We start from the raw sequence: 62,345 nt of genomic DNA on the forward strand, positions 1-62,345 counted from the left end.
GGATTAAATTTATAATTTATTTGGTTGGCGGTATAAATTTATCCTGGGATAAATTTATACCTTCAACCAAACAAAGTATAAATTTAATCCCAGACTTAATTTAGGATATCCCACCTTATCCTATCAAATATGGAATTATTTTATCCCATCTCTCATGTAGTATAAATTAGTCTTGAGATTTTAATCTCAAGATTATAATCCCGAAATAATTTAGCTTGTGTACCAAACGATCTCTTGCGGTTTGATAATTTAGCTCAACGTCTCAATGTCACCAACTACTTGTTGACTCCAAAAAGGGTGGGGTGGGGGGGCTAATTAGCCTATAGAGGGAAAGAAGCTAAAGGGTGGTCAATAAAGTTGACATCTATAGTTAATTTGAGATTTGACCATACTCACTAACTTCTAAATTGTAGTACTCCCTTCGTTTCAATTTAGATGGGGTAGTTTCACTCGGTATGGAGTTTAAAAAAAAAGACTTTTAAAACTTGTGGTCTTAAAAGCTTAAGGAGTAAAGCTTTATGGAACCATAGCGTTTGTGTGGTTATAAAAGTTTCTCATTAAGGGTAAAATGGATAAAATAAAGAGTTTAAAGTTGAATTATTTTGTCATTTATTTTGAAACAGACTAAAATGAAAAGTACCTCATCTAATTTGAAACGGAGGGGTACTATTTACTATAATAAAACACCTTCCTTTTTCTGTTTCTCCTTTTATTTTATGGTCAATATTCATTATTCCTTTGGGGTCGTAAGATTACAGGAATAAGGATAACAATTTCAGGACTAAAAGTAAGATTATTATCCTGCCATTTAATTAATTGATTTTTAGTTTCGGTAGAAGCAGTTTCGAGATTATTTGTATTATTATTGCGCTATATGTCTTTACCATCCTCAATGTTACGCAAACCCGAAATAAAGAAGATAAAAACATCAAATTTTAACGTAGAAAACTCTTCAAATCAAAGGTAAAAATTACGGGATCACAAAGATTCAAAAAGCTTCACTATAACAATAAGAGGGTTACAAAATTCTCCAAATTGGCTACCAACAAGTGCCAAATACGGAGCAACAATAGCAACAACAAATTAATTAACAAAATAGGAGAAGTCACAAAAATAGAGCTGTTGTTCAGGTCTCGAAATTAGATGCTACAGGCCTCCAAATCTGATCTTTACCGTTCAAATCAAAGAATAAGATGTTAGCACACTCAGTCAAAATTTCAATCCGATCCAACAGTTAACGAATCAGAAAATATGATTTAAAGTTGGCTGGTCGGAATACAATCCGCAACAAAACAAACACTTTTTCTTCTCTCTTCTCTTTTGATGAAAGCTCTATAAACTCTTATATGCTAAAGTCTTTCAAAGACTTATACCAATGAAAATAGAATAATTCTCCAAGGTTGTCCTATTTATAGATAATGAGTGTTTCTTTCTCTTAATGTCACAACCAACTCTAAATAGGGAAAAAATTGAATTCAATTCCGAATAGGAATGAAAACTAAAAGAGAATAGGATTAGGTCATTAGGCCTTTGGCTGGACAACTTGGGCATGGGCCGAACAAACTCCCCCTCCAACCAAGGGGCCAAACATGTCTTCAAGTAGAGGAACTATTGACATGCTTCATGCCTTCAAATTTTCTGCAAAACGATGCTTATCTATAACCACCGCTTTTGTCAGAATATCCGAAGGATTTTCATCGGTGTTTATCTTCTCAACCTCAAATAATTTCTCTTTCACGGCTATTCTTATCCGATGATACTTTCTATTTATATGTTTGTTCTTAAAAGAAAAGTGGAGTGCTTGATGAGACAGATAACGATTTGATTATCACAAAATAAGATGTATCTTGGTTGCTCAAAGCCAAGATCATTATTACTCCTTAATCCATAATAGTTCTTTGACACCTTCTATGACAACAATATATTTGGCTTCTATGGTGAATAGAGTTATGCACTTATGTAGTCTAGATTGCCAAAAAATATCTCCCCATGCAATAGTGATCAAATAACCATAAGTGGATCTTGAATTATCAAGATTGCCTCATAAATCAGAGTTTGTGTAACAAACAAGTACAGTCTTGCCACTACCAAAGCGCAACTTCAAATCTGCAGTACCTTTCAGATACCTTAACATCCATTTTACTATATCTCAATGTTCTTTTCCAAGATTAAAAAGGAATCTACTAACACTACCAATGACATGTGCAATATCTGGTCTAGTGTAAACCATAGCATATATCAAGCTACCAATGGCAGAAGAGCAAGGAATACGAGACGTATCGTTTCTTCATTAGTACATGGACTTTGACTAATACTTAGTTTAAAGTGTTTACCAAGGGGAGTACTAACCACTTTTGCATCTATCATATTAAATATTCTGAGTACCTTCTCAATGTATTGCTTTGGGGGAAAAATAACTCCTTTATATTTTTGTGTCGGTGGATTTGAATGCCCAAAATTTTCTTTATTGGCCCAAAGTCCTTCATCACCGACGATTTGCTCAACTGCTTCTTAAGAACTATAATTCTGGATTTATTCTTGCCAATAATAAGTATACCATCTATATAAAGCAATAATATAATAAAATCATCATCAGAGAACTTCTGGAAGAATACACAGTGGTTTGAAGAAGATTTCTTGTACCCTTATTTTTCTATGACAGATTCAAACTCCAAATACCCTTGACTTGGAGCTTGTTTCAATCCATACAGGCTCTTTTCAATTTGCAGACATAGTTTTCTTTTACCTTAATTACAAAACCTCAGGCTGCTCCATATAAATCTCCTCATCTAAATTACCATGAAAAAAAATAGTCTTTACATCCATTTGCTCAACCTCTAAATCTAGACTCGCGACTAAGCCTAGAACCACACGAATATAAGACATCTTCACAACAGGGGAGAAAATTTCATCAAAGTCAACTCCTTTCTTCATGACAAAACATTTAACAATTATCCTCGCTTTGTACCTAGGCGTAGAGGTATGGTTATCTTGATTTATTCTGAATATCTATTTGTTAGATAAAGTTTCCTTACCTTTCGGCAATTTCACTAACATTATGTGCCATTCTCATGGAGTGACTTTATTTCATCTTCCATGGCTTCTATCCACTGATTTTTGTGAGTATATTGCATGGTTTCATCATAGTTCTCAGGTTCTCCTATGTCAGTCAAAAGTACATACTCATAAGGAGGATAACACATGGATTTTTGCTTCTCCCTTGTAGATCTTCTAAGAGAGGTCTCAGGATCATTTAAAGTAGTTACATGAGCATGAATTGGTTGTTGTTCAACCACAATTTCATCAACTGGAACATCTATAACATCTACTCCATGATGATCATTTTGATCTTGATCACTATATTCATTATTGTTTTGAGTTCCTTCATGTGCAATAGGTTCCTTTGTAATTGAAACTGGATCAATATCTACTAAACTCTCATTACTTTGAGAATCTATTTTCCAGCTTTATCAATATCTTCAATAGTCTGGTCTTCAAAGAATATTTCATCACGACTTCTAATAAGTTTATTGTCAACTCGATTAAAAAAACGATACACAGACTCATCTTGACCATAACCGATAAAGATGCACCACTTAGTTTTGACATCCAGTTTTGATCTCTCATCTTTAATAACATGCACACAAGCTTTACACCCAAAAACTCTCAAGTGATCATAAGAAACATCTTTGGTAAACCAAACTCTGTCTGGGACATCACCATCCAAAACAACAACAGGAGACAAATTGATAACATAAGCAACAGTATTAAGTGCTTCCACCCAAAATGTATTTGGAAGTTTAGCTTCTAAAATTAAACATCTAACTCTCTCAAGTAGAGTTCTATTTATCCTCTCTATCAAACCATTCAATTGAGGCGTCTTGGTGGCATTTTCTGATGACGAATTCCTTGTTCTTTAAAATAGTTATCAAAGGAACCATAATATTCACCGCCAATGTAAGTGCGTATGTATTTTTCTTCCTCGTCTGTCTCTCAGCTAAGGCCTGAAATTCTTTAAACACACCAAGTGTTTGATCATTGGATTTTAAAGGATGCACCAAGAGCTTGTGAGAATGATCATCAATGAAAGTCACAAAGTAAAGTGCACTACCTTTTGACTTTACTTTAAAAAGATCACACAAATCAGAGTGTACTAGCTCCAATAATTCAGACTTTCTTGAAGGAGGATGGCTATGAAAGAAAACCCTTTTCTATTTGCCAACTAAACAATAGATACACCTTTTCAACTTTGCTTGTTTTACTCTACAAAGCAAACTTTTCTTAGCCAAACACATACTCCCCCTCTGCCTCATATTAATCAATCTTATGTGCCACAATTCTGATAAAGTGTCACTTTCCACCAGATTTATGGAGTCATTAAGAATATAGCCCTGTATCACATATAAATGAGAAGACTTGACCCCTCGAGCCACTATTAATGAGCCCTTGGTGAGCTTCTATTGGCCATTAAATAGGTCATTATATTAACCTTCATTGTCTAATCTTCCTACGGAGTTCAAATTGAAAGGAAAATTTGGAGCATGTCTGACATTTTGAAGAACTAACGTTGAACCATTATTAGTTTTCAAACAAACTGTGTCAACACCAAACACCTTAACTTCATTGGCATTGCCCATCTTTAACACTCTAGAATCAAAAGGAGTATAAGATGAGAATAAGTCTTTTCTTGGTATGACACGTGAAGTAGCTCTAGAATCTACTAGCCAGCTCGTATCATGGGATATCAAATTGATGACGTTTTCATCATAAGCAAAAAGAAGGTCATCTTGAACAATTGCAGCAATATTGTTCTCATTTTTTTTTAACTTTCTTTCCTTCTCTAATGTCTTGCTTCAACTTGTGGTAGAATTTTTGGATATGCTCTTTCTTGCCACGCTGGTTGCACGCAATATTATGGTATTTGGACCTTGACTTACTTCTGTTTCTACCTCTTCCCCTCGACCCTCTTATTTTATCTCTCCCCCGGTCTTTTGTAACTAAAACATTTGCTTATGATGAAGAACCCTGAGACTTTCTCCTTACTTCCTCGTTCAACACACCACTCTTGGCATATTCCATGGTCACCTTACCACTAGGATATGAATTTGTCAAAGAAACACGAAGAGTTTCCCAAGAGTTTAGTAGAGTATTAAGAAACCATAGTATTTGTATCTCATCATCAAAATTAACTCCCACTCCAGACAGCTAATCAATGATGCCCTAAAAATAATTTATGTGATCAAGGATAGGGCTGTTTTCCTTGTATTTAAAGGTCATCAATTGTCTTAGCTGGAACAACTTATTGTTCCAGTTTTTGAAGCATAAAGAGTTTCTAGCTTTTCCCACAATGATCTTGCATGTGTCTTATTCATAATATGGATGCGAACATTATCTTCAACTCACTGTCGTATGTATCCACATACTTATTGGTTCTTCAGATTCAGTTTATATATAAAGGTAATATTTGGATTCCTTATCATATTATATCTACCCACTGGCCAAAGTTTCATTTTTAGATCGTTCTTTGGTATAGCATTTTATCACAATATGCTAGGTGCTTGCTAAAAGTAAAAATAACATGATAACATTATTTTTAATTTAATTTGGATTAAATCAGTTCGATTGTCTATAAACCACACAACAAATTTAATTATATCGTTTTACGGGTAAATAGTTTAGCGTCCACCGTGAGGCTTAGACAATTGTGTAATTGAGTTGATCCTTGATCTATTACTAACATGTTTGATTCTTTATTTCATAGCAAAAATCAAAAATGACAGCTAGCAATATCAACATCGCACATACCGTTGAATCGCATGAAAATGTCTCTCGACATGAGGATTCAATCAGTGACACCCACAATGAGGGGATGTGGAAACTCAAGTCCTCAACTAAATAATATGTCCATATACTTTTATAATTTTTTAAATTTGGCCTTTTGTGTTCTAAAATGAGATATTTGTACGAAAATTACCTATGATTGGTTAGGAAAAATTGACGAAAATGGTATTTTATGTTTGGGTAGGTTTAAAATAGTCATTTAAATATACCGTTAAGATATTAAATTTTGACAAAAAATAAAAATCTTTTTTTATCTCCACCAAATATCGAGCATGTCACGACCCAATATCCACTAAAGGTCGTGATGGCGCCGGACACCGGTGTCAGGCAAGCCAACCATAAATACTTAATTAAATTCTTGTTTTAATAATTTTGAAAACTATGATTTTTCTTCAACTTAACTAGTAAAAGATAATCTTTACAAGAAAATAAAATAAAAGAATTTTTAGGAGTTAATATAGAATACCCCATAATCAACCCAGAACCCGGTGTCACAAGGGCATGACCAGTTTCTAGGGAATAATGTAATACAATAACTGTCTGGAATACAAATTGGACAGAAAAGAAAATGCAATACAACACTCTAAATGAGACTATGCTGGCTGGGGGTCGTCTCGAGAGGTGCAGCTCACCTAAGTCTCCGTATCAATCCTGCCATTGCGCCCAACTAGGCCACTAGAGGTACATGTGCATGTGCAACAAAAATGCATAGCAAGTGTAGCATGAGTACAAAAATAACGTGTATCCAGTAAGTATTCCCTCTAATCTCAAAGAAGCAGAGACGAGAGATCGACTTTGACGCTTACTAGATGTCCAATAGTAATATACCAATAATATAGTAAATCTAGGATTTTCATAAAAAGGGTTGTAACGCAATAGCATGAAACAAGTAAACAATTCTTTCATTTATAGGAAAATTCCAAATTCATTTCATCATTTATACATTTATCTCAGGCCAGGGAGAACAATATCAACATCTAAAATTCTCAAGACAAGCAATGCAAGCATGTGCAAATCATGCTGAGGTCGTACGTCTCGATCCAATAATATTTAAACTGTGCACTGCTAGAGGGTCGAATGGCGCAAACCATAGATGCATCTATCACCCCGCTCGCGAATCAAACATGCAACGCAATCAATTATAAATAAACACAACAAACAGTCAATCAAGAATTCATCAAGGAGAAATTATTCAGGGAAAATCAATTTCTCTTTTAAAAGTTCAGAAAACGATGTCTAGCCTTTTAGAAATTTATCTACGAAGTTCGATATATTTTAAGCATTTAAATTGACAACAAGATTGCAAAGATTTACGAGTAAAGCATGCTTTTGGTTCCTAGACTACCCGGTCTTAAGCATAATAGTAGCTACGCACGGACTCTCGTCACCTCCTGCGTACGTAGCCCCTACAAATAGAAGCACATAACCAATTACTTAACCTATGGGGACAATTCCCTCTTACAAGGTTAGAAAGGAGACTTACCTCGCTCTGAAGTTCCATAATCGACATTCCACACCCTTTTGAAGGATCAAGTCGATACACAATGCTCCAAAACTAGCCAATAATTATGCAAACCCATTAATATATGCTCAATTTCTCATAACAATCCCATTCATAACAATTTCTAACCCCCAACCGAAAAGTTGACATAATTGCCCTCTGGCCCACGTGCCTGGATTTCAAAAATTTTTGAAGATAAAGATTACCCATAACCTCATGAGATCAAATATATAATTTACTCCCACTTTCATTCCCAAAATCGTGGTCAAAATCCAAGAATACCAAATTTCTAGGTTTTCCTCAAAATCCCAATTTTTACTAAATTTCATGCCCAAAATCCGTATATAATCATGTATTTAACTCAAAACTAGCATAAATCACTTACCTCATACTTGGTAGTGAAAATTGTACTCCCAAGTTGCTCCAAAATCAACTCTCATGAAAGAAAAATGGAGCCCAACCCTGATTTTAAAGAACCTCACTACCTTCAACTTGTAACGACCCGGCCGGTCGTTTCATGAGTTACCGCTCTATTTCTCCCATTTATTCTTCTTTATGTCTTGTTCAGTTGTATTATGTGATATCGGGTTGGTTGGTTCGAGTTTGGAGTGGTTTTGTAGAGGAATGAGACACTTAGTCTTTTTTGAGTAAGCTTACGTTGGAAAAGTCAACTGGAAATTGATTTATGGCTAGAAGGCCTCGGATGTGAATTTTGATGGTTTGGATAGCTTTGTTAGGTGATTTGGGACTTAGGAGCATGATCAGAATGTGTTTTGGAGGTCCGTGGAAGATTTAGGCTTGAATTGGCGAAATTGAAATTTTGGCGCTTTCTTGTTGGTAGTGGGAATTTTGATATCAGGGTCGGAATGGAATTTTGGAAGTTGGAGTAGGTCCGTTGTATCATTTGGGACGTGTGTGCTAAATTTCAGGTCATTCGCACGAGGTTTGATAGACTTTTTGATCGAATTTAGAATTTAGAAGTTTTGGAATCTTAGGCATGAATCCGAAGATGATTTGATGATTTGATGTTGTTTTGAGTGTTCCGAAGGTTGGAACAAGTTTGAGTGTTGTTAAATGACTTGTTCTTATTTTTGAGAGGATTTGAAGAGGGATTCAAGGGATAACGCTTGGAGGTAAGATTTTTGAACCCAATACTCGATTCTATGGCATTATTTTACTAATTAGGCTTGAAATTAATGGAAATTAAGGGTTAAAATTGGAGAATTAAGGCTTGCTATTGGAGAGTGTAAATTGGGGAATTAAGGGGCCATTTGAGGACCAATTTTGATGTTCTTGATATGTATGGACTCGTGGTTGGATAAGGATTCTATTGATGTGATTTTTATCGGATTCCGAGATGTGGGCTCGGGGGTAGGGTTTGACCAATTTCGAAATTTTTGATGAAATTTGATTATTTTCGCGTGGGCTTTGTTCCCTTAGCATATATTGATATTATGGTTCTAATTTTTGTTAGATTCAGGGCATTTGGAGGCCAAATCGAGAGGCAAGGGCGTCGCGGGCTAGAGTTTGGCTTGGCTTGAGGTAAGTAACGCTTCCAAACTTGGTTCTGAGGGTTCGAAACCCTGAACTATGTGTTCTATGATTACTATTGAGGTGACACAAATGCCAAGTGATGGGCGTGTGGGCGTGCACCGTGAGAATTGTGGCATGGGTCATTCTATGGCACCGCTTAGTGACTCTTTCATGTTGATATCTGTATTGTAATTATGTGATTAAGTTAATGAGCTGCAAATCATGCTAATTATCATGTTAAGGCTTCACTCCAACACTGTTGAGACCCGAGAGGTCGTTTCTTGCTGTCATGTCATTAGCTTCATTGATATTCTGTACTCAGTCTTGTTCATGCATATTATATCATGCCTCAGTCCCGGTTATTTCTATTTGACACATCATATCATTGTTCGGGCTAGTATCATGACATTTTTGTGCCCATGTGTGTGAGATTGGAGAGTAATGACTGAGTGAGGCCGAGAGCCTGATATTGAGTGACAGTATGGGATCGGGCTGCACGCCGCAGCGAGATATTGATAATGCCTTCGTTAGCTTGATATAGCACTTGGGCTAAGAGGATCCCCTCCGGAGTCTTTACACCCCCAATGAGCGCAGTTAATGAAATTGAGGGATGTATTTTCCCTGGACATGGATCTTGTCCGAAGTAATTATACCTGGAGATGGATCTTCTCCATAGGGCTGGAATAGCCTTCCTCCGTACTGGATGACTACGGTCAGTGATGTATATATATTCTGGAATGGATCTTCCCAGGGCTAGATGGCCATATACAGTACCGATTGGTAAAGCACTTGTGAATGGAGGCATACGGAATATTGATCATGCTATTTGTGCATTAGTACTTAGAGATTCCTGAGCTTTATACTTCGTACCGGTCATATTGTATTTACTTACTACTGAGCTTTTACTTGAACTGCAAGCATGTCTACTTACTTTGGAATTGTTTGGAATTGTTACTTACTGAGTTGGTGTACTCACGTTACCGCATGCACCTTGTGTACAGATCCAGGTATCTCGGGTCACGGTAGCGGTTGCTGATCATTTCAGTGGTGGACCTTCCTTGGAGATAGCGAGGTAGCTGCCCGGCGATCGCAGTCATGCTTTCTCCTTCCTTATCTTCCTCATAGTATATTTATTGGATATTCTTAGACTATGTTAGTCTTGCTTATTTCGAACGGTTGTAGTATTTTGCTCATGACTTAGTGACACCCGGGGCCAGGCTGGTATTTTTTTTCCTCTTGTTTGATTCCTACTTTTACCTTTTATCGGATTTCTGTTAAAATATATTGTTTTTCTAAAGTTTTAAATGAAATATGGAGTATTTGGAAATAGGTTGGCAGTCCTAATTTCACGATAGGTGCCATCACGACCGGGTCGGTTATTGGGTCGTGACATGTTGGTATTAGAGCCTAGGTTACATAGGTCTCACGAGTCATGAGCAGGTTTAGTAGAGTCTCGTGGATCGGTACAGAGACGACTGTACTTATCCCTGGGAGGGTGCATAAACATTAAGAAAAACTTCACATTCTTGAATTCTTGTCGTGAGAATCTGTTGATTCTGGTACTAAACTTCTGTTATTCTATTCTCTCACAGATAGTGAGGACACGTGCTACCGGTCAGGACGGACGACCACCAGTACCACCAGTTGAGGCCACTAGAGGCCGAGGTCGCGGTCGAGGTTGTGGTAAGGACAGGGGTGTAGCCCGTACAGCAGCTAGGGCAGCACCTACAGATCCACCAGTCGCCCCAGTTCATCATCAGGCTCCAGCGGACGATGCTCCAGCAACACCAGCTCAGGCACCGTCTGTGTCTATTGTTATTCCGGGTCTCCAGGAGACCTTGGCTTAGATTCTAACCGTGTGCATTAGTCTTGCTCAGGCGGTCGCAGTTACTACCGTAACAGCTACATCTCAGGCCGGGGGAGGCACTCAAACTCCTGCCGCCCATACACCCGAGCAAGTTGTTCAGGGACTGCAGACACCGGAGGCACCACCAGCCCAGCCGGTTGCACCTACTCAGAATTATGTTGATCCAGTTATGCCTGATGACGAGAAGCATCGATTGGAGAGGTTTGGTAAACTTCAGCCTCCGACTTTCAATGGTGTAGAGGGAGAGGATGTCAAGGGTTTGTTGGACAAGTGTTAGAGGATGATATGTACAACGGGTATTGTGGAAACTAGTGGGGTCTCATTTACTACTTTTTAGTTTTCTAGGGCTGCCTTTACTTGGTGGGAGGCTTATGAGAGGCGTGGGCCTATTGATGCAACGCCTCTTACCTGGTATCAGTTTTCTATTCTCTTCCTAGAGAAGTATGTACCACATTTCCGTAGAGAGGAGTTGCGCAAGTAGTTCAAATAGCTGCGTCAGGAGGATATGACCGTGTCGCAGTATGAGATGAGATTCTATGAGTTGGCCCGTCGTGCTATCTGGATAGTTCCCACGGATAGGGAGAGGATCAGGAGGTTCGTTGATGGCCTCTTATCAGCTACGGATTTTTCTAACCAGAGAGAGAGTATTTGGCGCTTCTTTTGAGGAGATGGTTGACATTGCTAGAGAGATAGAGTCAGTTTGCCGCTAGGAGAGAGATGAGAGGGAGGCCAAGAGGTCTCGGGGATCTAGTAGCTTTGGTGGTGTTCCTTCGGGGGGTTAGTTTTAGTACGGCCGAGGCCGTCCATTCAGACATGCTCAGCAAGCCTGTTCGGGCCACCGTGGTGGATCATCTAGCCATGGTTCACACAGTTCACAGCAGGGTCACTCGTCTCTCAGTTCCCTTCCAGCTTAGAGTTCGACTCAGGCACCATCAGTTCAGGGCTCATCTATGCCTAGTACTTCTAGTGGACATCCCGGTGCTCGGGGCTCCCTTCAGTCCCCACCGCCATTTGTTGCGAATGGTTTCTTCGAGTGTTGAGATTTGGGTCAGTTAATCGACGTAAGTTCGGGAATAGGATTATTTTGAGATTATAAGCATTATACTATTTCAAACAAGTGAAGAGTAAGTTCGTGAAGGTGAGAGGGTAAGCAAGTCGAAGAAAGTGAATTTCGTCGAAGTTTGACAATTTGGGATAAAATATGGCCCGAGCTAAAATATCCGGTATTTATGGACTAGTGCCATACAAGGTACCATATGGTTATGATAGTAAGGTGTATAAAGTGTATTAAAAGTGAGTAGTATTTTATGTAATTTGAGATAATTCTAAATTATGCGGATAATTGATTAATTACCAGGTAACAGGATATTACCCAGTTAACTAATAAGTGGGTAAAGATTATTAATCTTCACCCACTCTCCACGTGGCACAAGGCCACCAAACTACAAGATGACTCATAACAAATCATACATAGGTGTCTATATCTAAGGAGTAAATAAAGTAACTTTATCAAAATAAGACTTTTAAGTCTTATCTCCTTGTTATCTAACGTGGGGTGTAATTCATTTTACAAAGTGAAATTTTTAAAAACCAAATTGACAAAGAAAAAGTCATGCATATCAAGAAAATAACGTTACCCCCTCCCAAAAGAGTGCAAGAAAGATTCCTTCCTTAAAGATTGGAATTCAAAAACCAATTTGTATCAAGGAAACGTAGAAGACAGACGTTCTTTAGAAAAATTTCATCCAATTTCAATTCTTCAACTAGAGGAAGCCTATTTCGTTCATTAGGTTCAAAAGAGCAGAAGCGGTTTCGTCCAATATTTTAATGAAGGTTCTCCAACGGGATATTATACAGAGTTTTTCCTACTCCAGGTATGTTAAGGCCCTCCCTTCTTTCTTTTGGCATGGTCTATATGATACTAAGGAAACGAGCAAACACATAGTTTCCATAAATTACTCTATTCATAGAAATATTAGGGGTGTCTATATTCTTGATTCCCCATGAAAATTATTATTATTATCCGTTCATGGGTCTCAGAATAATATGCAGTTGGAAAAATTTATCCGGAAGAAATATTGAGATTATTACGTATTTTTCATGCATTTCGTACATATGCATTGACCCATGACCAGATGGCGTTATATGCGCGTATATATGTATATTATATTTATATGGGACACGGGAAAAAGGTTGCGGCGTTATATACGCACCACCACCTGATCAGCTGGTATATGATAATGATGTTGCCCACAGTGGCTGAAATATGATTCAAACGACATTATATACGCGTATATATGTATGTATATGAGATATGAAAAAAGGTTACGGCGTTATATATGCACCACCACCTGATCAGCTGGTATACGACGATGATTTTGCTCACAGTGGCCGATATGATATGATGGGATGCCCTCAGAGGCTGATGATGTTATGAAATATGTACCTATGCACGACATGACATTCATACGCATATGCATGATACTATAATTATTTCATGATTTACAAGGTTATTCAGACTTACAGGTTGAGTCATGTACTCCATATTTCTTCCATGTCTGTTATGTGCTTGTTTATGTGCCTTACATACTCGGTACATTTTTCGTACTGACGTCCCTTTTGCCTGGGGACGCTGTGTTTCATGCCCGCAGGTCCAGATAGATAGGTTGAGAGCCCTCCAAGTAGGCTATTAGCTCAGCGGAAGATGTTGGTGCGCTCCATGTGCTTCGGAGTTGCGTGTTTGATTAGTATGATTTAGACGTGTATTGTTTGGTATGGCGGGACTCTGTCCCGACCTTTATGATATTTATGTACTCTTAGAGGTTTGTAGACATATCTCGTGTACGTGAAAGATTGTACGGCCTTGTCGGCCTACGTTTTGAGTTTATAAATGATCATGTTGGCCTATTAGGCTCGTATGTCACGTGTATATGATGATGTAATAAGAAAGATATGTTACATTGGTACTCGGTTAAGTAAGGTACCGGGTGCCCGCCGCGGCCCATCAGTTTGGGTCGTGACAATAAGTTCAAGACTAGGAGTTTAATTTTTAACGGTGACACCTTAGTAGCATGTGTAGTAATAGTTAGATTTTAACCATGTTCCATTAGTAACACCAAATATGCTTTATTTTAACAAATATAAGGGACTAAAGATGTCCAGAGCAATATTTAAAGGACAAAAATAGACATACTTTGGAATAAGGGACAGTATTTGCTAAAAGGCTCAAATAATGAACACTGGAAGATCATTAGTTAATTATTCCGACCTTTATCCAGTTGCCCCCTGAAACAGAAACAACAAAACCTCTTCTTCGGTCAATGGATCTTCTTCAACCTCCTTGTAGCGCCTGCACTTCCCCCCTTCTCTGGCGACTATCTTCTCTCAATTTCGTCAACTTCTCTTTGAATTCCGTCAAATGCCGCCGCAAAACTACTCCTAAATTTCAAACTCCAGTCGTCGGCCAAAATGGTAGCAGCTATTCTCCCTCAGTTCCCACACATAAAGTCACCGTTCTCGACCGCCAACGTGGCGTGGTTCACGAATTCCTCGTTCCCGAGGTACTAATTCCAAATACTTTTTCCTGCTAAATTCGTGCGTTATATTTAAAATTGTTACTTGAAGAGTTGAATTGGAATGCAGGACCAATTTATATTCCATACAGCAGAGGCTCAGAACATTGCGCTCCCATTCGCTTGCAGGCATGTATTGATTCATATCCAATGATCATGTTGGCCTATTAGGCCCGTATGTCACGTGTATATGATGATGTAATAAGAAAGATACGTTACATTGGTACTCGGTTGAGTAAGGTATCGGGTGCCTGTTGCGGCCCATCGATTTGGATCGTGACAATAAGTTCAAGACTAGGAGTTTAATTTTTAATGGTGACACCTTAGTAGCATGCGTAGTAATAGTTAGATTTTAACCATGTTCCATTAGTAACACCAAATATGCTTTATTGTAACAACTAGATATGGTTGCTACCAAAAGGTACATCAACACGTCAAATGTAGGCTCTAAAATTCTATTCACTCTACTGAACTATTTCTTTATGATTTAATACAATGAAGAAAAATTGCAAATGTCTCTATGATGCTCAGACTTGTCTTTCTCATCCAAACACACCCATGCTTGAATTGAATCACCACATTTGCCTTCCAAAAGGCCGAGTGATAATTTCAGAAATGCTTAGTTGAATAGTTTCATAGACTGAGAACCTAGTCCATATGCTACATATAAACGCATCAACCCGCAATGCTATCACTGAATTGGATATCAAGGATACCAAATCAAACCACTTTGTCTTGTCTCCTGGTGGGATAAACTGAGCAATAAATAGAATCCAAAATCCTAGAAACACTTTTAGAAATGGGAACAGTTGAAGTTCTTCCCCTCACGTTCATAATATGGCCTGGTAGAAAAGCCTGTAATTGGCCACGTTTGGCTTGTGCCACTGTTCAAAGTCTTCCATAGTGTTTTTATAATGAGTGATCAAAGTCTTCCTTATGACATCAATCACCATTGTTACTTCCGTCTTAGGCTGTATTCCTGGCGAGTTCCTGGCGAGTAGTAGCATTTTTATTAATATGTCTTTAAGTTCAGCTATGGACCCATCAAAACAAAAAACTTCTGGCTATGCTTCTCACTTCCATGCCTATAGCTAGCTCAACACTCACCACCTAAGAAACCCTCTCGTCACCAGACTGCACTGGATATCCAACAGTTAAAATAAGAAAATTTTATTGAAATTGGTATATGACATCAATGAGAAGCTCCAATGAACATAAAAAGCAGATGCAATGCAATAACCTTCATGGAACATCAAAATATATGCTATGCCTTTTGTGAATACCAAATACAAAACAAGGAAAAAGAGAAAACGAGCAATCTTCACCAGTAAAAATAGAAAATTAAGCAAGAGTAATTAATGAAAATAAGTTGTTGAGCCGAGCAAAGCTAAAACCAGAGAAGATGTTAGTGTTTGATTCAAACTTGTACAAATTTCTGAGAGGACATTCAAATTTCTTGTTGAATGCAAAAGAAGGAAAAATATGAGCTTTTCTAATAAAGAGAAAAGAAATCTATATGGCTCACATGATGATCCACTTCATTGATCTACCAAGTGCATTACCATACTGTTCATTCCTTCTCCCAAAATTTGGAAAAGCTAAAAAACAAATAATGGAATGAAGAAAAAGAAGCTGGAAAATACCAGTAAAGTAATACAGTTTATAATGCACTCAACTTCTCCTTCACCATTTTACACCTACATCCATCAGTTCTGCAAATCTAAATTTCTGAGGTAAAATATTAAATCCGTTTGTAATGGCACAACCCCATTAACATGAATTACTGTAATATTATCAATTGTTTGCTTCATCAAATAACAACTTTCTTGCAATTGCAACATCATATGTATCGTTTGTGTTACTGCTTTATTCTCTCTCCCCTCTTCATTTTACTTCTACCGAATTTATATATTACCTCTCATTGAATTAAAAGTTATTAAATAAAGTGCCAAAGGACTAATAAGTACCGGAAAAAGAATAAGACAGAATCTAACAAGCCAGAAAAAATAAACTTGATCTCAACTTCCTTAGTATCCTAACATTGCATACACTACAAAAAAAACTGGGGTAATTGCGGCAGTCATAGTTACTTATAGTGGCGGTTAAGAACCGCCGTTATTATCATTAATGGCGTCCAAGATAATCGCCGTAATCGTTACCGCCAAAACGTGTAATACGGCGGTTCAAGGCGAACCGCCGCAATATGCATATGTAAATACGGCTGTTTAATTTGCTGTAATTGTTGTCCCTTTCAAATTTTGGCCATTTTTAACTGCCATAATTGTAATATTTTTAATAATTTTTCAATTCCAATCCTTTATCCTTTCTACCGCACAAAATCCATCATAATATGTTATCAAGCACCCATCATAATAATTAACATAAATTATAGTAGAGACTTAGATAAGCAAAATATTGATCATATTAAAATATACCCAAAATCCACATCATCCAAGATTCAAGTTTAAGGTGTAGAGAGTTAAGAGAGCAACTCAATAGTTACATCATCCAAGATTCAAGTTTAAGGTGCAGACAGTTAAGAGAGTTACTCAATAGGTACAACACAAAAAAACATAGTTCATCCTAACAATGATTACTAATTGTTGCTTGCTCCATTTTCATAGTTACTTCCGTCAAAGGATCTTCTAGGCCCAGTTGGTGACGGAACGCCATCTCCTAGATTGGGTGCCTGCATAGCATAACATTAAGTAATTCAAATTGTATTGTACAATACCATGCATAATGAGCAAATAAAGTAAGCGAAGACTTGGAAGAGTCGATCCAATATCTATGGAAAGACTTCCTTTAAGTTGGTTAACTGGAGCAGCAAAATGATAAAGAGATGATAAGTTAAAGAGTGAAATGGGAATAGCACCAGAAATCATATTAACACCAAGAGAAATATAGCTCAAGTTAGTCAATCGAGCCTAAAGAATATGGTATACTTCCTTCTAATCTATTCTCTGGTGCTGCTAAGGCAATTAGAGATGAAAGATTACCTAACGAATATGGCAACTCTCCTGTTAAATTATTTGATCTAAGAAATAGAGGGTTCTTCTATCCAGACCATCACCATAATCTTCTAGGACATGTAGGAACTCTTTTTGTTATGGAGCAAAAATCATGTTAGTAAAACATATTTCATCTAACTGCATGACATCAAATGTTCAGGTGTGGATCCTCTTCAATGAAGGCAGGGTTTTGGAACTAATAAATGCACATCTAAGGGAGTCAAGCAACCTGTCTCAAATGCAAAGATCATTCCATGTAGGTCTATTGTGTGTGCAGCAATGTCCAGACGATAGGCCTAGCATGTCATAAATCTAAAGTTCACCTATTGATAAAGTAGTCTTGCTGAAGACACCTGAATCGGATGTACCAGATAATAAATTGCGATCACATGCCATCTCACATCACACAAGAATATGAATATAGGCATTTAAGGAAGCACGTAAGAACTGGGCAAACATGACAAACAAGACAATTACATGACTTGATAATACATTTCATTAGACACCCAACAACACCTTTCCTCCATCCTGTCAATGTTCATAAAGCCTTCCAGATTAAGAATTCAATTTCTTCAACACTATTTTCATTCGGAAAAGATCATCATTCGTGAACTAATTGATTCAGTTCAGTAAGATCTCCTAACAAATTCTAACACCTAAGGTCCTAAGCTGGTGCATTGTATAAAAAATTAAAAACAAGTTCCAGTATTGGCTTACAGACCACATAAAACAAAATCCATGTGTAAAAGAAAATATTGGGATCACGGTGAACCTAAATTGTAGGGTCAAAATTAACTCTAATTCACTACTTAGCATATTATTAGAAATGAAAAACCAGAGTGTGGAATGTGGAGAACTGTACGTAAAAGACTAGGAAATTAGTTAAATTACCTGTGAAGGAGTCGGAAATAAGTGAGCAAACTCCTCGGGGATATTTCCTATTTTCATTTGAAATAAGCTGGTTAGCGCATTTAATTGTGATCGCATATTTGCCATCTCTTGCACCCATTGTGGAGGTGGAGCACTAGTGCTAGCTGCGCCCATATAAGAACAACCATCTTGTCTTGATGTTTGCTTGAATACTACAGTTGGAACTGCACCCATGCCTAAGCCTCGAACACGGCCAGGGTGCTCGGGACCGAAGACTACACCAAGCGCGTCATTCGGTGAAATTTCTGCCAGAGTTTCTGGTTTTTGTCTTCGAATTTCTTCAATTCTTTCCTACACGAGAGACAAAATATAACTACAAAAGCTAAGGATCGAGTCAATGGGTAGATTCTGAAGTGCACAACTTTTTAAAAGAAGCAGGACAAACTAAAGCTGCTGGAATTTCCGTTTTGCAGACAATGTATCAGCAAATGGACAGGAATTGCAGATATTTTGGGCAGACGATCAGCGAACTGCTTAATCTGCAGCTTCTATCACATTCAACAACTCTCACTGTTGAATTTAACAGCAGAAACTGGACTACCCTTCACATTGCAGGATGTATGTCGCAATACACTACTGAAATTCCAGTTTAGGTTAAATTCCCTAAGCTTCAGTTAACCCCACAGTTAAACCAGACAATGCAATACTCAAAAATGTGCAGAATTCTCTCAACTGATCAGAAAAACTAGAGCCAAACTGCGCAGAAATTTCAGCTTAGTTTACTCCTCAACTTCTCCAGAAATTGTGGCAAACTTCAACAGATCAAGCTTCAGAATATCAAACTCTTAGCGCACAGAGAACTGGTGTACAATACAGAAATTGACTGTCAAACCATTGCCCCAAACTCAGAAATCTAATGCCAAAATTGTTACAGATTCACCAATGTGTCCAACTCAGCCGATAATATTCAACTTAGCAGAACTAACACGATCAGAATATGGAATGCAGAAAATAGTGATAGACACTTACCCCAATCTCCCTAGCTTGATCATTCACATAACTCCCATCTTTCCTCTTATGAGTCTCAGTCCACACTTTGCCGCGATCAACTTCTTTTCCCTGTTTCTTCTGAAAGTTTTAAAAAGTAAAATTAAACTAAATAACACTTGTCACATTAAAGCGACAGTAAGTATGTCATATTAAACAACCATCAAAGCCCTTCTTCTAGCCAAACTCATAGCACCACTAGTATGGGGAAGTGTTTGTTGTCCTCGAATCCGTTGATTTCTCAAGCAAAGCGCCTACGAGTCAAAAAGGGAAAAAAAGAAGTCACATCAGTGGCAGAGAAGAAGCAGCAGCAGAGACAAGTAGTGAAACAAGAAGAAGAACAACAACAACCTTTGTTTCCTCTTTAAAACGATAGTTAACAAACAATGCCCATTGGTCCATGGGAATGCCTTCTGGAACATTCTTGATGGTATCCTCTTTACTCAACAATGGATCCTCAGCCTCATGATATAGTTTAAGCCTGAATTCCTTCCACTTTTTGTTAAGTGAATTGTTAATCCAACCTTTTACCTTTTGCGGATCACTCGTAAAGGAAAACCGAGACTTCACAAAAATAATATATGTTAGTTTACTACTGACAGAGCTATAACATACAAACTAAGCAAAAGAATTAAAAGGCATTACCATTACGAAATCATTAAAAGCACGGTTCACAAAAGGTTTAGGCATGGATGCCCAACTCTCGAAGCCAATAGGAAAGTATCGAGGATTTGTAGCAAGCTGCCCCAAAAATCCTGCAAGAAGGCCGGCTGATTTTCCAATAGGTTGAGCAAACTCATCACATTCTACAATTATACGCGATCCATTCTCCAAGTTATGGACATCCTGAACCTTCAACCTAATAGATTTTATCACTTGACGTTCATCTGCAACAAAATAAAGAACATATAAAAATATTAATCGAGGAAAACAAAATCATTTATAATTCATATGTACCTATAACATCGACAACCCAATCACGAGGCTCCGAGTCATCTGTAACTCGTCTACGTGTAGTTGGTTGTGAAGAGACTCCATCAGATGATGAAGATGGAATGCCATTCTGTGACGAGACTCTATTAGTTGATGAAGCTGGAATGCCATTCTGTGACGAGACTCTGTTAGTTGATGAAGTTGGAATGCGATTCTGTGAGGAGACTCTATTAATTGATGAAGCTAGAATGCCATTTTGTGACGAGACTCTATTAGTTGATGAAGATGGAATGATGGGTTGTGTATGACGTAAAGAGTCTCGATCAGAAGATGAATATGAAGCTTGAGCCTGAGACTGAGCATGTGATGACTGCTCTGGAGCAAGTGAAGAGCTCCCTTTGATTGATTTGAAGGAATTTTTCACCCGATTTTGCTTCGGCATCTCTACATATATACATGGTTGAACAAAGTGATTAGTTAGGACCCCAACAGCTCTACATATATACATGCATCTGGAAAATGTTTTGGACAACTAGTTATTCTGTTATTATCACAGAATTCAAATACCGACCGGAATAATCGAAAACCTTTGTTGTTTCCCAAGAAAGGAACTAAGTGGGAATAACAAACACAAAAACATGCTTTCCACGATTGGACAACTCGACCAATTGAATTTGTTCCACGCACAAAACATTAATCCCAAACTTCTGAATTAAAATTTCTGCTCTAAACACCATTAACAAACAAAAAGCCACACAAGAACATGGGACACCAATCAAACCTCAATCAACAAACAAAGAACCTTATGCATCTGCTAAACCTCTACATTCAATTCCAGTTCTATTATCACCACAAAACAAAAGGCCACACATGCATGCATATGATGTAATGGTATTCTTGCATTTCATGCCAAGAACTTGAGTTGTACCTCTTCTACTTCTCCTGATGAAGAACAAGAATATGTATTAATCAAAGGTAAGGAAGAAGTAGAAGAGAATAAAGAAGAAGTTGCCCAAGTAGAAGAAACTGCAGCATGTTTATTATCAGATACAGATGCTGTAGCATGTCTCCTCTCTATTATCGGACACGGACACTTAATTACACGCCCATCAATAGACCCATACTCAAAAGCAAAATCCAGAAATTTTCTAAGCCCATCTGCGTATTCAAGTGTATTTCGTGGTTTGCTAATCCAAGATTTATCAATTGGCATGGCTAGAAAAGAAGATATAAGATAATATCACATTATCAAACTGAAAAAGCTAGTTCATAGCCACTATATGAAAATCAAAGAATAATAATCACTTAATCAAACATTTAAGCTTGTTTTTTGGTTTACTAATCTTACCTTGGAGGTGAGCTCATCTAAAGCTGGGTAAGCAGCGGTCTCTAGTTCTCGTGTCTGAGTGTCAAGATAACTGCATACACCTTCTAGTGCTACTTCTAAAGCTCGAAATTCAAATGGAAACTCTGCATGATATCCACAAGATGACATTAGTCAATTAGGATCTGAAGATAAACAATCCAAAAGAACACGTAGTAATCAACGACATAGAGAATAAAGGAGCACAAAAAACAAGAAAAAGCAAAAGAAAAGTTGGTTAATAAAAGCAACAAAAGAGCTGGAGTTTAACTCCCATACATTGATAGTAAAAGTGTGGGATTAGTAACCTTAAAAAATTAGACATGTATCTTCTATAATAGGGTTAAAATACATTACGAGAGTAAATTTTTTAACACTCGGTATCTATAAGTTAATTAAATCCAAAGAATTGTCCATTTCAGGTACATACCAGTAGGTTCAACAGTTTGCATTTCATTTCGTGTCCCATTAACAGCTGTTAAACACACAAAGAAGTACTTTGATCCAGAGAAGCAACACACTCTCTTAAATGTTTAAACCAGTGAAATCGACGGCTGAATCAAAAAAATTGACTGCCAAACGGTGAAATTGATGGCTTAAGCAGTGAATCGACAGCTAAAATCAGTGATTTAAACTGATCTTCGTCCAATACACACACATGCACGCCTAAAATCAATGAAATTAATGGCTAAATCAGCAAAATCGAAACCTAAATCAGTGAAATTCATGGCTAAAATCAATGATTCAAACTGATATCCATCCAATACACACACATGCACGCCTTAAATCAGTGAAATCAACGGCAATTTGAAAGGAATTACACGAACGACTTGAAACCGGATTATCAGAAAAGGGCTATCGTCTCAAACACATTACCTTAAACAACTTGAAATTTGATCTCCTTACATAAAAGCTATGGCAAAACGTCTGTTTATTTAGACCTTAAACGATTTGGGGGAATGAAATTGATACATATTTATCTAGGGCTTAGAGAGAAAGAGAGAGGTGTAGAGAGAAGGTCTGTGGTTTAAAGAGAAAGAGAGACGTCTGTTTTGATGGCATAATGTTTTTAATAAAGTTCTTAATATTAAACATTAGTGGCGGTTTGGAACCGCGTAATTGTAAAAAAAACGCCATTTTAACATACGCACTAATGGCGTCTGGAACACCGTCGTATTATGATTTATATTGCGGCGGTTTTGGCAAACCGCCGTTATTTAACCGCCGCAATAATTCCGGTTTTTTGTAGTGATAACAGATGAATAGATCTAAAGCTAGGATAATACCCACTCTACGACCCTGAAGCCCGAGCTAATCTCAAATTTGACTTAAAAGATAACGGAAGAACACCTTCAGATCAATTTTGTGGATGCATGTGCTCCAAAGTTTTTCAATTTGTGCTAAATCTATCAAAATTTAAATTTAACCACACACTTCACAAATATTAAGGTTTAAAGTACTCCAAAAGTAAATCATATATTAAGATCAACATTTTGCTTCAAGTGAGACCAGAAAAGTAAAAATCATTTATTATTTTGTTCATATTAAAATAATTATTTTTTCAGCAAAAAAACTTATTACACCATTTGAGATACTTATTTAGAACCACATAACATCGTAGCTTTGCATCTCTGGGAACTATATTGTTTTTGTGTTAATTTCACTAACACAAATCCATGTCAACCCAAGCTCATTACCAGAAAAGAAGTAATACAATAAAGTAAAATCACAAGTCCGCAAATCTAAAGTCCAAAATTTTGATTTATGTTTTCTCTTTGAAAGTTATTTGTTATGTTTAATTACATAACCAAAATAGCAACTTCTATATAAAGACATGGCTCATTAATTTGTAAAAGCTCTTTAGCATCAAGGAACTTACCACCGGACAGGTTTGCACCCCTCTTCTGCAACAAACTGAGTTCATGGAAGACAGATATGCTCATACTGGTTATTTTTCTGGAGAAGGAATAGACAAGAACTTGACCCTAGGTAAAAAAAACACATTTAACTTTTAGCAAGTAAAAGATGCAAAAATATAACGATTAAAGCACATTTTCAGTGTCTCGCTAGGAGATAATACCTTTGGCCTCAGAATATCCAAACTGGATTTTGGCATGTCTTCATGATATGCTTCCTTTTACTGAGGCATATGTCGAACATGACTATCAAACTGGAAGGATGCACAAACTGAGACCACAAAATATTTGTAATCCATAAATTCATAATTTCTCAGTAATCTCAAGACCAACTTAAAAGGCCGTAAATCAGAATATGCATGTACAAAATGGGGTATCCAAAAGGGGAAAAATATTAAAAAAACTGTAAGAAAGAAAATACATGAAAATGGAGGAAAAGAACTCAAATTAACACCCAACACTAACTAACATTTATATATTGCATCGGAACAGAGAAAATAGTAGCGCAACAAAGAAAATACTGAATTGAGAAGGGGGAAAAGAGTTGAGTCTTACATGCAATAATTACGTACAAAGTTGAGTCAGTTTTAACATTATGTCTATGGCGGACGGCAAAGAGTGTTTGAAGACTCTTCTAAAATTGTATACAATTATGCTTATCATGGACGGTTGAAGCAGAAATTAGAAGCACGAAAAGCAACCCAAAGATAAGGAAAAATACATAGAAAGAGCTAAACAACAGTCTAATAGAAGATCGGCAGCACTACCTAGGAGCAAAGCGATGGTCTTTCTTTCTCTGAAAGAGGGAGAAGAGAACGATGAAGGAGCAGTAAGATGCGTACACTTGAAAGTCCTAAAACAATTATTTACCAAAAAAGGCTCAAATTTAGCTGAATTTTCTGGAAGAATAAAAGGGCATCTAATGTAATAAATTGATAAAGTAAGGGCAAAAATGCGTCAATAATAATAATAATAATAGTAATGAAGTGGCTAGTTTATGTACGACAAAGATGACGTAATTCCAGAAGCTTTAGTTTACCGTTTTGCCCTTGGTCGGCAGTATTTGCTAAAAGGCTCAAATAGTGAAACACTGGAAGATCATTAGTTAATTATCCCGACCTTTATCCAGTTGCCCCCTGAAACACAAACAACAGAACCTCTTCTTCGGTCAATGGATCTTCTTCAACCTCCTTGTAGCGCTTGCACTTCCCCTCTTCTCCGGCGACTATCTTCTCTCAATTCCGTCAACATCTCTTTGAATTCCGTCAAATGCCGCCGCAAAACTACTCCGAAATTTCAAACTCCCGTCGCCGGCCAAAATGGTAGCAGCTATTCTCCCTCAGTTCCCACACATAAAGTCACCGTTCTCGACCGCCAACGTGGCGTGGTTCACGAATTCCTCGTTCCCGAGGTACTAATTCCAAATACTTTTTCCTGCTAAATTCGTGCGTTATATTTAAAATTGTTACTTGAAGAGTTGAATTGGAATGCAGGACCAATATATATTGCATACAGCAGAGGCTCAGAACATTGCGCTCCCATTCGCTTGCAGGCATGGTATTGGTTCATATCCAATAATTTACAATAGCATCCCCCCCCCCCCCATTTATATGTTAGTCTATTTCTTCTTGCATATTTAAGCTGCTATTTTATGATACTGGTTGAACTACTAACAGACTATGAGTATTGGAATGGTTTGAGTTAACGGAAGGTTTACTGGTTTTTAAAAATTGGGGCTGGGCATTTGGCAGTTAAGTTTTGGCTTGTTATAGTCATCTTACCTTTTGGTAGGAAAGCTTTTGTGGGATTATAGATCTCCACCAACTTTTACACAAAGATTTGACTTGTCAGGATCTTTCCATGCTTAAACCTATTAATGAAGCTGTTATCTCTCTCTGCTAACTTTAAAAGGAGCGGGTTTGATTTTCACTAAGGAGTACCATGCACTTTGTTTGTGGATTGTTTTTGATGGATTATTATGAGCAGCGGAAACAATCCCAGTATCAAAATCACATGTAATCTAGATAACTAGTATAAACGGGATTTCACGGGTTACCTCTTGAAGCGTGAACACGACTCTTCAGTCACGCGAGCCTTCAATTTCACATCGTCTCGTTGAAATCTCCACCACCCGCACGATGACGATCTCCGAACGTTCCACGGTCTTCTACTGTGTTACCCAAATAATTTCCGAAAATAGTAATTTCGTGTGGACGAAATTTTCTAGGAAAATATGGCTGAAATTCGTCCATTATTTCTCTCTTCTCTAGGTGGAAAACCTTTTGTATTTATAGTATAAGTTTTAAGAGTTAAAACTCTTTTCCAAAACCTGTTAGGTTTTCCTTTACACCAGAAAAATGATTCCTTTATTTCCAGTTATTTAGGCACGGCAGGGACCACAGAATTTAATTAACAAGGCTTCCAATTATGGAATTAATTTATAATTTTCGAAATTAATATCCACCATAATTAATTACGAATTATTCCACTAAAAATCCGTAATTGCACTCCTTGTTCAATTTCGAAATTCATCCATTAAATCTTACTTAACTCCCCATGTTAAGATTCAGATACTAAACAATTAAATTAAATTAATGACGATTTAATTTATTGATTATTTTCTTTAGACTTTCGCTTAACCTATTTCATGTGTCGGATACAAAATCCATTGGTCGGGTTTACACATGAAAACTTATAAGCTTTCATAAAGGTGTATCATCAATCTCTAAACCGAGACATGGATTTCATCAACTAACTATTACTTCGCCAATGTACACTATTATTGTTCAATTTAGAATCTCGCCTTTTAATAAATCAAAACAATAATAATATATACAGCTAATAATAATTATTTCAAGATTAAAAGTATAAGTACATTTAATGGCTAGAGGGTTTATTTTATTCATCAGTATAAAATATTTATCTCTACTTGGTCCGTTCAATACATACAAAATGTACTAGCACAAGAAGGTGGAATTAAACCATTTCCTAATCAAGATAAATTATATTTAATCTTGTGCTACAATCATTCCTTGTGGTTTGTCCAATTCCATCATTAGATTGTGAACTTAAACTTTATACTTATAAGAACCGATGATTTAATCTTCCATGTATAAGCTAAACTCTATACACTAAATCATCTACTATATAAGCAAAGGACACAAACTAATATATGATCTATTTAAAACTTTATTAAAACTGAATAAACAATTATTTCATAATAAATATTATATCAAAACCAAACACATACTTAATAGTATATATCCCAACAATCTCCCACTTAGACTTTTAATCATGACAATTATTAGAATATACTATATCCAAATGCATGGTTAATAGTATATACCCCAACAATCTCCCACTTAGACTCATAACCATGCTTCTACAACTTTCTCAGGCATTCTTTTTCATGACTATTAAAAGTCTTCACCAAATAAGGTTTTGTTAAAGAATCTTGCCAAGTTATTTTCTGATGCAATCTTTGTCCAGTAGTGCTTTGTCGTAACTATCTAGTTTGGTATTAAACTCTTCAGGGATCCTGTTACCGAAACTATCCCAATAGTATACACCGAACTATGATTTTCTTTAGCATTCTCCCACTGAAATATTAGTGACTTCTTACTATAGTGTTCACTGTTCAAACATCATTCCCACTCGATAAAGGCAAATTATGTCTATTAACGTTCTCCCACTATTTAAATGTAATGGAACGTCAATTCCGACGTGTATTTATAGCACAACTTTTAAGGGTTAAAACCCTTTTCCAAAACGTGTTAGGTTTTCCTTTACACCAGAAAAATAATTCCTTTATTTTCTGTTATTTAGGCGCAGCACGGACCACAGAATTTAATTAACAAGGCTTCCAATTATGGAATTAATTTATAATTTTCGAAATTAATATCCACCATAATTAATTACGAATTATTCCACTAAAAATATGTTATTGCTCTCCTTATTCAATTTTGAAATTCATCCATTAAATCTTATTTAACTCCCAATGTTAAGATTCAGATACTAATCAATTAAATTAAATTACTGACGATTTAATTTATTGATTATTTCTTTTAGTCTTTCGCTTAACTTATTTTATGTGTAGGATACAAAATCCACCGACCGGGTTTACACATGAAAACATATAAGCTTTCATAAAGGTGTATCATCAATCTCAAACCGAGACATGGATTCCATCAACTAACTATTATTTCGCCAATATACATTATTATTTTCCAATTTACCAGGCATATTGACCCATGAAAGAATCTCACCTTTTAATAAATCAAAACAATAATAATATATACAGCTAATAATAATTATATCAAGATTAAGAGTATAAATATATTTATTGGCTAGAGAGTTTATTTTATTAAGTCAGTATAAAATATTTATCTCTACTTGGTCCGTTCAATACATACAAAATGTACTAGCACAAGAAGTTGGAATTAAACTATTTCCATAATCAAGATAAATTATATTTAGTGCTACAGTCATTCCTGATGGTTTGTCCAGTTCCATCATTAGATTGTGAACTCAAACTTTATACTTATAAGAACCAATGATTTAATCTTCCGTGTATAAACTATACTCTGTACACTAAATCATCTACTGTATAAGCAAAGGACAGAGACTAATATATGATCTATTTAAAACTTTATTTAAACTGAATAAACAGTTATTTCATAATAAATACTATATCTAAACCAAAATTCATGTTTAATAGTATATATCCCAACAGTTTTAACCTTAAGGTTCTCTTTCGTTTGTTTCTCACAAAATGCACATTTCTCTTTGATCTAGGGTCAAATGCATTGGGGTTTGGTTGTGTAACTTTGACCTTTAACCGTTAGCCTCTTTTTCATCAGATTTTCTCCATATGATGGTCTTGTTATATCACATTTTTCTAATTTAATAATCCAATATGTTGAAGGATGTTGTACGAGCTGTGCTGTTCGTGTAAAATCAGGGCAACTTAGACAACCGGAGGCACTGGGGATTTCTGCAGAGTTGAAGTCTAAGGTACTTTAAATCACGTTGAGCTTCTGTGGATGCAGTTCTTATTCGCTTTTATTGTTTGACTGTCGATTCTTGGTAGTTTTGATTGTTTCTCCTTTGTTAAACCTTAAATGTAATTTTTCTCTCTTTTTTATGCTAATATATTTGATGTAACTGATCAAAAAAGAAATGATATTTATGCGATGTGACAAGGAATTTTTTGGTCTCGAGACTGATAAAGCATGCAAACCTTGTCTGCATGTTATTTGTCCATGAAACAATGACGAGCTTTTATTCCAAAAGGTTTTGGAATGTTTTGAAATTCCTCGTGACATCATACATGTGATGCAATTCATTTTCCTTATTTAAAAAATCATATATGTGATGTAACTAGGAATTTCTTGGTCTCAAGAGTCAAGACGGATGAAGCATGTGAACTTCATCTGCACGTTATTTGTCCACAAAACAATGGAGAGATGTTGTTCCTCAAGGTTTTGGAAGATGGAATTCATAAACTTCCAGCTCAAGCTAGTAACTCCACTGTTTTCATGTGATACTCAATGACAAGATGACTGACGAAATGTTTCATCAGTTCGTTAATAATTCCTCTTTGCAACTATTTGGCCATGACTTGGAGATGTACCTTCCATGCTCAACTCCCTATCTTCTCAAAAAAAAAAAAAAAATCTGGTCTTATCATTAATTCTTCTTTCATTAGACTTATAAGAGATTTGATGGTAGCCATTAGTCTGTCAAATCCTATGAGCCAAAATACAGGCTCGGATCACAATGATTGAGACCTATTAGTTAAGGTTAACAGATGAGGTACAGGGTCTTCGGCTCTTCGCAGAGGTCCGCGTTGCTAATACCTGAAAGAAGTCCTGGCTTTTTACCTGCATCTTGAATTAGACATAAGCGAAGTGACGGTCTTCATTTTACCTGTCTTCTTCTACCTTTTTACCAGGATTAATCGAATATGCTTTGATTTGTAGGGTTATGCACTTCTTTGTGTGGGATTTCCGTCATCTGACCTTGAAGTTGAAACACAGGATGAAGATGAGGTAATTAACCACTTGGAATTGCAAAAGTTTGGCTTTGGGTGGCAATAAAGAGCAAATCTATTTGACCAACCATTACCATCTAAATAATCATTTGACGTCCACCTTTTATAGGTTCAGTTTGGCCTATGAAGCATGGGTACAAAATATATGGCTGCATACTAGATTCATACCTTTGTTAGGAATCAACAGTTGATGACCCTCTCTGGATACTTACTGACGATGTCCCAATTTTCTTCTTATGTTTTTCTGTATTTTCAACTTCATGCCCTTAAGCAATTGAAACTTAAGTTGCTCGGCCATGGGTGCGGGTATCCGACACGGGTGCGGATCTAGAGGTCGGATCTAGAGGTCGGATCCTTCGAGATGTAAATTCTAAAATTCGGGGATACCTAGTTTTGGTTTTGATATCGAATCAATTGTATCTCGTCTCGAATTTTTCCGTTTGTCATGGTCAACAACAACAACAACAAACGCAGCGTCATGGTTAAAGTACCCAAAATTGTTTAACCACATCCCGTAGATCCCATACCCACACCCATACTAGTGTCGTGTCACACGAGTGCGGCATCTAAACTGCCGTGTCGGAGCAACTTAGATTGAAACCAAAGGGCACACCAAGTTTTTCATCTTAGGCGCATGCCTAATGCCAAAGTTTTCCTTTGAGTCATCAGCAATAATACTTGCCATATCCATGCAGCTGACACACTACCTCAAAGAGTTATGTGCAATACACATTCTTTACTCCTCTAAACTTCTTCCTTTCTCACTTTCTATAAAAGACAGTTACCCTCCCTTTTGTAGAAGCAGGATGCATGTGGTTCCTTTGATAAGAAGATTTTTCAATAAAGAAAACAAAATATAGAGAAATTGTTGCTCTATGAGATTAGCAACAATGAATTAATGAGTGCTTAAATAACAATAATGAATTACCTGGACCCTTTAGCCCAACCTACTTTTAGCCTATTAACGGTGGGGCTTTTTATTATGAGAACTAACAATGAGGTGTTTTGGTTTTAACTCATGCCATTCCCACTCAGCCCGTGCATTTGTCACATCAAGCCTGACCAAAAATCTATAGCCTCAATTTATGCAAAAAATGCAGCAGATGCAAAGCTAGTTAAGAGCGCCAAATGACTGCGATTAACTGCTCAGATTATAGTGTATTCATTTTCTAAATGAATGGCTAGAAAGAAAAAATTGATCTCTTAGAGGACTAGACAAGAAGCAGAAACAAGTTTGTGACTCTGTTCGAACAGGGCTAAGCAAAAAAGGCAGCAACATGTTTGTTCTTTGGCCTTCCAGTTTCTTCTATAGTGTGTTGCTCTGGCATACGTTCTTTGCGAGATGTGATGTTCAGATGAGCCTGCAACAAACTTTTCATATTTCAATATATGTATTAACCTTTCTGACTGCTTTATTTTCCGCGAGACACTGAAGTTACGAGTATTGTATTCCCAGTAACCAGATGGAATTCATGTTTCTCCTCTTTGAACATTTTAGAGATTTTAGCTTATTACCTGTAGTATTTTCATGGAAACTTTACCTCGATAGAAAATTATATCAGTAGAGCATGAAGCTTTGCTGATAATTTTGTAGTTGAAATGGTGGGGTTTACAGTAAAGGTACTGACAGCTATTTTCAGAACTCCCCTCTGAAGTTTTAGCCAAATGATCAATTGTGTAGTTTTGATCTATTATGCTACCACGGACCTGACATCATGTGGTATATTCAGGTATATTGGCTTCAATTTGGGAGATATTTTGCTCGAGGACCTATTGTAAGTTCTACGTTTCTGTAATTTCCTATTAATGTAAGAAAGTAGTCGAGAGGGGATACTGATGATGTAAGAAAGGACAAGTAATACAAGTTGCTCTAAGTTCCTAAGGTTTACTTTTCCCTGTTGCAGGAGAGAGATGATTATGCATTGGAATTAGCAATGGGAGATGAATAACCTGTCAAGAGTTTAGAGAATGTGGAGTCAAAAACAAATGTGTAATTTTCTTGCCTCTCGTTGTATATCTGGGGTAATATGCTCTCCATTGCCTTTTCCTCAGTGGATTGGCTGTTCTCTTGTACCATTAGTATAATGAATCAAAATTAATGTTCTCTTCCTTGTCAGATAGGAGCCTGCTTAATGACATCTTGTTATGCCCTTAATGTATTTGAAGTTTTGAAGATGACATCTGTATGAGGTGCACTTTCTTCGGAATGAATTAGAGTACTTTCTAATTATTGAGCCATTGTTGAACACCTAACTCTGGTCAACTAATGGAGGAAAACTTTTAAAATTATGAGATTGTCTTACTCCAGAGGTCCCATGTTGTTCTTCCCTTTGGTGGTTTGACCGGCAAAACAAACTTCTTGAATCAGACTTATTACCACTCATGTGAATGGAACATAGATTATGCAAATATAATAATTAAAAAAAAGGTTATTTCTGATGCAGAGCAAAGGGCTTATCTTTTCTTCCGAATACTGTGTTGCCTAATAACATTTGATCTGAAGCATTAAATGAAATTAGCCTATACTATCACCAGAAAATTAAGCTTAACCAGGGTATTGGATACCACATTTGGTGAAGTCCAAAAACAGATTTGATAGTGGAGTCCTCCTTTATGAAATTTAAGTGAACATGTAGTGACACAGTTATTCTCCTTAAAAAGTAATGAAAATGGTTGTCGCACCACTGCATGCATTCAAGGCTGAAATATTTTAGGTTGTTCAGCTAACATCCTTACTGTTGCAAGATGTAAAATTATAACCCAAACTTGCAGGCCATCCTGAAAAGGAAAGGCCCATTGTGGGGTTTCGAACCGAGTGCCACTGGCCCTCGAGGATTTCTCAATCATTAAGAAAAACACTTACACCATCTTGATATATTAGATGAAGAAATTATTGCAGTATCTCATTCCACTGTATATAATCTTTTTTTCGATTTGGTAGATTGAGATAGTAAACTATCTTAAGATATTTATTCTTTCTTCTTAAAACTCTTGCAATTGTCAAGGGAGAAAACTTAGGAAGGCACCCGTATCTACTAAACGCATATCCTTTTGTCCAAAAGGAATAAGAATGGTAAACAGGAAAGAGATGGGATATGACGTAAATGCATATAATAAATTCTCATAGATGGTCTACATAATTAGTGAAGGAATATCCAACTTCTTTTTGTATACATTTTCTGCCTATCACTACCTTCTTGGTATGGACTTTTTTATTTTTTATTTTTTTTCACTCACATTTTATTTAATAAAGTTTATCTTATAAGAAAAAGAAGTATGTAACCTGAACCTGCATATGCCCTATATTGCATCGACAAGTTGAGCCATTAGTCATCATTAGATAAGATGGTGACAACTTCGCGAAGTACATAATAAACTAAACAACTGGAACATCTGTCATGATGAAGTGCTGACTCTAGTCTTTGCTCATTCAGAAAAGGGCTGAGTACATAGCCTATACAGGGATTATCTCTTAGGGGCAAACGGAAGAACCCTCTACAGACCATTTCAGTTCCATGCTATGTGAAGATATCATTTTCATTTTGATGAAAAGGTATATTTTGTTTAGTTTGATTCTCTTTTAAAATCAAAGGTGTAGCTTTCAGAGCTCAAAATGCCCAGATCACCCATGTGAAAGGATCATATTATGGACAAATTAAGGTTTTCCTGTTGTCTTATCATGTGCTGGAAAATCAAGCACAACATTTTCATCTAAATGGTCCTGAAGTTCCCATTGATGTGGAAATCACGTATTAGTAGATATTTTAAATTTATATCTTCATTTGGACAAAGACTGGGTGTTGATATACATCCATAGGCTACACACTATGTTAGCTAGTTTCTTGAATGGCACGATTAATTTTTTAGCAGGGCTGGTCATGTCCTTATATTGTCGGTGGTTATAGTTATTAAGAAAAGAAAATAGATATGGACTCCCATAATGTTCCTCATGAAGAGGTTTCTTACTGCATTCTGATTCCAAAAGGTATGATTTAAACTTAAGTCATAAAATCTTTGCAGACTGCTAAAAGTAGCACTAGTTAGGATGTTGAGTTCCTATTTGGTTTGTCTAGCGGTGTGACTAGTTCAAATTTCTAACAGCTTAACTTTGTGGCTCCCTCAATTAACTGATGTGTGGAAGGAAATGAATGTGACTCGATGTTGGTGTCAGTTGCATGTGGTCACAATAGCTGGGTGCAACATTTACTTCGGAATCTCGGCAATGGTTTTTCTGGTAATATCAGGGAAGATTTCATTATTAGTGAATGTTATCCGAAATTAGGGGAAAACAATTGCATCATAGGCTAACAATAAAGACAAGAAAGTAATAAAGCTTGTGGTTACTGATATGACAGGGGAGACAACTCATACAAGCAACTAAATGATGTGGTTGAAGTGGGTAATTTCTGAAAACATGTGTATATTGAAGTGACTTCTTAAATTATTTTCTCATTAATTTTGTGCTTAGTTCATGGGATGATGAAACTTGAGATATACCTCCTCTCTGTTTCTGTGGGTTCTAGCAAAGGAACCAGTGGCAGAGGGAAACCAGGCTGGATTGCCTATCTAATTGAAAGTACTGAACCCCCTTTAGCCCTCAGCAACTCTTTTTGTAGTACGGTGGAGGCATTGATCTTCTTCTGTTAAACTAAGATGTCTGATGTTGACATTCAGGTCTTGCAATTCAATAGTCATATCTTAAACACTCATTTTTAATTTCTTGATCAAAACTGACCAATGAAATGTTGATATCTTCCCTTTGTTTCTTTTTTATGGTAGATATGAATCTAGTCCAGAAAGTTCATTTGACAGTCATAAGATGACTTTCATCTGGATGCTTTTTTTGCATCAATTTGAAATTATTTCAATTGAGACATTTTGAAATTGTATTTAAGGCCTCCCAAAATCAAAATGATATGATGGTAGGTGAAAAGGAGGCTTTACTTTCCAGGATTTTTTAACTAGACTTACAAACGCAATACCATTATATACAAACCTTTTGTAGGCCCAACCTGCAAAACTGCTTATTCATATTACAGATACGCGAGGGAAATATAGCTCTATAGTAGCTCTATACTTGTAGTGAGTAGAAATTTCCTCTGGTGGATGGTAGTTGCAATTGTGTTGAGACATAACACAACTTCAGTCATAGAAGTTTGTAGTACTGGCTCAGCTGCTTTAAAATTAGCTGTTAAGCTTTTGCTCAGTTGTGCTCGTTAAAACCTGTATTATCCAGCGAACACTTCGTCAAGTAAAATTTAAAAACTTAAGGAATGCTTTAAAGGCCGTAGAACTTTTTTGTATATTCATACATTGATTGTAACTGTAATAATTACTGATTGTACATCTACAAGAACACTACAGTTCGATAGAAGAAATTTGTGGAAGTAAATTATTACTGGTTTCATTGCTACTTGTACTGATAGGTTTATTAAATTCCATCACACTGAAATTTTGGATAGAGTGGAATAATATTGTAGAGCCACATGAACACAGAGGATTCATATATCTAGTCCTAACGAATCTGGGAGTGGACGTAATGGACGTAATACCATGGAGTAGTTAATCTTTTATAGTTGAACAGACATGACCTGTCGTAAGGGTAAGAAACAGTACATATATGCACATTGCTACCATCACCACTATTGCTGCCAAGACTATTACTAGTACTATTTCCGTAATTGTTTTAAGGGAGAAGAAGAGAATAGGAAACACTTCCTTCCAAGGATCAGGTTATACTTGACAATGTAGGATTAATGGAAATCAACAGAAAAAAAAATGCTTGAGAAAAGAAATATTGCCTAGATTTAAACTTCAGGAACTTGTTGCAGGCATTTCAGATTTTTTTAATTACATTTCTAGACCTTTATAAGATGTGCCAAATTAGAGATATTTATTGCAAACTACTAAACTGCTTCAGAATTGCCAGTTAAAAATGTGGTCCACAAAAGTTGGAGTAACATGTATATACATGTTTGTAGTGGCTCCATTGAAGCTTAGTCATAAGTTATTCTGAATATTCGAGAAAAGGGAGCAAAGAAAATGAAAATGTGGTGCCTCTTTTCTTGGAAGGCCTAAAGGTGCTCAGGCTCATTATTTAGTTTTTGTGTTAAACTTCGGTATTTGATTCTTCCATAAAGAAAATACAGGGTATGCTTCTTCTTTTTTTAAAATAAATTGTTTGGTCGTCAAGTCCTGCTCTTGTGAAACAAGCTTAACAGGTTACATTTAATTCCTTTGGTTGTTTTTGTAAGCTTAAAATCTATATGCAGGTCCTAGTTGGTGTTCTATTTTGAAAAGGTTAGTTATATAAGGTGCTTGATTAGAAATTCCCCCTCCTTTTATGTTACATTTCAGTATCTTCTGTCCCATGTTTCCAAGATGAACAAATGAGGTTGTTCCTGTTGTAGAAGGATTAAATCCTGGTAATTAGGCTTTGAATTGCAGAATTTTGGTAGTGTCAGAATACTAGTTCATCATTGGCTGCAGCATAAAAGCTTAAGGACTTAATGCTAAAGAGAATTTTATACTTACCCCTACCGCTGTCATAAAATTGCACACTGCACATTTCACTGATCGTGCCCCATATTGGTACATCAACAGCATGCGGCAGTTGCCACAATTCACATGTGCTACCTGATTTGCTGTGACAATACCATTTTATTCTTACTTGTACTAGCAAGGATATGTAATATATGGAATATATTTCAAAAAGCTGGAGAATCACTTTACCTTCCATAGCTAAATTGACTGTGTGACAACAAGAACACTGCACGCTTGTTGCTCCACGAATGTACATTAGTAATGTGTGGCAGCCTCCGCAAACCAACTGAGCCATCTCAGTGCCTGTTTAAGGTTCATAACATGTAAATGGACTTTAGGAGCTTAAAGATTTAAATGAATGTTCAATCAATGAACATGTACCAGGAGGTGGTACTGCTGTGACTGCATTGCAAACTGCACAGCAGACAGATGTTGCTCCAACTGGATAGAGTAAAAGATTTCTACATCCAGAGCACACGAGCTGGCTCTGTGTACCTGTCAGTCACCATATTATACAGTCAAACAGGTCTCGCATTATTATAAAGTGGTCACTTTTCCTGAACTGTGAGACTGATTCATCAGAAAGTTGAAGCTGAATTCAGAATTATTAAGCAATTAACAAGTTACTAGTCAAGAAAGTATTGGTGCCCATGACGTTAATTGATTTTGGTCTATTTAATAAATACACTTCATCTAGAAATGCTAAATTAAACTTTGATTTGGATTCTAGAGTTGGAGATTTAGATAAGAACTCTTGATCTTCCAACTACAACCATCAATATTATCCTTCTTATTTGTCTTATTATTATTATTAGCAAGCAAAAATAGGTGAATGGAAAATGTTGTACCGTTAGCAGGCGGTGTAAATGGCGTTGGTGGTGTAGGATATGGGGCAAGAGGAACTGGCATTATGAAGCTAACAGAGGTAGTCAAGTCCAATCCCAAGATCTCAAACGCTTACTGCTTCAACAACTTTGAAAAGAGCAGCTGCTTCCATCTAAATTTGCTGTATCCTGAAAAATTACGGAAAACTATACATGATTGAGCTAGCAACTAAAGGACCTGAAATTTCTGGGCTGATAAATGAATCTGAAAACTACAGAAATACGATTAGGAAAAAGGGAAATGGATGGTTGATAACTTTGCATATCAACTCATTAGCAGTCTATATGCTACTTAAATTTCATACATGATTTTTTACTGGTTCATCCACTGAGCATTTGAAACATAGAGGAGCTCAGTTAAGCGTATGGAGAAGAGGTTCTGTCCCCTATGGGAGGCTCATCCCAGCAGAGGAGTCAGCCTTCGGCTTCAGCACCAGTTACTTCCCCACCCGCTCAGTCAGCTCGGGGTGGAGGTTAGTTAGCTAGAGGTCTCCCTAGAGGGGAGGTCGATCAGGTGGTGTTCAGGCCCATTTCTATGCCCTCCCAGCCAGACCAAATGCTATTGCTTCAGATGCTGTGATTACAGGTATTGTCTCAGTCTGCCACAGAGATGTCTCTGTATTATTTGATTTTGGTTCCACATTTTCATATGTGTCGTCATATTTTGCCCATATTTGGATACGCCTCGCGAGTCTCTTATTTCATCTGTTCATGTATCTACTCCGGTGGGCGATACTATTGTTGTGGATCGTGTATATTAGTCATATGTAGTGACTATTGGGAGTTTAGAGACCCGAGTGGATCTCTTGTTGCTTAGTATGGTTGACTTTGATGTGATATTGGGCATGGATTGGTTATCCCTGTGTCGTGTTATTTTGGACTGTCATGCTAAGATAGTGACGTTGGCTATGCCGGGGTGCCACGGATTGAGTAGCGAGGCTCGACAGATTATGTACCTAGTAGAGTGATTTCATTTTGGAAGGCCCACCGGATGGTTGGGAAGGGTTGTCTTTCTTATCTGGCCTTCGTAAGGGATGTTAGTGCAGAGACTCCTATCATTGATTCAGTTTCGGTAGTGAGGGACTTTTCGGATGTGTTTCCTGCAGACCTGCTGAGCATGCCACCGAACAGGGATATTGATTTTGGTATTGATTTGGTGCTGGGCACTCAGCCCATTTCTATTCCACTGTATCGTATGGACCGGCGGAGTTGAAAGAGTTGAAGGAGCAGCCTCAGGAATTCCTTGATAAGGGGTTTATTCGGCCTAATGTGTTGTCGTGGGGTGCGCCTGTCCTATTTGTGAAAAAGAAGGATGGCACTACGAGGATATGCATTGATTACAAGCAGTTGAACAAGGTCACAATAAAGAACAAGTATCATTTGCCTCGTATCGATGATTTATTTGACCAGCTTCAGGGAGCGAGAGTATTCTCTAAGATTGATCTCCGTTCAGGGTATCACCAGTTGAAGATCAGGGGCTCGAACATTCTTAAGACAGCCTTCAGGACCCGATATGGTCATTATGAGTTCCTTGTGATGTCTTTTGGGTTGACCAATGCCCCAGCAGCGTTCATGCATTTGATGAACAACGTGTTTCGGCCTTATCTCGACTCGTTCGTTATTGTATCCATTGATGATATTCTGGTATACTCGCGTAGTCAGGAGGAACACGCGGAGCATTTGAGAGTTGTGTTGCAGAGGTTGAGGGAGGAGAAGTTGTATGCGAAGTTCTCCAAGTGTGAGTTTTGGCTCAGTTCAGTGGCTTTCTTGGGACACGTGGTGTCCAGTGAGGGTATTCAGGTTGATCCGAAGAAGATAGAGGCGGTTCAGAGTTGGCTCAGACCGTCCTCAGCCACAGAGATTCGCAGCTTTCTTGGTTTGGCGGGTTATTACCTTCGGTTCGTTCAGGGATTTTAATCTATAGCATCACCCTTGACCAGATTGACTCAAAAGGGTGCTCCATTCAGGTGGTTGGATGAGTGTGAGGCGAGCTTTCAGAAGCTCAAGACTGCCTTGACACAACTCCCGTGTTAGTTTTGTCATCAGCTTCAGGTTCATATACAGTGTATTGTAATGCTTCGAGAGTTGGTATTGGGTGTGTGTTAATGTAGGAGGGTAGAGTGATTGCTTATGTTTCTCGTCAGTTGAAGCCCCGTGAGAAGAACTACCCCGTTCATGATCTAGAGTTGACTGTCATTGTTCACGCATTGAAGATTTGGAGGCATTATCTCTATGGTGTGTCTTGTGAGGTGTTTACTGATTATCGTAGCCTCCAGCACTTGTTCAAGTAGAAGGATCTCAATTTGAGGCAGCGGAGATAGTTTGAGCTGCTAAAGGACTATGATATTACCATCTTGTACCATCCGGGGAAGGCCAATGTAGTGGTTGACGCTTTGAGTGGGAAGGCGGTAAGTATGGACAGTCTTGCATTTATTCCTGTTAGGGAGAGACCTCTTGCAGTTGATGTTTAGGCCTTGGCCAATCGGTTTGTGAGGTTGGATATTTCGAAACCTAGTCGGGTCTTAGCTTGTATGGTTTCTCGGTCTTCTTTGTTTGATCGCATAAGAGAGCGCCAGTATGATGATCCTCATTTGCTTGTCCTTAAGGACAGAGTTCAGCAAGATGATGCCAAGGATGTGACTATTGGTGATGATGGAGTATTGAGGATGCAGGGTCGGATATGTGTGCCCAATGTAAATGGGCTTCGGGAGTTGATCGTGGAAGAGGCCCATAGCTCATAGTATTCCATCCATCCGGGTGCTGCGAACATGTATCAGGATTTGAGACAGCATTATTGGTGGAGAAGAATGAAGAAGGATATTGTGGGATTTGTAGTTCGGTGTCTCAATTGTCAGCATGTAAAATATGAGCATCAGAGACCGGGTGGCTTGCTTCAATAGATAGATATTCCAGAGTGGAAGTGAGAGCGGATCACCATGGATTTCGTAGTTAGGCTCCCACAAACTTTGAGAAAGTTCGATGCTATTTGGGTGATTGTGGATCGGCTGACCAAGTCCGCACACTTCATTCCTATGTGTTCTACCTATTCTTCAGAGCGGTTAGCTGAGATTTATATCCGAGAGATTGTTCGCCTGCATGGTGTCCCAGTTTCCATCATTTCAAGTAGAGGTACTCAGTTCACATTGCAATTTTGGAGGGTCGTGCAGCGAGAGTTGGGTACTCAAGTTGAGTTGAGCATAGCTTTTCACCCTTAGACGGACGGGCAGTCCGAGTGCACTATTCAGATATTGGAGGACATGTTGCACGCTTGTGTCATCGATTTTGGATGGTCATGGGATCAGTTTCTATCGCTTGCGGAGTTTGCTTATAACAACAGTTATCAATCGAGTATTCAGATGGCTTCATATGAGGCTTTATATGGGAGACGGTGTAGATCTCCAGTTGGTTGGTTTGAGCCAGGTGAGGCTAGGCTTTTGGGTACAGACTTAGTGCAGGATGATTTGGACAAGGTGAAGGTGATTCAGGAGCGGCTTCGTACAGCACAATCCAGACAAAAGAGTTATGCTGGCAGGAAGGCCCGTGATGTGTCTTACATGGTTGGGGAGAAGGTTTTACTGAAGGTTTCACCCATGAAGGGTGTTATGAGATTTGGGAAGATGGGTAAATTGAGTCCTCGGTTCATTGGGCCTTTTGAGGTGCTTCGGAGGATTGAGGAGGTGGCTTATGAGCTTGTTTTGCCACCCATCTTGTCGAGTGTGCATCCACTATTTCATGTTTCTATGCTCTAGAAGTATATTAGCAATCCGTCTCATGTTTTCGATTTCAACACGGTTCAGTTGGACGGTGATTTGACTTATGATGTGGAGCCAATGGCTATTTGGAGCGTGAGGTTCGAAAGTTGAGATCAAAGAATATAGCTTCAGTAAAAGTGTAGTGGAGAGGTCGGCCCGTAGAGGAGACTACCTAGGAGACCGAGCGGGAGATGCAGAGAAGATATCCTCACCTATTTAAGGCTTCAAGTATGTTTCTTGACCCGTTCGAGAACGAACGTTTGTTTAAGAGGCGGAGGATGTAACGACCTGGCCGGTCGTTTTATGAGTTACCGCTCCGTTTCCCCCATTTCTACTTCTTTATGTCTTGTTCAGTTGTATTATGTGGTATCGGGGTGGTTGGTTTGGGTTCAGAGTGGTTTTGTAGAGGAATGAGACACTTAGTCTCTTTTGAATAAGCTTAAGTTGGAAAAATCAACCAGAAGTTGACTTATGGGTAGAAGGCCTCAGATGTGAATTTTGATGGTTCAGATAGCTTTGTTAGGTGATTTGGGACTTAGGAGCGTGATGGGAATGTGATTTGGAGGTCCGTGGAAGATTTAGGCTTGAATTGGCGAAATTAGTATTTTGGCACTTTCCGGTTGGTAGTGGGAATTTTGATATCGGGGTCGGAATGGAATTCTGGAAGTTGGAATATGTTCGTTGTGTCATTTGGGACGTGTGTGCAAAATTTCAGGTCATTCGAATGAGGTTTGATAGACTTTTTGATCGAATTCGGAATTCGGAAGTTTTGGAATCCTTAGGCTTGAATCCGAGGGTGATTTGATGATTTGATGTTGTTTTGAGTGTTTCGAAGGTTGAAACAAGTTTGAGTGTTGTTAAATGACTTGTTTGTATTTTTGGTTGAGGTCCTGGGGGCCTCGGGATAGATTCGGAAGGTTGGCGGAAGATTTGGAATTTAAGTGGAGTTGCAGAATTTTTCGGGTTCTGTTGTTTCCGCATTTGCAGATTGGGGACCGCAGGTGCGACACCGCAGATGCGTAGAGGAGGTCGCAGAAGCTGATTTGGGTCAGTTGGAGCTTGGCCGCAGATGCGGTGTGTTGGGCGCATCTACGGGACCGCAGGTGCGGTTCCTGGACGCAGATGTGGCCCTGATGAAGTTAATGAAAAACCACAGATGTGGTTGGCTTGATCGCATGTGCGTTTCGCAGAAGCGTGATTTAGGCCGCAGGTGCGGGATCCCTGGGCCAGAAACTATATTAAGTCGGCTTGAGAGCTCTTTGAGAGGATTTGAAGAGGGTTTCAAGAGATAATGTTTGGAGGTAAGATTTTTGAACTCAATACTCGATTCTATGGCATTATTTTACTGATTAGGCTTGAAATTAAGGGAAATTAAGGGTTAAAATTGGAGAGTTAGGGCTTGGTATTAGAGAGTGTAAATTGGGGATTTGAGGGGCCATTTGAGGTCCGATTTTGATGTTCTTGGTATGTATGAACTCGTGAGAGGATAAGGATTCTATTGATGTGATTTTTATCGAATTCCGAGACGTGGCCCCGAGGGTAGGGTTTGACCAATTTCGGGGTTTTTGATGTAATTTGATTATTTTTGCGTGGGCTTTGTTCCCTTAGCATATATTGATGTTATGGTTCTGATTTGGTTAGATTTGGGGCATTTGGAGGCCGAATCGAGAGGCAAGGGCGTCGCGGGCTAGAGTTTGGCTAGGCTGGAGGTAAGTAACGCTTTCAAACTTGGTTCTGAGGGTTCGAAACCCCGAACTATGTGTTCTATGATTACTATGAGGTGACGCAAATGCCAAGTGACGGACGTGTGGGCATACACCATGAGAATTGCGGCCCGGATCATTCCATGGCACCGCTTAGTGACTCTTTCATGCTGATATTTGTATTGTAATTATGTGATTAAGTTAATGAGTTGCAAATCATGCTAATTATCATGTTAAGGCTTCACGCCAACACTGTTGAGACCCGAGAGGTCGTTTCCTGCTATCATGTTATTAGCTTCATTGATATTCTGTACTCAGTCCTATTCATGCATATTATATCATGTCTCAGTGTCGATTATTGCTATTTGACACATCATATCATTGTTCGGGCTAGTATCATGACATTTTTGAGCTCGTGTGTGTGAGACTGGAGAGTAATGACTGAGTGAGGACGAGAGCCTGATATTGAGTGACAGTATGGGATAGGGTTGCACGCCGCAGCGAGATATTGATCATGCCTTCGTTGGCTTGATATAGCGCTTGGGCTAAGAGGAGCCCCTTCGAAGTCTTTACACCCCAGTGAGTGCAGTTGATGAAATTGAGGGATGGATCTTCCCTGGACATGGATCTTGTACGAAGTAATTATACCTGGAGATGGATCTTCTCCATATAGCTGGAATAGCCTTCCTCCATACTGGATGACTACAGTCAGTGATGTATATATATTCCGGGATGGATCTTCCCTAGGTCGGATGGCTATATACAGTATCGAGTGGTTGAACACTTGTGAGTGGAGGCATGCGGAACATTGATCATGCTATATGTGCATTGGTACTTAGAGATTCCTGAGCTTTATACTCTGTACCGGTCATATTGTATTTACTTACAATTGAGTTTTTACTTGAACTGCAAGCATGTCTACATTTCCGTACAGTTATTTGTATACCTGTTGAGGTTTGGTTCGTCACACCTGTCAGCCCATAGTTTGGAATTGTTACTTACTGAGTTGGTATACTCACGTCACCGCATGCACCTTGTGTGCAGATCCAGGTATCTCGGGTCATGGTAGCGCTTGCTGATCATTTCAGTGGTGGACCTTCCTTAGAGATAGTGAGGTAGTTGCTTGGCGATCGCAGTCCCGCCTTCTCCTTCTTTATCTTCGTCATAGTATATTTGTTGGATATTCTCAGACTATGTTAGTCTTGCTTATTTCGAATGGTTGTAGTATTTTGCTCATGATTTAGGGACACCCAGGGTCGGGCTGGTATTTCTTTTCCGCTTGTTTGATTCCTACGTTTACCTTTTATCGGATTTCTATTAAAATATATTATTTTTCTACAGTTTTAAATGAAATATGGAGTATTTGGAAATAGGTTGGCTGACCTAGTTTCATGATAAGTGTCATCACAACCAGGTTGGTTTCTGGGTCGTGACACAACTTTTTCGCACATGCGGTCACTTGACTGCTTTTGCGGTTCCGCGGGTGCAGCCCCTCACCCGCTTTTGCGGTCCTTCTGCCCTTTCTCAAATTCCGCATCTGCGGAGCTCACCTCGCATCTGCGGGCTCGCAGATCCAGAAATACCCTCGTATCTACGGCCACCTCAGCTCTGCCCAAAACCGTTTATGCGACCACATAGCCACACTTGCGGGCTCGCATCTGCGGCCCTTCTCTCTCAGGTGCGGTTGCACCAAACACTAGCTGCTTTTGCTCTTCTTCAACTTTGAATTTCAATCCATTAACTATCCGAGATCCATCCGAGGCCCCCGGGACCCCATCCAATCACACCAACCAGTCCCATAACATAACGCGGACTTGCTCGGGGACTCAAATCACATCAAATAACGCTTAAACCATGAATCGCTCTCCAATCCAAGCTTAATGAACTTTAGAATTTCAAACCTCAAAATTCGATGCCGAAACCCATTAAATCACGTTCGATTGACCTTAAATTTTGCACACAAGTCATATTCGACATCACGGACCTACTCCAACTTCCGGAATCAGAATCCGACCCCGATATCAAAAAGTCCACTTCTTGTCAAACTTCTCAAAAACCTTCAAATTTTTATCTTTAGCTAAATGACTCCAAACTGACCTACGGACCTCCGAATTCACTTTCGATCGCGCTTCCAATACCAGAATCACCATACGGAGCTATACCCAGACTTGGAAATCCCAAACGAACATCGATAACACTGAAATGCACTTTAACCCAAACGTATGAAATTTTTCCTAAAGGCTAACTTCCGCAATAGGCGCTGAAATGCTCCCGAATAATTCAAGACCCGATCCGGACATACGTCTAAGTCCAAAATTATCATACGAACCTGTTGGAACCTTTAAATCCTGATTCCGAGGTTGTTTACTCAAAAATCAAATCTTAGCCAATTCTTCCAACTTAAGGCTTTCGACATAAGAATTCTCTTTCCAAATCAACTCCGAACTTCCCGGAATTCGATTCCAACCACGCGTACAAGTCATAATACCTGAAGTGAAGTTGCTCATGGCCTCAAACTGTCGAACGACGTGCTAGAGCTCAAAACGACCGGTTGGATCGTTACATAACAAATTCCTCATGAGAATTGTGAAGAGGTTTAACGAGAATTAATATTTGGAGGTGCATATTTTTCTATTATATTTTGGTCTATTTCTGATGATTGGTGCAATTTCTGCTATTTTCGTCTATTCCAGGTGTTTGGTGAGTAGTTTTTATTGCAATTTTTTATATTTGACAGGACTAACCTGATATTTTTTGGTAAAATCTTTTTTTGTCACAGTCCCATTACATTTAACTGTCATAGTTTGTTAAATATTTGATAAATACTAAAAATATTCACTTTTGACAAATATGAAGGACCAAAACTGTTCAAAGTATATTTAAAGAGCTATCTAAAACCTACAACAAACATGACGGATCATTTTGCTTGTGGCTGACCTTTTTCACTTGTAAATAATGGACATGTCTTTTGTTTACTTGCGTGATTTTCTTTTGTTTTCTTTCATATTTTCAAATTTTCTTTATGATAAAAGCAAGATTGTTATGAAACTATTATATTGTGGATGTCCATTTATTACTCCGCTATAGATAATCTTCTTGAAGTTTATCTACAAGCAGCTGATGTAGGCAGGTTGCAAGCAACTCAATAAAATGATTTGTAGCAGCTTCTTATTAAACAGGCAGGATGCGAGCAGCTCGTGCAAACAGCTTACAAGCAGCTCAAGAAAAGCCTCACAATTGTTTCCTGAAAAGCCTTGTAGCTGCTTCCTGAAAAGCCTCGCAGCTGCTTCCTTTCTTGTATAAATAGAGGAGTTTTTCAGTTCATTATGTACATCAGTCTGAAGTTGATAACATATCAACCTCTCTCTATACTTGTCTTCAATTTATTTACTTTACAGTTTTTATTTTATAACATGTTATCAGCACGAGACTCTGTCATTTTGAGCACTTACTTCGAATTTAATTTCTATTTCAGTGTTCTTCTCCGATGTAAGGCGACGCTCTTACGTCCATGGTTAGATCTTGTTCATTCCAAGCATCATAAGGCAGATTGTCCTTGAGGTGGTGAGCTTTTCTTCTTGGCGGTAGTGATGTGGATATCATTTACGTCTAGAGTGGCCAAATTTGTGTAAAGTAATTTGAGCCTTTTGCTTATATTTAGTTTATTATCTTTATCATTTCTTACTTTGTTATATGCGATGTATATAATACCTATTTTGATTTTTTTTCCATCCTAATTATATTAATAAAGGATTATAAAGTGGATAACATTGTTAGATCCACTTAAACTCCAGCAGAGTTTGCAAGAATTATATAATTACTAAAAGTGGTTATGTTTCGTATATCTAATTGTAACAAAATTTTGTTAACCACCGGAAGTGGTATATGCCTATGACCACCAGAAGTGATAATTTAGGTTTTCTATGGTTATAATTGAAGATAAGCTACATAAATATTCTCTATATTACATGTCCGCCTCAATTTGCTCCAAAAGTAGTAAATATTTTAAAAGAGGTTGATGTATCACAATTTGATGTGATTAATGCGCGTTCAGATAATTATGTTTGATTTTCTGAAGGATGAGAATTTTGTACAAATATTAATCATTCCCTGAAGTGAATGTGACAATATTAATAAAGCCGTAAATATGAGCGCGCTATTGATGTAAATATATTACGCTTCACCTCCAGAAGAGGTAATATGATTGTGAGAATATATACTCAATTTTTCGTATTTTAAATTTGCTCCTGAAGAAGTAACACAATTGAAATTTCCTCCTGAAGTAGGAAAATACTATGAAGAGGTGTTTTCTTGTGCTTAAACAATTGTTTTATATTTTTCATTTGATTATGATTTTCTCTCATGATACCGGAAGTGTCTGAGCAATATTTGATAGTACAAAATGTATCAAAAACTCTCGAAAAACTAACTGTTTGTCTAGAAGACACATGACACAAGTAATGTCTGAATAATATTAGATTGTGGATAATACATAAAGGCTCTCGAAAAGCTTCTATACAAATATGACATTCATATTATATGATTATGGTCAAAACATATGTTGTAGTAAAACCGAAGTTTACTAATATATTTGACTATCATATTGAGACTACAAATGATTGGAAGATTGAAAATCTCCATATTTTCACAATCATAGAGGTAAAATAATATGTATATGAGAAGTTACCCACCTACTCTTCAATTTGTACTACATCATATATCACAATAAATCAGAAGTTTACTAATGCAAAAGTTTATGACATATTAAACCAGAAGTTTGTTAAGAAATAGCACATGCCATGATAAACTTGAAGTTTTCATTTGCCTTTTTTAAATGAGCTATTTGAGAATTCAGATAAGCATATATTGAAGAACTATTTCAAGAATTCTCATGTGGTGTTTGTTCTCATAATAAATTGATTATACCAGCTAAAGTTGGGACTAAGACCCTTGAATCCTGGAATATATAAAAGGTGAATATGGGTTCATTCACCTATCATGTGAACCACTTATAGATGCATATATAAGATGGTTACATGTATGTTTATTGTCAACCTGCAGTTTGGCATTTGAAATTGTTTTTCTCACTTAAGAGCATAATTTCCAGAATATGTAATCAAGATAGTTCATCTTGAAGATGCTGGTTCATATCCAAGCTAGTTTAGCATTGAATACCTCCTATTAATGGCTAAACCATTGTTTATGAGAATAAAGCTTCATGTGTTGGTCTAAGATTTTTTAAATTGCATATAACAGCACTTGTATGCATCAGACCAACAATATATGATAAGTCCTCCCCTCACAATTGGTTTAAGATCAGAAGCCAAATATTTTTACTATCTTTTAATGTGTGGTATATGATTAATTTCTCTACCATAATGCACAAAGATGGGTTTCTCAAAGAAGATTGGGGATATATGTTAGTTTTTCTAACATTTGGGGAATGGAATGAATAGCTGAAAAATATGCTATATGAATCGAATTATCATTAATATGATCCTCACTTTGAAGATAATCCATGTCAATGCCAGAAGCATTTGCTGATCCAAAATTAATTATCATATTTCAGCTGCAAATGCTCCTATTAAATTAAAGTCCCTGAAGGATAGAGTTTACTGTACACATGAAGCTTTGTAGACCATTCGGTTCTAAAGGTAACAATCCTTGAAAAATGATATGAGCTAATGATCAAAATAATCATAATGAGGAGGAAATGAGCTCTAGAAGAGCCCACGACATAACATTTCGTGAAACTCCAGAAGAAGCCCAGGTACCTGAAAATAGAAAAAGTGATGAGATCTCAACAAGTTATGTCGCTTAGGAACCAATACAAAATGATCTTCGACGATATATTTGATACAATATAGTGCACAATATTGTAAAAGATTGTGAGGATCGGACCTGCAGTCCAAATACCTGAAGATGTCATGCCATTTAAATGCAAGTCATAACTTATATGACTCATTTGATTAAAACTCTATAAAGATCCCTAAAGGATTTAAAATGACTGAAGCATACAGTTCAAAATCTCGAGAAATGTACTCGATCAGATTACAAAGGTCTTTGTATGGTTTAAAGGAATCCAGGCGCATGTGGTATAATCGCCTCAGTGAATATTTGCTGAAAGAACGTTACGTAAGTGATGTTATTTGTCCATGTACTTTTATAATGAAAATATCATCAGAATTTGTTATACTTTTTGTTTATACTAATGATATAAATCGTATTGGAACTCCAGAAGAGTTCCAAAAGGAAATTGAATACCTTAAGAAAGAATATGAGATGAAAGATTTTGGAAAGACAAAATTTTGTCTTGGTATGCAAATTAAACATTTAGCAGATGGAATCTTTATCCATCAAACTGCCTATACAGAAAGGATCTTAAAACGCTTTTATATGGACAAAGTGCACCCATTGAGTATACAAATGGTTGTTCGATCGCTTGAAGTAAATAAGGATTTGTTCCGACCTCCAGAAGCAGCTGAGCAACTCCTTGGTCCCGAAATACCTTATCTTAGGGCAATTGGTGAACTTATGTATCTTGCTAATGCTACAAGGCCTGACATAGCATTTTCTGTTAATTTACTAGCAAGATGTAGCTCTTCTCCTACACGGAGACATAGGAACAGGATTAAGCATATATTGTCATATTTAAAGGGAACTCTTGATATGAGTTTATTTTATGCTAACAAGGATAGTGCAGATCTTGTTGGTTATGCTGATGCAGGTTATTTATCTGATCCACTAAAAGCTCGATCTCAAATCGGATACGTGTTTACATGTGGAGGTACAATCATATCATGGCGCTCCACAAAGCAATCTATTGTTGCTACTTCTTCAAATAATGCTGAGATAATAGCTATTCATGAAGCAAGTGCGGAATGTGTATGGTTGAGATTAGTGATTCATCTCATTCGAGAAAAATATGGTTTGGAATGTGATAAAAGATCCACAATTTTATACGAAGACAATGCTGCATGTATAGCCCAATTGAAGAGAGGATTTATAAAAGGGGATAGAACGAAGCACATTTCACCAAAATTATTCTACACACATGATCTTCAGAAAAATAGTAATATTGATATGCAACAAGTTCGTTCAAGTGACAATCCGGTAGATTTGTTCATTAAATCTTTGCCAACTTCAAATTTTGAGAAGATGGTATGCAAGATTGAAATGCGGAGACTCAAATATTTGAAACAAGATTTTCATCGAGGGGAGTAAAATACGCGTTATACTCTTTTTCTCTTATTAAGGTTTTCCCCATGGTTTTTTTTTCTTGTAAAATTTTTAATGAGGCAGCTAGAAATGCGTATTACTAAATATGTGTACTCTTTTTCCTCCATTAGGATTTTTCCCAATGAATTTTTCCTTGTAAGGTTTTAACGAGGCACAATACCTCTTAATGAACATCCAATGGGGAGTGTTATGAAATTATTATATTGTAGATGTCCATTTTTTACTCTGCTATAGATAATCTTCCTGATGAAGATTATCCATTTAGTACTCTGTTGAAGTTTATCTATAAGCAGCTGATGCAGGCGGGTTGCAAGCAACTCAATGAAATAATTTGCAGTAGTTTCTTATTAAACAGGAAGGTTGCGAGCAGCTCTTGCAGACAGCTTACAAGCAGCTCAAGAAAAGTCTCGCAGCTGCTTCCAGAAAAGCCTTACAGCTGCTTCCTGAAAAGCCTCGCAGCTGCTTCCTTTCTTCTATAAATAGAGAAGTTTTTCAGTTCATTATGTACATTAGTCTGAAGTTGAATAATATATCAGTCTCTTTCTATATATGTTTTCAGTTTATTTACTTTACAGTCTTTATTTTATAACAAAGATTATATTATTGAACTTGAACATGATATATTTGGTTTCTTTCGAGCTCACGGTGACAAGGTTCTCCTAGGAGAAGCTAGCGTTTGAAATGTTATGGATTTGTGTGACCTATATGTCATGGATTCGAACCATGGAATCATCCACTGGTGCTTGCATTAGGGTTGATTGCCTATATCACAGTCCTTTGAAATGTAACCTTCCTCGAATCTCGCATGAACACGGTATTCATCGTGCATCGAACTTTTTAAAAAAAAAATATATAGTACACATAGACATATCAAGAAAAGGGCTTATTACTTTATTAGGTTAACTTTAATTTGTGTCATGATGTTATTTTTTTTTTACGTAAACTGAAGTAGAAAAAGATAATGCGGAGGTTAGCATCTTGTCTTTTCTCTCTTTGTATGTATTTATGATCAAAGTTGATTATTTATATTCTGCATTCTGGCGAATATCTTTTCAGCTTTTGTTGCCAAAGTAGACATGACAAAAAGCAAATTAAATAAATTAATTTTGAATATTTTCATATGGACAGAACTAATACCTTCTTACACCCTTAACAAATTGTGTGAAACTTCACTTTCATCTAATTAAACTTCTCCCTTAAAATCATTATGAAGTTTGGCAAATTATTTTTTCAAGCAAAATAAAGGAAAAGAGAAAAATATCACTATTTATTGGTGTAGAATTTCTTTCATGAAATAAATAACAAGGTAGTTGAATAATAAAATTATAGAACATGGATTGATGATTACAAATGTAAGCTTTAGTGGATAATTCGTGATAGATCATAGCATTAGTGATTACATGAATTAACGGTGTTACACCAAAGATAACAACCATTCTTTTGTCAAAAGAAATAATACATTTTATATTATAACTTTAATATTAAACGCACATAACACCAACATAAATTAAATTGTACTAATGGAGTGGACTGAGTGGTAATTGGTCGAACTTGTTATTTTGCATGATAAGCAAGGTTATTCTGACCAGACATTTTGCTATATTAATTATTTATGTTTAGTTATAGCTTTTTAGGGGGGCTATTTTTTTTTAAGGGTTCCCATTAGGTGTTCGGTATCTGTATTGGAACCTGATTAAATTTGAATTTGCACGGTGGGTGGAGGGCGCTCCTTAATAAAGCCGACTCTATACTCAAAGCTCGAACCCGAGACCTCTGGTTAATAATAAAGGAATACTTATCACTCCACCCCAATCTTTGTTGGTCGGGGGCTAAATCTTGTTAATTAGCCATATAGTAAGAATTATTTATGTGTACTTTATAGCTTTTTAGAGGGCATTAGCCATAAATTTTTGCTTTACTAATATTGACTCCATCAATCATTCTATGTATACTGGCCAGTGGCTACTTTTGCATGTTGAAGTAAATACAAAACCTAGATTTTTTTTTAGGCCAAACCCACAAGCGGCCGTTAAAGTTGACTTTGACACTTTTACTTCGACCTTTTTCATTTTGACATTCCAACTCATCCTCTCATGTGCACTTAAACACAAAACACTGACTTGTCACATTGTGTGATTTACACCTCTTTTGAGCGCGTGGAAAACTGAATATTTTTTGCTTTTTAGTTTTTTTTTTATCTTTCTGCTTCCTCCTTCTTCCATCTCCGCCGCCAACACCACTTTTTCCACAGAAGGAAAAGTCATGGTTGTTTGGTGTTGCTTTCTTCTTCTTATTCTTCAGAAGGCTTTCTACAAACCCTTGCGAATGAGGCAAGTACCAGAAAATAGAGGCAAACATTTGAGAGTGTATGCATATCAAGATCTATTTTTAATTCAGACAAATGTTCTATACAGTCATCATTGTATATAGTTTTGCCAAAAACTTACAATGTTTTACCCGGTCAAGTCTGGTATCCTTCCCAATTTTGATGCCTCAGATATTCCGAACGATCATGCTTTAGGTTATACTAAAACATAATTCATTACAAAATTTTGAGATCTTATTGTATGCGGCCTTTAGGCAAATTTTGAGATTTTTTGCTTTTTAATTTTTTATCTTTCTGCTTCCTCCACTACCAATTCCGCTGCCAACACCACCAGTGCACTTCTACAATCTACATTTTCAAAGCCGTCAACGGCAACAGAGACCCAGAGATTTGCCGTCAAATACTTTGTAAAATCTCCATCCTTCGCCATAAGAATTCTCCTTACATCATCAAGAGTTAAACTGATTTTTGGTTAACTCTTATGCGAGCAAAATCACGTGGGTGCAAATTAATTAGAGCTTTGTTGTGACGACCCAAGGAGTCATCACCGTAATTCTTCCTTGTTCCGTGCTCCCGAGGCCTTGAAAACCTCGCTTTTAGTTGCCTCATTTGGCGTGCGCAGTTCGGGCGCGTAGCCGAAAAGTTTTTATGTTAGAATATGTGAATTATGTGAAACATTTGATGAATTTTGGTATTAATATGCATAATGTTGACTTCGGTCAATATTTTGGGTAAACGGACCCGGACTTGTGATTCGACGGTCCCGGAGGGTTCGTAGAAAAATATGGGACTTGGGCGTGTGCCCGGAATCAAATTCTGAGGTCCCAAGCCCGAGAAATGAATTTTTGAAAGAAATTGTTTTTCTGAAATTTGATATGAAAATTTGAAATGAAAAGGAGTTAGAAAATATAGGTATCGGGCTCGTATTTTGGTTCCGACGCCCGGTACAAGTCTTAAATATGTGTTAAGCACTATCTGTAAAGTTTGGCTAAAAACGGACGTCATATGACGTGTTTCAGACTAAAAATGGAGAGTTTGAGTTATGAAAGTTGAAGAAAGAAAATCATGTGTTTGAGGCTTGATCCTATGTATATGATGTTATTTTGGCGATTTGATCGCACGAGTAAGTCCGTAAGATGTTTTTAAGGTTGTGTGCATGTTTGGTTTGGAGCCCCGAGGGCTCGGGTGAGTTTTGAATGGGGCCCGGGAGGTCTTGGACTTAAGAAAATGCAGGTTCAGGTGTTGCAGACACCAGCGCGGCCGCGGTCATTTCCGCGTGGTCCGCGCTGGAGCCGCGCGGCCACGATGCATTTTTGTGCGGTCCGCGTGGCCGAGTCTGAGGGCTAGGGTTTCAGGTTAGCCAGCACGGCCGCGCACCAAAACAGTGCGGTCCGCGCTGGAAGGGTTCAAAGAAGCCCCACTTTTCTCCCACTCGGCGCGGCCGCAACACATTTTTGTGCGGTCCGCACCAGGTCCTCATAAAGGTATACAAGTTCGGAAAATCTTAGTCATTTTTCACTTTTTAAAAACCCAAAACCTAAGAGGCGATTTTCCAAACAACTTTTTTTCTCCAAAACGATTGGTAAGTGATTTCTAACTGAATTTCTTTATTCCTTAACATCTTTTAACATAATTTCAACTTCAAATCAAAGATTTTCATGGGGAAAATTGGGTGTTTTGGATAGAACCTAGGTTTTCTACAAATTGAGAAGTTGGACCTCAATTTGAGGTCCGATTTAAAAACAAATCATATATTGGGATTCATGGGGGAATGTGTAACTGGGTTTTGGTCCGAACCTCGAGTTTCGACCACGTGGGTCCGGGGGTATTTTTGACCTTTTTGGGAAAAACCTTGAAAAAACTATTTTCATGCATTGGGGATGATTCATTTAGTAATTATTAATGTGATTAAGTAACTTATGACTAGATTCGAGCGGATTGGTGGTGGAATCAAGAGGTAAAGCTGTACTAGAAGCGTGAGTTGAGTTTGGAGCATTCGAGGTAAGTGTTTGTTCTAACTTTGGCTTGAGGGAATAGGATTAGGATGATATTTGCTACTTGCTAATGTGGAGTACGGTGTATAGGCATGGTGACGGTTATCTATGCACCGGAGTCTAGCATGACCGTGAGTCTTGATTGCTTTTAATTCGAATAATGTGACACAAGCTCCTTGTTTATTTGATGAGTTTCATATAATGTGAACGGTTGAGGTAAAATTGTGATTGGTGTACTTTTGGAGCGTTAGCTCGAACATGAATGTGTTAGTTGAGGAAGAATGGATTTAAAAAGGAGAATGTGTTGTGAATACTCCCTTGCCGGGATGTGTAGACTGATATATATATTCTCCCTTGTCGGGATATTTTGGGCTGTTAGCTGTACCCTTGCCGGGTTAAAGGTATTGAGTTGTTATTCTCCCCTGAAGGGGTCTACTATATGAAGTCAGATATTATGAACTATATTATGGGATCGTGTGGCACGCCGTCCACTTATATATGATATTATGGGATCGTGTGGCACGCCGTCCACTTGGTTATTGGCCTCTGTTGCCGGTGACATATTGTGCACTGTGATAAAGATGAATTGGGATCGTGTGGCACGCCGTCCACTTATATATGATATTATGGGATCGTGTGGCACGCCGTCCACTTATATATATGATATTATGGGATCGTGTGGCACGCCGTCCACTTATATATGATATTATGGGATCGTGTGGCACGCCGTCCACTTATATATATATATACATCATGAGAGCCGGAGTCTCTTCTGCTTATTTCCGATATTTCATTTTTATCTGTTACTCCCCGATAGCATGTCCCCTCCCAGTTTTACTTTGTATTATCTTGTTATTGTTTTCTTGCACTTGTTGTATATATATCTGTACAGGTTAATTGTGGTAGGTACTGTCTAGCCTCGTCACTACTTCGCCGGGGTTAGGCCAGGCACTTACCAGCACATGGGGTCGGTTGTGCTGATGCTACACTCTGTGCATTTTTGTGCACAGATCAGGGAGCAGCTTACAGACCACAGCAGTAGGATTTCTGGGAGCTATCTTCAGTCCCGGGACTCTCGAGGTAGCCTAGCTGGCGTTCGCAGGCCGAAGTCCCCTCTCCATGTTTTTCGTGTGTTCATCTTGTATCAGACAAACATGATGTATTTCCTTTCAGACATTGTTTGTAGTATTCTGTAGTAGTCCGTGAGCTAGTGACACCAGACCTTGAGTAGTGATGTGTATTAAACTTCCGCACTTTTGGTTTTCAGTCGCTTTAGATTCAAAGTCTTCCGCTTAGATTTTGTCTCGTTTATTTATTGCTTGAAAGAAAGCAGGAAAGGTGTTTTACATATTTGGCTTGCCTAGCTCCGATAGTAGGCGCCATCACGACACCCGATGGTGGGAAATACGGGTCGTGACATTTGTAGTGAGTCATTCTTTTGGTTAAAGAGTCATACTCATTTTAATACTATACTAGATTTTAATGCGATTAAAGCCAATGAAGATTTTAGTTGTGAGAGATCTGGTGATTGTGGAAAATGATGATGGAACCAGAGGGTGGGGTGGCCGGAGAAGATGACGGAGGGCTGATTGAAAATAGTTCTTTTTCGTTTTTTTTTTTGTGCTCAAAATCCATTTTGAAATTATTTGGTAACAAAAGTCTCATGTCATCGTTCCATTGGTTACGCGTGTGAATTACACTCTCTTCGTATTTTTGACTGATAATTATTTTTTGTTTAAGTGGCACGTGATAGTATGAGTTGAAGTGTCAAAATGAAAAAGATTCAACTAAAAGTGTCAAAATGAAAAGTGAAGTCAACTTTAGAGGGCCGAGTTTAGCCTTTTTTTTTAATATATATGCCAACTTGGTGGACTAAATTAATTTGCTTTTGTATTATTCGAAATTTCTCAAATTTTTCATATATATTATACATTTCAGAAATATAAAATTGATGGACTCCACTTGTCCAAATTATTTTTTCACCAAAAAAAAATTTACCAATTTTTTGTATGGTTTAAAATTATTCAATGGTTGTAGCTTTGTTTAAGGGTCAAGGGTAAAGAAGATATCTTTTTCTATTGACAGGGTAATATTAGACCAAAAATTTGACGAATGGTAAAGTTACTCAATTTCAAATAATAGATGAACAAATTTAAACATTTTCTCTTGAGATAATATAGCCTTAGGATTTGAAAATTTAGCTCCAACTCACCAACTACTTGTTGACTCTAAGAAGGGTAATTGGTCTACTTGGGTGGGGGAGGTGGGGTGGGGGTTATAAAGTCGACACCTAGTATGAGATTTAACCTATTAATACTGACTAACTTCTACGTTGTTTTTATTATTTTAAGGGTGGTCAACATTTAATGGACGCTTGGACATAAGAATTGTAAAATTTCAAAAAAAAAATAATTTTTTTTAAGTAAAAATAATATTTTAAAATTAAAGTTGTGTTTGGACATGAATATAATTTTGGGTTATTTTTGAAGTTTTGCGTGTAATCTGAGTGAAAATAAATAACCTTTTGGAGTTTTCAAATTTGCGAAAAAGTCTAAAATTCATCTTCAAGTGAAAATTGAAAATTTTATGACCAAACACTGATTTCGAAAAAAAATTATTTTTTTTTCAAAAAAAAAGTTAATTTTTAAAAAAGTGAAAAAAAATTATCATGTCCAAACGGGCTCTTACTATTCCTTTGGGATCATTTGATTACAAGGATAAGGGGATAACAATCAGAATAAAATGTAAGAATTTTTTTATTTGAATGTCTAGCTGATTTTTAATTTTGGTATATACAAGCAATTTTGAAAGGTAGTTTATACTACAATTACGATCTTATTTATACCATTTTTATATCATCTTGAAGAAAACCAATGTCCTTATCAAAAAAGTCCTTGCAAACTGTCCCCCATGTTTCAATAAATGGAACATGATCATCCATATATTGTCAGTGGAATACAATTGTATCTTTCCTATGTAGTACCTGACTATGACTCCACTTTCCTACTTTGTTACCTCATCTTTAAAACAAATCTATATTATATTAAAAGGAGAGTAGTGAAGCATGTGATTAAGTCAAATAGCAAGTTAAAATGAAGTCACTTGACAATTTTAAGACAACATTAATTATTAAAAATTATAAATAAAAATATAATTAATGGAAGTAGTTTAATGAATCTTATACATAATCTAAATAGATCTTAGACAAATCTAATCTATACATGTATATTTGTATCTATATGTATATCTATATTTATATCTATATATTGATCCACTCATAGCTTTTTTCTATATTAGCTAGAAATATGGAAGTGAAAAATTAATTAAACATTAAAAAACTATAATAGAAAAAAATAAAAAATACAGAAATACGTAAATTGAGATAATCTATGACTATTTATATTTTGGAGTATGTTAAAATATAAAATAAAATTAAAATTTATTTATGATATTAAAAATTTATTGAGTATAAAAATTAAATAAAGTCAAGCAGCAAAATAAGATCTTACTCAATCTATCTATATTATATTAAAAGGAGAGTAATGAAGCATGAAGTTAAGCCAAGTGGCGTATTGAGAAAAAGCCACTTGGCACTTTTATGAAATCTATTTGTTGGATTCTATTTGTATAACATTGGAAAAAATATTATTCGATATTCTTTTGTATCTAATTATTAATTGGATAAAAAATCTGTTGGGAAAGAAAGATGAAATCGAGCTATCCGTGAACATATATTACCATATCTAGATTATATTATATATAAGTTCATGGTTTCCGTCAAAAAATTATTATTTGATGTTCTTGTATCTAATTAATAATTAATTTTTTTTGGTGGGAATGAAATATGAAATAGAGTTGTCCGTGAATATATATAACCATATTTGGAGTAATATTACATATGACAAATATTCTGTTGAAATATGAAATTAATACTTTGAGTTAATATGGGTAAGAGAAAAAGATATGAAATATTCTGCTGACATAAAAATGGAAAGAAAAAATTCTTTCCAAAAACGTGTTATGGACCAAAGTCCAAAAATAAGTAAAAGAAAAAGATTATTGTGACATGACAATATATGATTACTCACACTTGCCATACAAAATTACAGGATCATCGATTTCTAATACTATTAAGGATTTCTTTTATGGTAGGCATCCTTTTTCGAGAAAGAATCAATTATAATTTTATTTTGGATCTTACACATTAATTTTAAGTTGAAATAATAAATCTATATTTAGTACAAGCTTTGTATCTGACCTTATTTGCGAACAATATATATTAATATAGGTATCATATACATTACTATAAGTATCTTTAATTAAATTTTGTGTATAATTCAAATATGGTACGTATTCTTTTTCAAGAAAGAATTAATTAAATAAATATTTTGTCTTACGTCTATATTATGCTAAAAATAGACTGAAAAATTTAAGAAAGAATTAATTAAACTAAAATGTTCTCTTTTTAATGACCAAAGTAGAATCTTTTGGTCGTACACACAAAAAAAAGACACAATTTTCATTAAGCAGACCAATATACTATGATTATAGGTATCTTTAATTAAATTTTGTGTATAATTCAGTTATGGTAGGTATCCTTTTTTTTAGAAAGAATCAATTAAAATTTCGTTTTGTATCTTACACATTAATTTTAAGTTGAAATAATAATTCTATATTTAGTACAAGCTTTGTATCTGACCTTATTTACGAACAATATACATTATTATAGATATTTTTAATTAAATTTTGTGTATAATTCAGTTATTGTAGGTATTCTTTTTTAAGAGAGAAATAATTAAATAAACATTTTGTATCTTACATCTATATTATATTAAAGGAAATAATATTGAAAAATGAACAAGAGAACAAAGGAAAAAGACAAGAAAAATTAAGGTTTGGTGGTTAACAAATTTTAATTAACCACAAAAAAAATGTTGAAAATTAAAATAAGCCAAAAGCTAAAAAATGAAGATCCATATCATTTTTTGCGCACTCACTCATACAAATTGATTTACACATACCTTTTTAAAAATTAGGATTTCATATACTTAAAAATTGATTTACTAGATTGTCCTTTCCTTAGGAATCTTTATTTAAACAACTTTTGCTTATGTTTGGCTTCTCTACATTACTTAGGGTTTAGCTTCCACACAAACTTCTGCAAAGTATAGCTCCAAACTATAACTATATCAGCGAAATATTAATGTCCAAAATGAGTTGAAATTTAAAGGGTCATGTTGTTAGATTATGACACATTCTAGATCGCGAGAAACTAGAAAATTTTAATTTAATTGAATTAATTATTCAAGATGAAAAGGTACATACTCTTTTACATGTTATTTTTTTCGAGTTGTGATGTATTTTCTTCAACTTATGCGCCTTACTAACTTAAATTTCTTTTCAAATTTTTTATTTTAGGGAGATCGAATTCATGCAACTATTGGGATTTTCGTACTTTCAATACAAGCATTAGGAAATGTAAGGTGTCTTACGCATAATTAGGTTTTCAATTTTCCAAAATGTTAGTGACAGGGGTTTACCAGAAATTCTTGAGTTTTTACTCATATTTTTTTGTAGTGATAAACCTCAATACTGAGGACAACTTCTGAAAAATGCACTGCAATATGTAATGAGCATTTGCTACAAAAATGTTCCCTTAGGCACGTGCTACATATCAAGCAAATTGTATAGCATCATTATTTTTTGTGGAACATTCATATCAAACAAATTGTATAGTATCATTATTTTTTATGGAACATTTATTAGGAGATGAAATGAAAGTTTTACTGGAGTCTTAAAATGTTTTTAATGTTTGGTTGTAAAGATGGTATTAACACTAACATATTAAACTTTATGGTGTAGATCGTTCTTTTTAATTATCCGCGCATCGCGCGGGTACTAATACTAGTCAACATTAAACGAAAAAGACAGTTTGGCGAACAAAGTATATTCGGTATTCGTGTAAGGTCCAAGAAAAGATCGTATTCCTAGGGGTATAATGTAGATAATCTATCCTAATGTAAATATTTGTGACTGCTTCAACTGCTCGAACCGGTAACCTATAAGTCACACATAAATAACTTTACCGTTGCTCCAAGACTTTCCTTCTCATATTAAACGAAACTTATTCGGATTTTAAAAACATTGTTACTTGAAACACTACTAGAAAGTCAAAAAAAACGACCAAAAAATCGACCAAAGTTGGTCGGTTTTTCAATTTTTTTTTTTTACGAAACCGACCAACTTTGATCGGTTTTTTATTTAAAATAAATTAAAATTAATATTAAAAACCCGACCTATTTGCCGGTCATTTTAAAAAATCGACAACCTTTGGTCGGTAATTTTATTTTTTAATAAAACCAACTTTGATCGGTTATTTTCGTGCGAAAATACAATTAAAGAGTATAAATGAAATAAAAGACAGTCTTAAAACAATATGCACGAATGGTCTAGTGGTAGAATAATATCATGCCACAGTATAGAACTCGGTTCGATTCTCAAATGGTACATTTTTTATTTACATAATTAAAATACTTCGGCAATTTTTTTTTAATTTAATTGACCGACCAATTTTGATTGGTATACCCTTCTGACCTTCAAAATACCGTGTCGTAAATGGTCGCATTTTGGACGGTTAGACATATATAGGCTTGCTTCTCTTTTTCTTTTTCTTCCTATGATCTGACCATTCTAACTATCCATCTAAGGTTAATCTTAAAAGTTTCGTATTATTCTCTTTTTAATCACTTTGCTTAGAAATGCAAATACATTGGAGTATGCTGTTCTCCGTTTTTGATTAAATGGTGGCAACTCATTATAGATAGCTTATATACGGAGGGAACGAACCCAAAAAAAAAGGTAAAACACCAGTGACAACTAGTTTTCCCTTGTTTTTTGAGGTGGTGGTGGATATTACCGAGGGATATGGTAGAATGATTGAGATTTCATTATTTATAATAAGAGATCTCGGGGTAGAGCCGCGAACTAAAAAACTTTTTTGATGAATGCTTTACCTACTTAATGGGCTCGATGCAAGAGGCTTGATATAAGATCAGATTAGTCGAACCAATAAATTTCGAATACCGAACGACTAAAAAATTGTGAGTGGTGGAGTGGAGTACCGTGGGGTAGGGTGGTTAATTGTCTTGTGGATAATTATGACTATTTTGGTGACTTAAGTCTCAAATTCCACTATGTGGAAGTTTACAAAGAAAAGAACACATTTGACAAGTAAACACCATTTGCACAAATTGCAAATAAATACATAGATATGAACTCGTTTTCAAGATTCATAAATTGTGCATTTGAAGCAAAATACTTAATATTGAGGAAAGAATTAAGAATACTTTATTTTCATCGGATAGATACTAATTTTTAATTCCAACTACATTTTTTCTTCCTTTATTTAGTTTCAAACTAAAAAGTATATAATATATATATTTATCGGCTACTATTTTTGAGAACGACAAAAACTATATATTTCTCGAACAAAATGGAGCCACTTATTAAAAGTTTAGTTTTGGAAAATAGTCTTTACATTTGTCTTCAACCTAATTACATGATTATTGAGAGTGTAACACACACATAAATTCATGTCAGTGCATATTGGAGAAAAGAATATATTCTGTGATTTATACTTGTGGTTCTCAATGCATAATTCAGATCACATCTACCAACAAAAAGGTTCAGTTCACTGTACGATCCATGTGATGTGTCTACCATTTGAAAATTTATATATGACTTTTTCCTTTTCTTTTGGCTTAGAACTTTTTATTCTAGGACTTCTTGGAAAAAAAGTGGTGGAACAAGTATGTAAAGCAGTGCTATGTTAGCTACAAAAGTAGGCATTCCATTGCTGTCATTCCACCGCTAGAAATTCAGGTAAAATCGTCCAAAAAAATCAATCAAAGTTGGTTAGTAATGACCAATAAAAGTCCAAAACGCGATTATTTACGTGTGGACGGTATTTTAAAGGTCGAAAGGGCATACCGACCAAAGTTGGTCGGAAATTACCGACAAACTTTGGCCGATCAATTATATTAAAAAAAATCGACCAGAGTTGCCCGGTATTTTAATTATGTAATTAAAAAATGCACCAACTGAGAATCGAACCAGGGCCTGTACTATGGCAGGATACTATTCCACTAGATCATTGGTGCATTTTGTTTTTAAACTGTCTTTTATTTGATTTATACTCTTTAATTGTATTTTTGCACGAAAATAACCGACCAAAATTGGTCGGTTTTATTTAAAAAAAAAAAATACAGACCAAAGTTGGTCGGTTTTTTAAAATGACTGGCCGAATTAACCGAATAATTTTAGTCGGTTTTTTAAAATATTAATTTTAGTTTATTTTAAATGAAAACCGACCAAAGTTGGTCGGTTTCTTGAAAAATAA

General features: G+C 36.6%; 3 protein-coding genes across 6 annotated transcripts; 1 reads left to right on the plus strand and 2 right to left on the minus strand.

The window, feature by feature from the left end:
• Positions 1-16,718: 16,718 nt before the first annotated feature.
• LOC104248599 (uncharacterized) lies at positions 16,719-24,307 on the minus strand. Of its 3 annotated transcripts, none has more exons than XM_009804894.1 (11): positions 24,222-24,307; positions 23,619-23,725; positions 23,418-23,523; positions 21,524-21,645; positions 20,200-20,619; positions 19,888-20,129; positions 19,594-19,806; positions 19,404-19,496; positions 19,225-19,323; positions 18,217-18,546; positions 16,719-17,003 (listed from the first exon to the last, which is right to left on the minus strand). In XM_009804894.1, the coding sequence occupies exons 5-11, from the start codon at positions 20,615-20,617 to the stop codon at positions 16,911-16,913; spliced, it is 1,488 nt and encodes a 495-aa protein (XP_009803196.1). In that variant the 5' UTR covers positions 20,618-20,619; positions 21,524-21,645; positions 23,418-23,523; positions 23,619-23,725; positions 24,222-24,307; the 3' UTR covers positions 16,719-16,910. The 3 variants fall into 3 exon arrangements, with proteins under 3 accessions (XP_009803196.1, XP_009803200.1, XP_009803197.1); XM_009804898.2 differs by having other exon boundaries at positions 23,619-23,708; positions 24,222-24,304; XM_009804895.2 differs by lacking the exon at positions 24,222-24,307 and adding an exon at positions 24,010-24,210.
• Positions 24,308-24,547: 240 nt separating this feature from the next.
• LOC104221159 (ferredoxin C 2, chloroplastic) lies at positions 24,548-31,733 on the plus strand. Its single transcript, XM_070150527.1, has 6 exons — positions 24,548-24,865; positions 24,948-25,011; positions 28,379-28,467; positions 29,436-29,504; positions 31,237-31,281; positions 31,411-31,733. The coding sequence occupies exons 1-6, from the start codon at positions 24,626-24,628 to the stop codon at positions 31,453-31,455; spliced, it is 552 nt and encodes a 183-aa protein (XP_070006628.1). The 5' UTR covers positions 24,548-24,625; the 3' UTR covers positions 31,456-31,733.
• A 2,696-nt stretch (positions 31,734-34,429) lies between these two features.
• On the minus strand, positions 34,430-36,958 carry LOC104233995 (protein LOL1). Of its 2 annotated transcripts, XM_070152759.1 has the most exons (5): positions 36,898-36,958; positions 36,431-36,544; positions 36,239-36,352; positions 36,041-36,150; positions 34,430-34,729 (listed from the first exon to the last, which is right to left on the minus strand). In XM_070152759.1, the coding sequence occupies exons 1-5, from the start codon at positions 36,956-36,958 to the stop codon at positions 34,691-34,693; spliced, it is 438 nt and encodes a 145-aa protein (XP_070008860.1). In that variant the 3' UTR covers positions 34,430-34,690. The 2 variants fall into 2 exon arrangements, with proteins under 2 accessions (XP_070008860.1, XP_070008861.1); XM_070152760.1 differs by lacking the exon at positions 34,430-34,729 and having other exon boundaries at positions 35,922-36,150.
• Positions 36,959-62,345: the final 25,387 nt, after the last annotated feature.

The sequence above is a fragment of the Nicotiana sylvestris genome, chromosome 7 (assembly GCF_000393655.2).
Source record: "Nicotiana sylvestris chromosome 7, ASM39365v2, whole genome shotgun sequence".
NCBI classification, from domain to species: domain Eukaryota; kingdom Viridiplantae; phylum Streptophyta; class Magnoliopsida; order Solanales; family Solanaceae; genus Nicotiana; species Nicotiana sylvestris.

Bases quoted from the DNA above. Each gene is read 5' to 3' on its own strand.
- LOC104248599 (XM_009804894.1), bottom strand. From the start codon at position 20,617: ATGCCGAAGCAAAATCGGGTGAAAAATTCCTTCAAATCAATCAAAGGG. The intron at 19,497-19,593 runs GTTGTTGTTGTT...TTTGACTCGTAG, and splicing joins GTTTTAAAGAGGAAACAAAG to GCGCTTTGCTTGAGAAATCA. The intron at 17,004-18,216 runs GTAATTTAACTA...TATGCTATGCAG, and splicing joins TATTTCCGACTCCTTCACAG to GCACCCAATCTAGGAGATGG.
- LOC104233995 (XM_070152759.1), bottom strand. From the start codon at position 36,958: ATGCCAGTTCCTCTTGCCCCATATCCTACACCACCAACGCCATTTACA. The intron at 36,151-36,238 runs GTAAAGTGATTC...GTATTGTCACAG, and splicing joins AGTCAATTTAGCTATGGAAG to CAAATCAGGTAGCACATGTG. The intron at 34,730-36,040 runs GTAAGTATAAAA...TGGATAATACAG, and splicing joins ATTTTATGACAGCGGTAGGG to GTTTTAACGAGCACAACTGA.
- LOC104221159 (XM_070150527.1), top strand. From the start codon at position 24,626: ATGGATCTTCTTCAACCTCCTTGTAGCGCTTGCACTTCCCCTCTTCTC. The intron at 24,866-24,947 runs GTACTAATTCCA...ATTGGAATGCAG, and splicing joins ACGAATTCCTCGTTCCCGAG to GACCAATATATATTGCATAC. The intron at 31,282-31,410 runs GTAAGTTCTACG...TCCCTGTTGCAG, and splicing joins ATTTTGCTCGAGGACCTATT to GAGAGAGATGATTATGCATT.